At 39.0% G+C, this 72089-nt stretch overlaps 2 protein-coding genes across 3 annotated transcripts; one reads left to right on the top strand and one right to left on the bottom strand.

Annotated features, from left to right (window-relative positions):
• Nucleotides 1–6515: 6515 nt before the first annotated feature.
• On the top strand, nucleotides 6516–11699 carry LOC138396040 (mamu class II histocompatibility antigen, DR alpha chain). 2 transcript variants are annotated; one of them, XM_069489177.1, is made up of 5 exons: nucleotides 6516–6661; nucleotides 8803–9048; nucleotides 9891–10172; nucleotides 10454–10619; nucleotides 11294–11699. In XM_069489177.1, exons 1-4 carry the CDS (start codon nucleotides 6580–6582, stop codon nucleotides 10606–10608), a joined length of 765 nt encoding a protein of 254 aa, XP_069345278.1. In that variant the 5' UTR covers nucleotides 6516–6579; the 3' UTR covers nucleotides 10609–10619; nucleotides 11294–11699. The 2 variants fall into 2 exon arrangements, with proteins under 2 accessions (XP_069345278.1, XP_069345279.1); XM_069489178.1 differs by having other exon boundaries at nucleotides 6528–6661; nucleotides 10454–10609; nucleotides 11294–11357.
• A 17240-nt stretch (nucleotides 11700–28939) lies between these two features.
• Nucleotides 28940–39336, bottom strand: LOC138395130 (HLA class II histocompatibility antigen, DR beta 3 chain-like). Its single transcript, XM_069487630.1, has 6 exons — nucleotides 39197–39336; nucleotides 32511–32780; nucleotides 30777–31061; nucleotides 29994–30104; nucleotides 29571–29594; nucleotides 28940–29269 (listed from the first exon to the last, which is right to left on the bottom strand). Exons 1-6 carry the CDS (start codon nucleotides 39294–39296, stop codon nucleotides 29256–29258), a joined length of 804 nt encoding a protein of 267 aa, XP_069343731.1. The 5' UTR covers nucleotides 39297–39336; the 3' UTR covers nucleotides 28940–29255.
• Nucleotides 39337–72089: the final 32753 nt, after the last annotated feature.

Genomic DNA, 72089 nt, shown 5'->3' on the forward strand with positions numbered 1-72089 from the left:
TCAAAAGCATTTAGGAAGAATTGAGCATTACTGACCACAAGAGGGAAGCCTAGTCCCACTTATAAGTTAGAAAATCAGGGGAGAGATGTTTCCTGAGAATCCTTGAAATAGTCACCTACCAACATAGTCTACAAGAAGCAACTGCCATCCCCACTCACGGCTGTTTGTGGTTGGAGTGGTTTTAGTGTTTTGAGCGGACGAGTTTTTAGATTCCACATATTGCTGGCTACAGAGTTAGAGACTTGATTTAGAATTCCCCAGTTCCCACTCTCTAAGTGAGACCTTGACCAAAAGAATAGACTTCTTTAAAACCTAGGTTTCTCAGGATAAAATGGAAATACAATTGTTATCTAGACAATATAACGGTATGGTTTAGTATATTAGTTGTAGTAGTATTTTTAATTGGTGAGGGAGAAAATGTGTCCCAAAAAGAATTTCAGTGAAGGCAATGACAACCCTCTAGCATATTTCTCAGCTTTCTTTCCAACTTTTTAAAAGTTTCTGAGTTCAAAACTAACCCCAGAAACCTAAAATAGGTTATTCCCTATCATAACACCCGGTTTTTAAAAAAACATTTTGCAGTATTGGTCACGTCTCACTTACAGATGCTTCTTGACTTATGATTGGGTTATGTCCTGATAAACTCACCATAAGTCAAAAATATAAGCTGAAAATGCATTTAATATCCAGCAAACCCATTGTAAAGTTGAACCATCATTAAGTTGGGGACTATCCTAAGTTGTGAAATGGTTTATTGTTTAGATGCTATTAATCCACTCATGTTTACCCCACTACATTGTAATGACTTAACACATTTCCCTCGGACACTCTGTGCCTGACCCGTGCTGTGCCCAATGCAAACAAGAGCCACTTTCTCCACATGAATATTTTTTGTGAAAATTTCCTTCATTTTTTCAAGACATTCAGCCTAAAAATCTTAAGTACTTACGTACTTCTTTACCATTTTCTACCACCTTTCTCGTCCCAATCCAATTAGCCAGGAGGCTCTAGCGATTGGTTCTTCAACATTTCTTGCCTCCTTCCTGACTTCTCTGCAATCAGTGTTTTGCGAGTCTAGGACCCGGCTCCTTTGTTATGATTGCTCCCCAAATACATTAGATAGAACATCTTCAAGGTTTTCCTTTCTGACCCTCAGTTACACCTTTTAGAAAAGGATATGAGTAGAAAAGGGCTGCTACACAGACATTCTTACAGTCTCCAGAAATGAGCGGAGATCATGCGTAATGAACAAACATTTCCAAATAATGCTGCATATGCCCAGAGAAAAGGTGGCAGAAATGCCTATTGTCTGATGGCACTATTGTCTGGACACGGTCAGTTCCAGACTGGAACTCCAGTCTCTGAATTCCCTCCTGAGTAAAAGGAAAGGTCCTTCTAGAAATCGTGTTATTTTCCCCTGAAAGAATAATCTTCAATTCTACCCAGTTGTGCCTTTTATGTGGCACATGCCCAAGAGTAGATGTCTCTTACTGCCTTAGAAGGACACTGGCACTGTCAAGCCGAGCGACTGGACAGAGCACAGCACTGACTGATGCCTCACATGTCAATTGTACTCGTGGGAAAAAAGCAGGATACTTAGAAGAGGTTGAAAGAAACTCAGATTTATTCCTTAACAGAGAGATCCCTGTGTAATGCTTAATCTGACATAAACTGTGTTATAAGCCTACTCTTCCCTATAATCCGGTTAAGAAAATTGGACCAAGAAAGACAACTCACATTGCTAGTTCTATGTCTGTTTCCTAAGCTGTGTTATGATTATGCCTACATGACAAGTGACTGACAATGACTGTAATTTATACTTGTTCATATAATGTTTGTGATTTTTTTTAAAAAAAGGTCTTTCCTCAATTTCAACAAAGAGGCCGTTAACACATATCTATGGACTTGTAGGACTGTTCTCACTGCTTTTGCAGAACTCACAGATGAAATAACAGAAAAAACAAGTTTCTACTATTCTCTCTTCACTGAGCAAAGGGTGGTCAGAGAGCATATAGGACGGAAAGGATTTGTGAGATCCTGGAAAAAATCTGCTCTTCACTGTGAATTTTATCTTCTACCCCAAATTATATGGGAAAGGGATGAACTTACTTGCCTGGAATTTACTGAAACTGTTTTCTAGGGGAACCAAAGTCTCTTCTATCTGACATGAAGCTGAGTGGTTGAAGACCACAGAATGGGCTCCTGGTCCCACCAGAAGCCTAGAGGGTAGGTTAGGTGCCGCAGCTGGTGGGGGGCCTGGAAGGGGTGACTGCAGGGGGAATGGTCTGCACCCCCAGAGTTTGTGGGCATCAACTGTTTTCTGCACACCAGACATGGGCCATGAAGGAATCTGAAGAGCCTACAAAAGCATGTACGAGAGAAATGTGTCCCTGTGAGCATCATCCACGCCCAGAGAACACAAACATTTCACTTCAGGTAACACATATTTGGCCTTTTACTCTTTCTTCCTCTCTCTGAACCCACCCCAGATAGGCCATAGCCTCAAAGCTCCAACTAGAATGCAAAAAGGAAGGAAAACCAAAGTTAAAATTTGCTGCACAAATTCCCAGCAGGGGATAGAAAAAGATTCATCTGAAATCGAATTGGGATGTTCAAATATTACGTAGTACCAAATAATCTAATTGCCGAATTAAGACATGTTTGTGCAATGTAATGGAATTATAGCATGACATGTTAATTAAAATTGACCAAATACAACAGCAGAAGGATAGAATCTCCAGTGAGAATCCCTAAAGGGGTGATATTTCAGTGTGAATTTCAAGTGAATTTCAGTGTGATTAGAAATTTTGCTTAGTGCTTGTCCAATCTATTATAGGAGTTACACTTGTCTGCTTCAGATGTTCTCAAAAACCAATTAAAAATAGTACCTTAAATATACAATATGATCAAATAGTATTTAAAGAATTAATGAGTATATTAAAATTATATAAATTAGATTGATTCAAAATAGAGACTTTTCCAGCTGTCCTTCCCCAACACACACACACACACACACACACACACACACGGGTGTATGCACACAAACACATCTGAATTCCATAAAATCATTCAGGCCTTGATGAGGTTCCACACTTTAGACCTCATGCAACAGAGCATAATATTTAAAGTTGCAGTTTCTGGACTGTCCTACATGGCTGGTTGAGTAAAATCATTCCCTATTCCTGGCTAAAGGAGGATGCACAGGTGAGGGCGTGCGCTTTTCCAGGAGATGAAAAGAATTTTGCATTAGAATGTGCTACATCCTGATTATCTGTGCCAGCTTTGGAATGGCCAAGCAGATAGACAACAAGTTGCCGGAGTGTCCGAGGAGCAGGAGGTGCTGAGTGAGTGAATCAAGCCGTTGATCGGCCTGGGGTGGGCAGCTATTGGAGACAACCACCCTTAGGCTTCTTTGGTGACTTTTCAGACTAATCTTTTCCTTCACCATCTCTCAATTATAAGGTTCATTTTGTGCCGTTTAGAACAGACAAGAAAATTTTTAAAAATTGGGGATTATAAAACAATCTGACTGTAGGTTCTCAAATTATAGCAATGGAACCTGCAGTTTGCTGGTGGGGAAAATATTCTGGGATGTGGATTCAAGGTTTCCAAACAAAGACTACCCAAGAAAGAGGGCAGGTTTACACCCCTGGATTCTGTATAAAGAGAACTCTGGTCTCCAAAGCATCAGATGTCAGGTGGAGGTGAAGACAAAACGAATCAAACTCTCAAGGTGTCATCCTCCTGGCTAACCCCTGGAGCTCTTTGGTCACAGAGGACATGCTAGGAAGGCCCATTTACCCACCGCCCTAGCACCTTTGTTGATATCAACAGTTCACAGTTTTTATTCTGGCAGAGATTTATTTCAGCAAACTAGCTTCTGCCACCTCTCGGGATGTGGAGAAGTAACACAAACAAGAAAAGTTTTTTGTGCCTAGATCCATATCCCCTCAGCACCTCCAGGAGGGAGTCCTCAGTAGGAGAAAACGCCACGAAGACCCTGAGTGCAAGAGGAAAAGGGAAAGGGAAAGGGAGTTTTAAAAAAAGGACTGGTGGTTCTTGGAACACAACCACACAAACAAATGAAGTATTCAGGTCTCGCACTTGTTCTGGGCCCAGTGTGAAAGCTCTCTCAATTCTAAGCCTTAACCTATTACTCCGAAAGAATGTGTCCTCCGGTTTTAGGCTCGGCTCTGTGGGGAGAACTGGAGTGAGCTGTGGTGGAGAGAAACATTTGCATATACATATATAAACACACACACAAATACACAGGCACACACATATACACATATATATTTGCATTTAGTAATTTTTATAAAATTCTCTTGTACTTCTATAGTTCTGTCTGTATCTTAGAGAATAGAAGGAAGAATATTACATCTCCCAGGCTCTCCTTGTCCAGGTTTCTGAATGTGGCATGCATTTTTCCAGTGAAACTTGATATTATGAGACTTGGGAGATGGAAATTAGGCTGAAGCCATCTCATACAGTGAACACAACATTTCACAGACGTGAGTTTTGGCAGCAGCCTTGTGTTCCCAAGACACGCCGCTCCCTGAGGGCTCTAGAAGAGCTGTGATGTCAGCAGAGCTTCCTGCGGGTCCCTGCCCTTGTGAAGTTAGGGATCTGCACTGACTCGTGCTCCTCCAGGCTTCCTAACGGTTTTAAGGGATGATTCCCTGTAATAGGTTCAATCCTGTCTACAGGGATTTCTGTTTCCTGTCTGAACTCCGACTGGTACCGTGGCTCCTCTCCATTTAATATCACCATGAAGACCTCATTCAGGCGCCTTCAGAAATTCCCTTAAACACACAGGAAGTTAGAGTGTGGGAGAGAACAGGGAACCATGAGTCGTGTCCAAATAGAAACTTCTCTCCAGTTACAGAGAAAGGGAACTGAAAGTCTTTTCTAAAGTCTTCCAAATTGAGTAATCTCACCAGGAGAACCAATCAGTGCTTTAGGACTTAACAATATCATAAGTTACTGAGCAACATCTTGGGTTGAAGGTGCTATTATGACATGTAAAATGTCTTTGAGTTTCCCATTCATTTATTAAGCATTTTTTAAGAACAAGGCATTATGGTAGCTAGCAAAGAACAGACACAGAAAAGTTACACATGATTTTGCCTCTGAAACAGATGACAAGCGTAAATCACAGGATCAGACTCTCGGCAGAGACTGATACTGTAGAACTCTCATCTGGCCCATTCTCCGGCGTCCAGAAAATGTATTCCTGAAGAATTTTAAGACAGAGTTGTGCTGTGGGTCTCCTCTTAGTGATCTAGGAGTTATTGTCAAAGGATGTTCAGAGCCCTTAAATGTGATCAGATAATCAATAACGTGTAGGGCGTGTGGCGTCATTACTCGTGAGGACGGCTGCACTGAAGGATAAGACCTCAGCACAACAGTGTGGCAGATCCACCCTCAGTAGACGTGTTACGACTGATACTGAACGATGGACTCACCATCTGATGTGCTACCTCACTGCCAAGCCACTCTTCATTGGAAGTATTGGATTCCAGTCCTTTCTATGTGTGGTTTAACTTTTTCCTCTCTATTGCACTGTATTTTCAGAAACATGAGAGTCAGAGTCTCTTAACTTTCTGTATTCTCTATGGTGAACATCAAAATACATTCTTTGGATCAGAACTTTAGTAATCATATAACAAGAGAAAAATTTCCTAATCCTGTGACATGAGGGAAGGAATAGGAAAGCCCTCCTGTGGATTATTTTCCTTAGTGTTCCTGCTAAAACAAGCTCTGCCCAATTACTCTGCCACACTCATTGACCCTGGTCTTCAAATGAGGAGTCAACTCCAATCTCTGGTCATATTTAAGATGGTAGGGATTAGGAGAATGTACCCCCTGTACAGCCCACTGTTTCCACTAACCACTACCTGTGTTGCAAGGTAAAGCTTTGCATCCTTCTCCAACTTTGGGAGTATGAAACTCAGCGCCTCCTCCCATCTTCTCTAAGTACAGCACAATGCCAGTGATCCCAAGCTGCTGGGCTGAGTTGGTCACCTTGGGGTCTAGGACCCTGGAGAAGCATGAAGCGATAAGGAGCTTCTTCCCCGTGGGGCCTGAGAGTCTACTTTCTGTTTAGATGATTTCTTGTCCCTTTGACAAACTCTCCAGCCGTCACAGCACAGAGGCATGAGCAGTATTTAGCTCTCACTGTAGGATGTTTCCTCTGATTCTATACTCACCAATGTACTTCAGGCATATCCCATTCTAGAACCTGGATTGGAATGGAAGAGTTTGTGAGTGATTGATCAGCATTCTCAAAAGCTTAATTTTTTTTTTTGTTGTTGTTGTTCTATTTGTTTCATTAAGAACTTTACTTTTTAATCTAATGAACTGAGGGAGTATCTCCTCTCCTGGATAGTTTAGAAGAGCCCTGCCTCTAGCAACACATGTGTCATCTCAAAAGATTTTTCTGATTGGCTGAAGCTTGACTGATTTGAATTTTAATCATGTCAGACTCTATCGCACCCCACATTCTCTTTCCTTTTATTCTTATTTGTTCTGCCTCACTCCTGAGCTCTACTCACCCCCATCAAAGCACCCAAGAAGAAAATGGCCATAAGTGGAGTCCCTGTGCTAGGATTTCTCATCATGGCTGCCCTGATGAGCCCTCAGGAATCCTGGGCTATCAAAGGTAGGTGCTGGGAGAATCCAAATGGGGGATGATAGACTACCAAGCTTTTGAGAAATGAACTGAAAACATTTGCAAGACAACCTTTGGAGTGAAAGAAAAGTGCGACAGGCTTATGTGTGTCTAAGTTTGAAAGTATAATAAATTGTAGTTTGGAGGAATTCTTCCCTCACTGCAAACTGAAGCAAGTCAAATTTATTTTGGAGAAGCAAAACTGAGCTATAAATTGATTATTGCCACTGAGTCGCTATTAAATATAAGCCAAACTTGGGGGCATTATTTTCGGACAGGTGTTAACAACTTACATCTCTGGGCTTTAATTTTTCTTTCTGGAAAATTAGTAAAATTAAAAATTAAAAACCTCACATAATTTTGTTAGAATTAAATGAAAAACACATGTGAAGTTCTTAGCACTGTTCTTCGCTAAATAGATAGTACAGTTGTTATTTTTTGGCGTGTAAATCCTGACAGCATACTTTGAGCACAGACACTGTATTGAAGATGATTAGAAAGAAAAGTCACCAAAGAGCAGCAATTGACTGAGGGAGGTGGGAGTGCAGGCATACTGATTCGAGTCGCATTTAATTTACTGTCTCCTGGGACAGTGCTAGTCACCCCTCCACCCCTACCCCTCACCCCAGTGCTACAATAGATCTTACATGGCCTTTGCTCACTGTTACTTAGTAATATTTTCAAGAGAGTAGAAAAATGAATAAGGAACTAAGGAGCCTGATATTATTCTCTGCCATCCCCAGAGGAAACATCTGTGCTGTTGTAAAGAGGTATTGTGAAAAAGTATTCTTCACCCAGAGTGACCCCCACAGAGGGTGTCTGTCAGGTAGACCTGAAATAAGCAATATAATAACCCAGCTCCCAGACCCACAGTGGCAATTATAGGTGTCTACTGCCCAGAAAGAGCCATATATGGGGATGTTCACCTGGAAAGATAGAGGTTCTTCCTCTATTTGGAAAGGGATAGCTAGAATGTGTGTGTGTGTGTGTGTGTGTGTGTGTGCGCGCGCGCGCATAGATTCAAATGCTAAATGAATCTCTAGGTTTATCAATACATGGTCAAACATTAAGATCTTTCACCTTGTCTTTGAAGACTAAGCAGGGAAACAATCTCTCTTCTCATCTCCACACACCACGGAGGCAGCACACTCTCCAACTCCCCAACTGTAGCTTTTCTCGTTCAAGTTGATTATTCCCTTGGTGTTGGTTATTCTCAGTATCAACCACAATAGAATATGTTCCATGATAGCAGTCTCAATTTAAGGAGCATTAAGATAAAAGGTCAAGTTGCCACGGTCAATCCAAACATGATTCTCCTCACAGAAGTATCCACAATGTGGATTTGGATCCAGGGAAGTAGTTACTCTACAATACTGCAAGGTCTCAGTCTTAATTTCCTGGGTACCTCAGGCCCCAGGAAATTCAAAAATTCACATTTTCTATGGATTTGTTCCTTAAATACAAAGCAGTTTCTGACCCTAAACTGTGAACACTGCTTGTTATAGGCTTGTTGATATACTCAGAAATTACTTACCTTATCTCATTGAATCTTAAAAACAAACCCATGACAGAATATGACAGACTCAAAACCACAACAGAACTATGTAACAAGAAAACTACACATAAGTAGGCAGAATGATCTGCTCAAGATGACTAGGTAACTAACCGAATAAGAATTTAAGGTTTTATTTGATTCCAGAGTTCAAATCCCAACCTTTCAAACAGTGTTTCTTTCTTCTTAGAGTACAATGTTCTGAGATGCTCTGGAACTCTGGCCTGAGTGTGTTTAATGCCTGGGTAAAGAGAGTGAGAGAACATTTCTCTTTTAGGGGCTGAAACTGGATTTCTAAAGAGAAAATCATTTCCCAGCTAGTAACATGGAGCCAAACAACAGCTTCACAAGACTGGATTTTTGGCCCTCGTCTCCTTTCAGTCTACCTTCTCTAACACAGCCCCCACTGCTCCCCCACCCCCAGCACGACGCCCCCCACCCAGACCTCGTCTTTCACTCATCCCTACTCTCGATCACCCCCCATTCCACTGGGCCTGCTCTCTCTCCACCAGCTCCTGTCTACTGTACGTGGGCTCTCCTCCATCTCCCCCTCCTGACTGCCCCTTTCCTGCCTTTTCAGAGGAACATGTGATCATCCAGGCCGAGTTCTATCTGGCCCCTGACCAATCAGGCGAGTTCATGTTTGACTTTGATGGCGATGAGATTTTCCATGTGGACTTGGACAAGAAGGAGACAGTTTGGCGGCTTGAAGAATTTGGACGATTTGCCAGCTTTGAAGCTCAGGGTGCACTGGCCAATATAGCTGTGGACAAAGCCAACCTGGACATCATGACAAAGCGTTCTAACAGCACCCCAAACACCAATGGTAGCTCTCTCTCTGCTGCTCTCCTGGGAGTGGGTATCCATGGCTTTCAAATAGATGCTTAAGCTCTTTGTGTCATATTATTGTGACTGACTTTTCCTCCCAGGGGCTTAATCTTGCCATAAACAAACCCAAAACTTTCATGCCACAGGCCCAAGAACTTTATGGGTTTATTCCTTTCTTTTTTTTTTTTTCTTTTCTTTTCTTTCTTTTCTTTTTTTTGAGACAGAGTCTCACTCTGTTGCCCGGCCTAGAGTGAGTGCCGTGGCATCAGCCTAGTTCACAGCAACCTCAAACTCCTGGGCTCAAGCGATCCTCCTGCCTCAGCCTCCAGAGTAGCTGGGACTACAGGCATGCGCCACCATGCCTGGCTAATTTTTTTCTATATATTTTAGTTATTCAGCTAATTTATTTCTATTTTTAGTAGAGACGAGGTCTCGCTCTTGCTCAGGCTGGTCTTGAACTCCTGAGCTCAAATGATCCATCTGCCTGGGCCTCCCAGAGTGCTAGGATTACAGGCGTGAGCCACTGTGCCTGGCCTGTTACTTTCTTGATGTGCTCAAATCTTGTCTCTGTCACCCATGGTCACACACAGGGCATTTCTCTGAGTCCTGCTGGGGGAGCCAGGAGTGAGGTCTTTGGATATCTTATCCCTCAATACTGGCTCCAGTTCACGGCAGAGGGTGTCAGAGATAGGTCTCTGAGAATGTGGCACAGACTTTTCAGGGCACAATTTCAACTGTTTTTTGGCATTAGAGTCTTAAATAGGTTTGTACACAATTCAGTGTGGGAGGGAGAGGCGCAAGCCTGAGCGGTGAGGACTAATTTCTGTCGTGTGTCCCCAGTGCCTCCAGAGGTGACTGTGCTCACAAACACCCCTGTGGAACTGGGAGAGCCCAACGTCCTCATCTGTTTCATTGACAAGTTCTCCCCACCGGTGGTCAAGGTCACGTGGCTTCAAAATGGAAAACCTGTCACCACAGGAGTGTCAGAGACAGTCTTCCTGCCCAGGGAAGACCACCTTTTCCGCAAGTTCCACTATCTGCCCTTCCTGCCCTCAACTGAGGACTTCTATGACTGTAAAGTGGAGCACTTGGGCTTGGATGAGCCTCTTCTCAAGCACTGGGGTATGGACCATCCTTCAATCTACTCTATTTTAAGGTTTCCTCCTGTGATGCTTGTATCGGGACCTCTGGAACCCAGAGTGCCCTGTTTCGTAACATCTGCGACAACTCATATGCCTGCCTTCCCCCATCACTCCACTTCCTCCCCTTTTTAATCTGCAATTCCTTCAATGCATCACTCTGTCTTCCTCTTATTTAATCCATTAATAGTCTCTTGAATAAGGACCCCACATTTGGCTCCCTACCTCATTCATTACCATGTACTCTGTCTTATTTTTCCTCAGAGTTTGATGCGCCAACTCCCCTCCCAGAGACTACAGAGAATGTGGTGTGTGCCCTGGGCCTGGTTGTGGGCCTGGTGGGCATCATCGCTGGCACCATCTTCATCATCAAGGGCGTGCGCAAAGGCAATGCCACAGAACGCCGGGGCCCTCTGTGAGGCACGTGGAGGTGGGTTAGGTGTGGTCAGAGGAAGACATATGTGGAGGTGTCTGAGGGAGGAAAACAGAGTGGGTGGAGAAAAGGATGGAAGGCCATGTGATGCCTTTAAGAGAAAGGGTAGGGACAGATGAGGCTCTTAACTTCTCTTTGTTAGAACCAAGCAGACAATGGCATCATCTGGCATCCCAAAGCTTCAGTCTCTCAGCCCTTTCCATAGCTGTGCACCTAGACCACACCTTCAGTCTTGAAAATCATTTCCAGTACCTAAGACCATTGTTTCACATTAGAATACTGAGTCTGGTGATCCAGGAAAATAAGGCTTGGGCACTTTCTGGCTTGTATTTCCTGAGGCAGGCCATCAGTTCAGAAGCATTTCCAGAGCCTGGCTCCTTTGGGGTTAGGGTAGATTCACTGCATGAAATGGAAATCTCTTAGAGGCCAATGCTTGGTTTTGCTCCTCCAGTCTGAAAAGCGCTATCGGAAGCTCTAAGAAAAGGTGAAGCGTGGTTGCTTATTCATGTTCACTTGGAGAGTAGGGCATACGTTTCATGTTGGAAAGTTCAGATGAATATTAAAAACTTTTCCAAAGTCAAAGGAGTAAGAGAGAAGAGAAAGTAATTTGAAGGAAAGAGCTCAAAATATTCATCTTAAACTCTTTAGTAACTATGTGTGTCCTGTTACAGGTGGTGGCCTTTCTCAGAGAGAAGATCACTGAAGAAATTTCTGCTTTAATAGCTGACAGTCAAAGCTGGCAATACTCCAATCGTTGACCTCAGTGAAAACAGCCATGTTCAGCATTTTCCAGGCCTTTAGCCACCCCGGAGTGTGACGCCTTCCCTGATCCCTCCATACTCCACACCCAGTTGGCTTCTCTGTCTGTCGCCCTTTCTTGTGTCTGTTTTCCCTCTATTTCCCATCGTTTTATTATCACCATGCAATGCCTCTGGAATAAACCCCATAGATTCTTTCTCTGCTATGGAATGTTCTTAATATTCCATGAGGGCATCTCCTATGTACTTTTTGCTTCAGGTTTCTTCAAACTGTGATTTTTCTGAATACAATAAACTATTTTTAAGGATCTTAGATGGATTATTTTGTTGTTTGAGCCAGTTCTTTGTGGGGGGAGGAAGGGGCTGGGGAATATATGTGATCCTTCCATCCTGAAATGTCTGAATATTGACTGTATCCTATAAGCTCTAGAATTAATTAGAAATGTCCAAGGTCAGTAGGGCTTGGGAGCAACTGCAGGCACCCCTGTTGCTGTGGTCTAGTCCTCATCAGGAAAACCCTAAAGCAGTTCATTTTGTTGGGAGATCCCTACTGAGCAATGGGTCCAGAATATGGTTTTGGTTCTTGAGCCTGCAAGTCAATGACATATCTGTGTCTTCAGTAGAATCTCAAACCCCAGGTTTTGGCCTCTGAGAATGCATGAGACAGATGGAGGGGAGCAGGTGGGTGTAGAGTGGGGAGCAGAACAAGAAGAGCTTCCACATACATTACAGGATTTGCATATCAACATCACCCATTCCAGACTCAGTGAGGAGTGAGACTGGACACTGAAGGTTGGCATTACCCATTCTAAAAGACGTGGTCTCAGATGCCTGTTTCATTCCCAGGAGAAAAGTCTGACTCATTCTTGGAACCATCTTCTTACCATCTTATATTAGGAGATGTGTTTTTGAGTGGAAAAAGTGAGTAAGTGGAGAGGCAGGCATTAAAATGAGAGAAAAATATGCAAAACAGTGAGCTATTGCTCATTTGTAAGACTATTTCTAAAATGGTTACCAGAACCTACCACAAATCATAAATATTAATTATTCATGACAGTGCAGTAGACACTGTGAATAAGTGCTGTTGAAATAAGTTAAACTTGGGTTTCATCCTGGCTCTATCATAGACTAGCTATATATTCATTGGTGTCTTACTTAATTTGGCCTCAGGTTCCTCATGAAAATACTGATATTAATTTTTACAACATTGAGTTATTATCAGAGTTAAAGGAAAAATGTAAGCAAAGTAATTAGGTACTATGCTTAGTGATAATAAAATATTGCAAAAATTATACATTCCATTGTTTTCCTCAAAATTTCTACAGCCTGGTGATAAAAATCTAAGAGAAGCAAAACAAAACAAACACAAACCAAGGCAACGTGATGTTATAAGACTTACTAATAAATAACAAGATTATCTACCTATGCTTTAGAGCTGTGGTCCCCGACCCACGGGCCGCAGACTGGTATCTGTCCATGGCCTGTTAGAAACCTGGCTATGGACAGGAGGTGAGTGGTGGTGGAGCAAGAGAAGTTTCATCTGTATTTACAGCCACTCCCCATCAGTCCCATCACCACCTGAGCTCCGCCTCCTTTCCCATTCTCCCCTCCCCCACCCACCATCCATGGAAAAATTGTCTTCCATGAAACTAGTCCCTGGTGCCAAAATGTTTAGGGATCCCTGGTTTAGAGAATCAAAGCAGAATCTTGAGAATATTGAATGTAGAATAGACACCAGTGGTTTTTTTAGATGTCTACAATTTTTATTATAAAGTAAACAATAGAGAATACATTAAAACTCAGAGAAGTATGGAATAAAAAAAGCAAAAGGTAAACCTATATTCTTCCATATAAGAAAACCACTTTTTAAATAGATTAATTTTCCAGAGCAGTTTTAAGTTTACAGAAAAATTGCAGAGAAATTGCAGGGTTTCCATATACCTCCTTCCCTAAAACCACCCACCACCCAGTCTCTCCTGTTATTAACATCCTGCATTAGTATGGTACACTTGCCACAACTGATAACCAATACTGATATTATTATTATTAATATTAACTAAAGTCCATAGTTACATTAGGGTTCCCTCTGTATTGTACAGTTCTATGTGTTCCAGCAAATATTTAATACATAACGTCAGATATCCACCATTACACTAAAATACTTTTGCTGACCTAAAAATGCCCCATGCTCCACTTATTCCTCCTTCCCTCTTCCCCCAAAGCCCTGGAAACCACTGATCTACTTACTGTCTCTGTAGTTTCCCTTTTCCAGAATGTCATATAATTGTAATCATATAGTATACAGCTTTTTCGGAATGGCTTCTTTCACTTAGCAATATGCATTTAGGTTTCCTCCATGTCTTTTCATGGCTTGATAGCTTATTTATCCTTAATGTCGAGTAATACTCCATTCTATGGATGCACCACAGTTTGTTTATCCACTTCTCTACTAAAGGATATCTTGGTTGCTTCCAATTTTTGGCAATTGTGAATAAAGCTGCTATCAACATTCATGTGCAGGTTTTTGTGTGGACATAAGTTTTCTACTCATTTGGCTAAATACTTAGGAGTGCAATTGCTGGATCATCTGGTAAGAGTATGTTTAGCTTTGTAAGAAACTGTCAGAATATCTTCCAAAGTGGCAGTACCATTTTGCATTCCCACCAGCAATGAATGGGAGTCCCTGTTGTTCTACATCCTTACCAGCATTTGGTGTGTGAGAGTTTTAGATTCAGCCAGAAAGCCACTTTTTAGAAACTTTTTACTTTGAAATAATTATAGATTCACAGGAAATTTGTAAAGACAGTACGGAGAGATTCTGCATGCTCCTTTACCCAGTTTCTTCAATGTTTATATCTTAGGTGACTATAGCACAATATCAAAATCAGGAAACTGATACTGGTACAATGTGTGTGTGCAGTTCTGTGCCTGCATTTTATCACATTTGTAGATTTGTGTAACCACCACTGCAATCAAGTGCAAAGCTATTCCATTGCCACAGAGATCCCCTGTGCTACCTTTTATAGTCACGACCTCCTCTCCCCACACCGTCACCCTAACATCTGACAACCACTAACCTCTTCTCCATCTCTGTAACAGCGTCACTTTGAAAATGTTAGATAAATGGAGTCATACAGTATGTGACTTTTTGAGACTGGCATTGTCACTCAGCATAATACCCTTAAGATCCATCCAAGCTGTTGCATGTATCAACAATTTGCTCTTTTTTATTGCTGAGTAGTATTCCATGGTGTGGATGTACGACCATTTGTTTAACTATTTGCCTATTGAAGGACTTTTGACTGTTTCTGATTTGAGGCTACTACAAACAAAGCTGTTATGAACATTTGTATAAGGTTTCTGTGTGAACATGAGTTTTCATTTCTCTGATAGAAATGTCCTGGAATATAATTGCTGGGTCATGTGTCAAATAAATATTTAGTCTTTCAAGAAACTGCTGAACTATTTTCTGGAGGGACCATACCATTTTACATTCCCACCACGAATGTATGAGAAATCCAATTTTTCTGCATTCTCACCAGCATTTACCAATGTCAGTGTTTTTTATTTTAGCTGCTTTAATAGGTGTGTGGTGATATTTCATCGTCTTCTTAATATGCGTTTCCCTAATGGAGAGTGATTGCACATCCTTCTGTGGGCTTATTTGCCATCTGTCTATGTACTCTTTAAGAAAATGTCTCTTCATGTCTTTTGCCCATTTTGTAATTAGATTTTTTTTTACTGTGGAGTTTTGATAGTTCTTTATATGTTCTACAATATAATGTGCTCTTTGTGATATGTGTGGTTCATAAACATTTTCTCACTGTCTATAGCTTATCTTTTCATTTCTTAACGTGATACTTTATAAAAGTCTCTAATTTGATAAAGCCCAATTTACTTTTTTTTTTTTTTTTTTTTTAATTTTATTTATTTTATTTTTTTTTTGAGACAGAGTCTCACTCTGTTGCCCAGGCTGGAGTGAGTGCCGTGGCGTCAGTCTAGCTCACAGCAACCTCAAACTCCTGGGCTTAAGCGATCCTACTGCCTCAGCCTCCCGAGTAGCTGGGACTACAGGCATGCGCCACCATGCCCGGCTAATTTTTTGTATATATATATTTTAGTTGTCCATATAATTTCTTTCTATTTTTAGTAGAGACGGGGTCTCACTCTTGCTCAGGCTGGTCTCGAACTCCTGACCTCGAGCGATCCACCCGCCTCGGCCTCCCAGAGTGCTAGGATTACAGGCGTGAGCCACCGCGCCCGGCCCCAAGCCCAATTTATTGATGTTCTTCTTTTTTAGATATTACTTTTGGTGTCATGTCTAAGAATTTTTCACTAAGCCCTAGCTCCTGAAGATTTTTCTCATATGTTTTCTTTGAAAAGTTTCACATTTAAACTTATGATTTATCTGGGGCAAATTTTTGTATGAGGTGTGAGAATTTGTTAAGTTTCTTTCTTCTTTTTCCTTTTTTTGTTTGTTTTGCTTTTGGTTTTGCTTATGGATAGACTTGCTCCGGCACCATTGTTTGAACAGACTATACTTCCTCCACTGAATTTCTTTGCACCTTTGTCAAAAATGAGCTAGTGTAGGTCTATTTCTGGACTCTTTATACTGCTCTATGAATCTGTGTGTGTCTATCTCTGCACAAATGTCAATCAGTCTTGATTGCTATAGCAGTATAGTTTTGTTTTATCTATTAGAGTTCCCTTGCTTTTCCATATAAATTTTAGAATAACTTTGTTTACAACTATTAAAAATTTTGCTGGGCTCTTGATAGAAATTGCATTAAACCTGGATTTCAATTTGGGGAGAATTGACATCTTTACTGTGTTCACTTTTCTGTAATAGTTGATGAACACAGTAAGTCTCTCCATTTGTGTAGATCTTCAGTTTCTTTTATTGGTATACAAATCCTGTACATGTTCTGTTAGAGTTATATTTGTTATCTTATTTTGAATGATTATAATTCATGTTGCATTTTAATTTTTGTTTTTATTTCTTCATTGCTATATATAGAAATAAAATTAATTTTTTGGTTGATCTTTAATCCGGTGACCTTTGTGAACTCCCGTATTAGTTGGAGCAGAAGAGGAAAAGCATTCAGTCTTTCGCCATTAAGTATGATTTAGCTGTAAGATTCTTACAGAAGTTATTTCTCAGGTTGAGGAAATTCTCCTCTATTCCTACTATTTTGAGGGTTTTTATCACGAATGTGTGTTGAATTTTGTCAAATGTTTTTTCTGCATTAGTTAATATAATTATGTGATGTTTCTTATTTAGCTTGTTAATATGACAGATTACATTCATTTAAATATTAAACAAGGCTGGCATTCCTAAAATAAACCCCACTTAGCATAGTTTATAGTTTTTAATTTTTCATTGAAACCTTGATATCATACTAAATATATATATTTTTTCTTTATTTGGCTGATATTTTATTTGCTAATATTTTGTTAAGGAGTTTTGCATCTATAGTCATGAAGGTATATTGCTTTTATTTTCTTTGGTTGTACTATCTTTGTCTGTTTTTGATATCAGAAAATGCTGGCCTCATAAAATAAGTTGAGATGTGTTCCCTCCTTTTCTATTTTCTGGAAGAAATTTTGTAGACTTGTGTTAATTCTACTTAAAATGTTTGGTAGATTTCCCCAGTGAAACCATCTGGGCCTGGAATTTCTCCTTCATCAGCCTTTCAATCATAAACTCAATGCCTTTAATAGTCAATGGAGCTATTCGACTTACCTATTTCATATTGAGTTGTTTGTGACCGTTTGTGCTTTTCAAGGAATTTGTCCATATCATCTAAGCTGTTGTTTATAATATTCCCTTAGTGTACTATTGATATTAATATTTAAAGGTATATTTCATTCCCATTTTTGGTAATTTGTGTCTTCTCTCTTTTTTTGATCAGACTTTCTAGATATTTGTCAATTCTATTAATCTTTTCAAAGAACAAGCTTTCTCTTTCATTGATTTTCTCTATTATTTTTCAATTTTCAATTCCATTAATTTCTACTCTTATATTTATCATTTCCTTCCTTTTGCTTGCTTTCAGTTATTTTGCTCTTCTTTTTCTAGATTCTTTTTCTAGATTCCTAGATGTGGGAACTTAGATTATTGATTTGTGATCTTTTCTCTTTTTCAATGAATACATTTAGTACTATAAATATTTTTTTTTGGCACCTCTTTAGCCATGTCCCACAAATATTGATATGTTGATCTTTCATTTTCATTTAGTTCAATATATTTTTTATTTCCCTTAAGAAATCTTTTTTTTTTTTTTTGGCCCATGGATTACTTAGAAGTATGTTATTTCATTTCCAAGTGTTTGGAGCTGTAGTGATTATCTTTATGTTATTGATTTATAGTTCAATTCTATTGTGTCCACAGAACACAGTAGGTCTGATTTCAATTCTTTAGCATTTGTTGAGGTTATGGCCCAGGATATAATCTGTCTTAGTGAATGTCCCACGGGCACTTGAAAAGAATGCTGTTGTTTGGTGGGGTGGTCTATAAGTGTCAGATCCTGATGGTTGATGGTATTGTTGAGTTTTATATTCTTGCTGAATTTCTGTCTAGTTGTTTCATTAATAATTGAGAGAGGTGCTAAAGTCTCCAAGTATAACTGTGAATTTGTCTATTTCTCCTTTCAGTTCTATCAGTTTGCTTTACTTATTTGCAACCCAGTTCTTTGGTACATACGCATTTAAGATTGCTATATTTTCTCTGTGGATTAACACTTTAATCATTATGTAATGTTTCTCTTTGTCTCTCATAGTATTTTTAAAAATTTATTTCAGTAGATTTAGGGAGGACAAGTGGTTTTTTGTTACCTGGATGAATTGTATAGTGGCAAAGTCCGAGTTTTTAGTGTATTCGTTATCATGGAATACCTATCACAATATTTTTTGCCCTGAAGTTTACTTTATCTGACATTATTATAGCCATTCATGCCTTCTTTGGTAAATGATTGCATCCTTTCTTTTCCATTCTTCTACTTCAACTTTCCACTATTGTTCTATTTAAAGTGAGCCTATAGATAGCATATAGATGATTCATGTTTTTGCCACTCAGACATTTGTTTCTTTTTTTTTTTTGAAGATAGTTCCAATTCTTTTATTTAAAAATCAGCGTATGTAAAGAACTCTTACAATTCAGTAAATATAAAAAGTAAAAATAACAATAATATGTGCAGAAAATTTTAATTGTTTAACTGAAGAAGATAGGACAAAAATAAAACATAACAAAGTTCATTCAAAGGAGAAAAAATTATAACAATAAGAATATAATAAAAATCAGTTACAATAGACAGGATTAATAAAGTTGTTTCTTTGAAAAAGCATTTAAATAGAAAAAGCTCTGGCAAGACTGGTTGAGAAAGAAAAAAGATAGTACCAATAAGCACTATTTGGAATCTTATTAAAAGTGGGAAAACTACAGATGTAGTAGACATAAATAAACTAAGAAAAATCTTATGAACAACTGTATGCTAATACATTTGGAAACAAATACAAAGTAAACCATTGTCTAGATAAATTATCAAAAGTATCTTTTAACGGCAGCATTATATTTAAAGACCCATGAGCTATAAAGAGACCGTACTTCTTGATTGACACCTGTTTTCCCAGCATAATTAATTACTGTGCCTTCTTTCACTCTCAATTGCCCAATTTGGGCAATAATTTATATGTGCCTAGAAATAAGGGACTATCGGGGATTTAGTGGGGGTTCATGTTGAAGCAGGTCCCAATTATTATTCCTATAATAGGCCACTGCCCACAATTATAATTAAGTTGGATGTGATTAGATACACACTGGGAAAAAATTAGAGTATGTTTCTGTCTTGGCACACTTCTAAGCATCACTTGGTTTCCTACCCATGAGGGGCTTCGGTCCTCAATCATTCTTGCCAATTCTCTAAAGCTACTTTGCCCATACAACTTTATCAGCTTATAGAAAACTCAGGCTGACCAGATAAGCTTTGTTCCAGCAACTGAATATTTCTAGTAGAAACTCACCCTACCCCATACGTCCCTATCCTTAAAGCTAGTTTTAACCACTTGCTTCCTTACAGTTATGGTAGAACTGAATGAATATGACACATTTGCCACTGTAACAAGAAATTTTAAAACATTCAGTTTTCCTATGATCACATCAGTATTTATGCTATTTTCACATTTTGTAATGTTTTAATTTTGCAACTGCATTTAATTATAACCTTTTTGTAAGGGTAGGTTTGAATATGCCATGATAACAAATAGTACCCCAAATAGCAGCTTTTGAACAAAGGTTCATTTCTTTTCCATACTATTTTTTTTCTTTTCTTTTTTTTTTAATTTCAGGTCATTATAGGGGTACAAAAGTTCAGGTTATATATATTGCCCATGCCCCCCCATCCCCCCTAGTCTGAGCTTCAAGCGTGTCCATTCCCTAGACAGTGCACATCGCACTCATCATGTAGTAAAGTCTCAGGATACAAAATCAATACACACAAATCAGAGGCATTCATATATGCCATTAACAGTCAAACGGAGAACCAAATTAAGGACTCAATACCCTTCAAAATAGCAACAAAGAAAATAAAATACCTAGGAATATATTTAACTAAGGAGGTAAAGGACCTCTATAGGGAGAACTATGAAACACTGAAGAAGGAAATTGCAGAGCATGTAAATAGCTGGAAAACCATACCATACTCATGGATCGGTAGAATCAACATTGTTAAAATGTCTACACTGCCCAAAGTTATCTACAGATTCAATGCAATCCCTATTAAATTACCAACATCATTTTTCACAGATATAGAAAAAATAATTTTACGCTTTGTATGGAGCCAGAGAAGACCCCGTTTAGCAAAAGCAATTTTAAGCAACAAAAACCAAATGGGAGGTATTAATTTGCCAGACTTCAAACTATACTACAAGGCTGTGATTATAAAAACTGCTTGGTATTGGCACAAGTTCAGGGACACAGACCAGTGGAACAGAGCAGACATTTGTTTCTTAATTGATGTTTTTAGATAATTTTCATGTAATGCAATTATTAGTATGTTAAGGCTTGTGTCTGCCATATTGCATTTTGTTTTCTGTTTGTTCCTTCTGGTTTTTCTTCTCTATTTTCTTTTCCTATTTTTCTATGGGTTACTTAAACACTTTTTAGAATTCCATCTTCTTATCTATCATGTTTTTGAGTGTATCTCATACAGTTTTTGTGATTTATCTAAGTATTACTTATCATAATAAATATTATGAACGACTTTACAAAAATAAATTTGTATGTAATGGATAAATTACTCAAAATGTACAATATACTAAGCTGACAAATAACATAAAATATGAAGAGTTCCACCTCTAACAGAGAAAGTAAAAATATTCTGTAAAACTTTCCCACAACAAAACCTCAGATTCATCTCACTTCAATAATTATTTTAAAATATTTAAAGTAGAAACAACACTAATTTATGCAAACTTCAAAATATATAAATAAATAAAAAGAACACTTGCAAACACTTTTTATGAGACTAGCATAATCTTTACTTCAAAACCTGACAAGAACTCTACAACAAAAAGAAACTTATAGACTGATCACTCTTATGAACATAGATGCCAAATTCTTAAGAAAATATTAGCTAATTGAATTCAGTGATGTATAAAAAAGATACTACATCATGATTAAGTGGAATTTATTCCAGGAACACAAAGTTATTTAAACATGAGAATGAATTAATGCAATTCACTGAGTTAACCGAAGGAAGAGAAAAGGCATACAACCACCTTGATAGAATCATAAAATATCATTTGACAGAATTCAGCATCTAGCCTTAATTTTTACAAAATAATATTGGCAAACTTGTATTAAAAAGGAATTTCCTCAGTCTGAGAAAGGATAGCTACCCTGTTGCACATCAGTCTCAGTGGTGAAATGTTTAAAACTCTCTCCTTGATATTTGGAGTACTAAAGGAGTTAGGCAATGAAAATGGTGAGGAAAAATAAATAAAAGTTATAATGATTGCAAAGGAAGTAAAATTGTTGTTGCTTACTCTTGACATGATCGAGTACTCAGAAAATAAAAATAATAGATAAACTAATAGGTTTAATACCTAAATTTAAATGGTATTGCTAGATACAAAGTTAATATATATAAAACCAAATACATGATGCTCTACTAGAAACAAATAGAAAACAAATTCAAGAAAATGATACAGTTAGCAGTAGTATCCCCAAATATCAAATATCTAAAAATAAAGTTAACAAAAAAAATTAGCAAGATTTCTATACTGAAAACTATAAAACATAATTGGGAGAAATTAATGGAATTAATATAAATGGAGAAAATGCCCAATTTAGGGATTATAATACTAAATATATTAAAGATGTCAGTTCTCTCCAAATTAGTCTATATTCAGTAAAATACCATTGAAAATCAGGGCAAAGTTTTTTTGTTTGCTTGCTTGTTTTGTTTTGTTTCTTCTGTTTTCTTTTGGTGGAATGGGGGAATAATCAAGCTGAATTTAAAATTCACATGTAAATGCTAAGGTCTTAGGTTAGCCAAGGAAATTTTTGAAAAATAAGAACAAAACTGGAAGAAATTCAGTTCAAGATAACATGATGTACTACACAGTTATATTAGTTAGCATAGTGTAGTGTCAAGTGTAGACAAAGTGGACAACAGAACAGAATATAAATTCTAGAAACAGACCTCTCCCAAATACAATGCTCTAGTCTATGGTAGCATTGCAGAGTAACAGGGGAAAGACAGTCTTTTCAATAAATGCTGCTATGTTGTTTGACTATCCATGAGAAAATTTACCATGACACCTACTCAAATCATCAATAAAAATGGATTGAAATTGTTTAGAATTTAACACTGAAGCAAACTGGGGCTTTTAATTGCCTTTGAGGGATGGTTTGAGAAAGATGATTTCTTTATCAGATATAGATTATTTTTTCAGTTTTCAAAATGTACGTGTAGGGCAGATTAAAGAAGAGTGCAAATTATTTCCACTCACCTCATGGAAAAGTAGATGCTATTCCCTATCCCCTTGAATTTGGGCTGGCTCTATACTCATTTTGACAGATAGAATGTGCTAGAAATGATGTCTCACAAATTCTGAGCCTAAGTCTAAGGAAGTCTTGCAGCTTTTACCTTCCTCTCTTGGGACCCCCCGAGTTCTTCAGGTAAAACATCTACTCTCATTGCTGACAGGACCACCTAGGTCATGTTAGAGACACGGAACCAAAGCAGAAAGAGTGTCCCTGTGACCTGGGTGAGCCTTCAGAAGACCCGAGCCCCAGGTACCATCTGACTGCAACCACGTGAAAGACCTTCAGTGAGACCCATCCAGCTGAACTCAGTCAACTCCCAGAACTTTGAGAAATCATTACGTAGCTGAAATTTTAAGCCACTAAGTTTTGAGATGATTTATTACACAAAAGTAGTTAATGAAAATTGTGTTTTTCAAAGACTTTCATCTAAGATGTGAAATCTAATGGTACAAAATTCTTTATAACATCCTCTTAGTATCTTTCTAATGTCCACAGATCTGTAGGAATGTTATCTTTTTCATTCCAGATGTTGACAGTTCATAATTTGGATTTTTTCCTTCCCTCCCCCTGCCCCTTTTTAGTCTTTCAGGTGATTTATGAAAGAAAAAAGGAAAGAAAAAGAAAAAGAAAACTTTGGATTCTGTTTATTTTCTTTATTATATATCTATCTTCAATTTTATTATTTTCCTCTCATTTTATTTGTTCCTTTCTTCTATTTTTTGAGCTAAATGTGCATTTCTTTTCCTAGATTCTTCAATTAAAAGTTTAAATCTCTGATTTTTATATATTTCTCCTTTTATAATATAAACATTTAAATCTATAAATTTCCTTCTAAGGACTGCCTTGGTTTAATATCAAAAATTTGGAAAATCCATTTTATTATTTATTTAAATTATTTGCTAATTTCTCTCCTGGTTTGTTGTTTGGAAAATCATAGATTATTTAGAAGTGTATTGCTTCACTCCCCCAAAATTGGTGATTTTCTCAATCTTATTGATTTGTAATTTGACAAGACTGTGATCAATATGTATGTATGATTTTAATCTTGTGAAAGTTATTGAGACTAGTTTAACGGCCATAGTATATGCTCTATTTCATGTATATTCTTTGTGCAGTTTAAAGAAACAGATATTCTGTAGTTATTGGATGTCAATATATATGTCAATTATAAATGCCAATTAGGTCAAGATGAATGAAAGTATTGTTTGTGACTTGATTTCCTTGTTGATCTTTGTTTGCAAAACCTATAGAGATGTTTTTCTGCCCTCTGCCTACCTACCAAGATCCCACACCACCACCATGAACTCAGCAAAAGTTCTGGAAGGAGAATCAGCTGTCAGGGAAAATTAGAAACACATTCTATTGGGGACTTCTATAGATTTCAATCCATCACGCAAGTCCACAGGGCTATTTAAAACTTTGCTGGTTCTCCTTACCCCATCACAGTCTCCCTTTCTGTGCTAGGCCCAATCTTCCACCATGTTGAGATTCAGCAGATGACCCAAGAGATAAGAGTGTCCCTGCTCACCTAAGCAGAATTTGTCCATCTCTGGAATTTGGGATTTGTAGACTTCTTTGTATCTCTGCCTCTTTGAAGTCTTTAAAAATAAAATTCTTTTCTATTTTTTCCATTTAGTTTAGTTCATACTTTTTTGTTTTTGTAGTGACAGCAATGGTTCTTGTAACTTTCTACATATTAACTGGCATTGTGATTTATAATTTTTTTCCAGTCCATATTTCATTCATTTAAAGCACTATATATTATTCCTTTGTATTACTATACCACAATTTACCTTTCCTCTGTCTAAAAATTCAGAATATTTATTTTCTCTTCTATTATAGTTTTTATACATCGTCTTGGACATATATGTGAGAATGTGTCTACAGTATAAGCACCTAGAATGTAAGTACTGGATTATTCAAACTACCCAGGAGGTATAGCAATATATGCCCATATTGCCATGCACAATGATCAAATGTCATCTTGCAGTGTTACCACTTCACATATTTTATAGTTTTCTGATGTACAGATTTTTATAATCAAGACAAGTTTATCAGTTTTTCTTTTAGAATTTGGAAATGTTTTCATTATTCCAAACTCTGATGCAACAAACAGTAAATTTTATGTCTCCTTGATCACATGAAGGATTGTTTCTTTAAGATAGATGTCTAGAAGTGGATTTTTGTTGTCATCAAGCATGTAACATGCTTTTTTTTTAATGTTAATACATGTATCAAACCACCATCCATTCACAATCTTTTTAAATTTAATTTCATTTTTTGTTACGTCTTTTTTTTAGTTTCAAAATATTACAGGGGTACAAATGTTTTTGGTTACATTGATCACTTTTGTTATGCTTGAGTCAGGGTTATAAGTGTGCCCATCACCCAGATACAATGAACACATTGTACCCGTTAGGTGGGTGGTTGCCCATCCTCTTCTCCCCCCTTTCCCCTGCTTGATTTCCACTGAGTTTTACTTCCCTCTGTGCACACATGTGTTAGTTCTAATTTAATAATGAGTACATGCAGTGTTTGTTTTTTCATCCTTTAGACACTTCATTTAAGATAATGGTCTCCAGTCCCATCCAAATTTTTTCAAAAGGCCTTAATTCATCCTTCCTCGTGGCTGAGTGGTATTCCATAGTATACATATACCACATTTTGTTAATCCACTCATGAATTGATGGGCACTTGGGTTCATTCCACATCTTTGCAACTGTGAATTGTCCTGTAGTAAACATTCGAGTGCAGGTGTCTTTTTCATAAAATGACTTTTTTCTTTTGGGTAAATACCCAGTAGTAGGATTGCTGAATCAAATGGTAGGTCTAGTTTTAATTCTTTGAGGACTCTCCATACTGTTTTCCATAGAGGTTGTGATAATTTGCAATCTTAATAACAGTATATGAGAGAATCTATTCCCATAGAATCTTCTAAATCCTTGATTTAAAAACAATGACATTTCCTGATTTGGGGGGAGAAATAGTTCATCACATTGCTATTGAATTTGCATTTTTCTGATTATCAGTGAGTTTGAGCAAACATTTCATATTTATTGATTATTGGGATATTTTCTTCTGTAAATAGTCTGTATCATTTGCCCAATTTTCTGTTGGGTTTTTTAAAATTTATTAATTGATTTTTGGACACTTTTACATAATAAGAAAGTTTTGTATGTTCCAAAGTTTTCTTGGGCTTCACAAATTTCTTTTAATTTTGTTATTTTCTCCATGCAAAGAAATTTATAATTCTATTCAATTTTTTTCTCTGTGTCTTCTGGATTTTATGTCTTGCTTAGAAAATCTTAGTTTTTTTTTAGGAATTATTTTATTAGGTTTATTAAGGCATAATTTACATATCACAAAATTCACTCATTGTGTAAAATTCAATGATTTTAGCAAATTAACATATTTGTGCAACTACCACCACAATACAGTTTTAAAACATTTCTATCACCTCCAGAATTGCTCTATTTACAGTTAGTTAATTCCTGCCCTTATCCCAAGCCCTAGACACCCACTGATCTTCTGTCTATGTGTATAAATTTACCTTTTATAGACATTTCAGATAAATGAAATCATATGACATATAATCTTTTGTGTCTGGTTTCTTTCACTTAGGGTAACATTTTTGAAGTTTACCAGTTTTATAGCATTTATCATCATTTTGTCCCTTTTCTTCTCTTTTATTATTTGTATAAATTTATGGGGTACAAGTATATTTTTGTTACATACATAGATTGCATATAGTGGTGAAGTCAGGGCTTTTAGAGTATCCATAATCCAAATAATGTGCATTGCACCTTTTTTTTTTTTTTTCTGAGATAGAGTCTCACTCTGTCACCCAGGCTAGAGTGCTGTGGCGTCAGCCTAGCTCACAGCAACCTCAAACTCCTGGGCTCAAGCGATTCTCCTGCCGGCTAATTTTTTTCTATGTTTTTAGTTGTCCAGCTAATTTCTTTCTATTTTTTAGTAGAGATGGAGTCTCGCTCTTGTTTAAGCTGGTCTTGAACTCCTGACCTCAAGTAATCCTCCTGCCTTGGCCTCCCAGAGTGGTAGGATTACAGGCGTGAGCCACTGCGCCTGGCCCACTGTACTTTTTAAGTAATCTTTCATCATCCCAGAGTACAAGGGATGAGCCTTGCCCTGGGAAAACCACCTTCATGATCATGGCATCTCCCCTGCCAGGTAAGTATACTTTTGTTTCTTCTTACTGGTGAATAGTATTACATTGTATGGACATAGCACATTTGTTTATCCATTTACTAATGGAGGGATGTTTGGATTGTTTCCAGTTTGGGGCTATGTGGCTAATGCTGCTCTGTCCATTTGTACACGTATCTTTGTGACAATGTTTCCACTTCTTTTTGGTAGATTCCAAGGAGTGAAATTGCTGGATCACATGACAAATGTATATTACACTTTTTAAGAAATTGCCTAAGTATTGTCCAAAGTACTTTTAACATTATACACTCCCACCAGCAAGGCTTAGAAAAATCTATTTATCTTCTAACATAATTATGATGATGATAGTAACAAAAATAATAACACTTGTTTTATTAATTTTATACTTTCTTTCTATGTTTCAATTTTATTCATCAGGGATCCATTTTGTAAAAGCCCTGGAAAATATATTTTCGTCATAAAACTACATAACCGCATACTGTATTAAATCCTAAAAACAAGCATTTTTCTGATTTTTTTATCGTAATTTGGTTAATGGCTGTCATTTAATATTCAATATGCTTTTTTTTTTTTTTTTTTTGAGACAGGGTCTCACTCTGCTGCCAGGACTAGAGTGCCGTAGTGTCAGCCTAGCTCACAGCAACCTCAAACTCCTGGGCTCAAGCGATCCTCCTGTCTCAGCCGCCCGAGTAGCTGGGACTACAGGCATGTGCCACCATGCCTGGCTAATATTTTCTATATATTTTTAGTTGTCCAGCTAATTTATTTCTATTTTTAGTAGAGACGGGGGTCTCGCTCTTGCTCAGGCTGGTCTCGAACTCCTGACCTCGAGCGATCCTCCCGCCTTGGCCTCCAAGAGTGCTAGGATTACAGGCGTGAGCCACCGCGCCCGGTCTCAATATGCTTTTTAAGAAAGACTCAAAACCTTGAATTGAGGATGCCTATCAAGAATCCATAGGCCTTCATGAGGAAAATAACTAAAATACTAACAATCAAATAGTACCAGAAATTATCGTTTCCCTACCCTAAAGTCATTCTCTCCTACCCCAACTGACATTTTTCTTTTGAAAAAGATATGCTTTTGCCCCTTGTCTTCCCATGTGCGTCAGGCCCACTCCACAAAGCTTGGATCATGGTTTGTCTGAGCCCACACTGTGATCCCATGGTCTGTCCAATGTGTGAGGAAGTGGGTCTAATGGGAACAATCTGGGAAAAGCTTAGTTGCTCTTTTTAAAAGCACACAGGAAGAAACAGTTTCCTTTTCTTGCCTTTGGAAGATGTGAGAATATGAAACCTATTTCTCCAGGTGTCCTTCCACTACCTCAGGAAAGCTGACCTGCTGTGTACTAGAGAGATGAGCTATCAAGTTCCAGGATCGTGGTGATGCCCCTGGCCTGCTGACTTGAGCTCTACCTGCTGTGTGAAATAATGAGTGAAGAAAAACAAAGCCAGATAGACTGGCTTTCCTGCTACTCGCCGCAGAAGGCATCTTCATTGAGATAGTCATTCCATACGTTTTAATTCTGCCTTGTAATTTCACACCATGGGTCTCATGTAAAATGAGAAAAATCATTTCTTCATCTCAGGGAAAAAGCAAGAGTATAGTCACAACCCTGGGATCAAACAGAACAGACATGACTATCAGCTTATTCAATTCCTATAGGATAACGTGCTTTGCACATATAATACATAATTAAAAATAAAGTATACACAAAATGAACCTTTAATTTGATTGAAAATAAGATAATAGTTGTCTCTGACAGTGCAAAAATTGTGTTCAATAATTATTAATGTGAAATAAACTTCTGAATTGGTTACCTGCTTTTCAGATTTGACTTAAATTTGAAACTGACTTTTCAGATGGAACAAAGTAGCAGGACCCTTCATCTTCGTAATCAGCTTCCTTGTCTTGCTCTGAAATCTATCCAACTGCTTTACAATAGTATATTATTGAGGTCTACAGAATTTAGAACTATATACTCATACTTTCTAGCTTGCTTCTCAGCATATACTGTTGTCAAGTTTGTTTCAATTGTTTTAGTCTGTTTCCAGTTTTTATGTATTGCCTTTGTAAACTTTTGACTTAAATTTTTAAATTTTTTTATAATTGATAAAAATTATACAGTATATTTATGGTGTACATCACGATGTTTGGATGTATGTCTACACTGTGGAATGGCTGAATCAAACTCTTTAACATATGCGTGACCTCACAAACTTATCATGTGTAAATGAAAACCACTATTGTATTGGGATGTGATCTTCTCTTTCTCTTTTCTATTTCTTGTCCTTGAAGCTGTATGAAGCACATGATTTTTCACTCCATGTTTATGTGAGAAAAATTTAATAAAGGAATTCAGCACAAGGTGAGTTCAGAGGCACAGGAGGCAGTAAGGGTTGGGTACAAAGGGGACTAGGAAAGAATGGACCTAGGTGCTGAGTCAACACTGGGACATACAGGCCAAGGGCAAGGGCTGAGGAAGCCATCAGGGAGGACATTTTCTGCAGGGTCAGTGAACCAGGAGCGAACAAGGTCCTGAGAAGGCACTCTCTCTCTCTGTGTAGGAATAAGCCAAGCAGGAAATCTCTTCATGCTGCGAAGCTGGGACAGAAGTTTCTTCCTTGAGTGTCAACATCTTCACCTCAGCTCAGGAGTCCTGCAGAAAACAGAGAAGAGTGTTGTTTTCAGACTTAACTCTATCCACAGCTCTTCTCCCCTCTTTCAGGGCCCCACGTGAGAGGACTGCAGGAAGAAGAAAAAATATCACGTCTTCCTGAGCCAGTGCTACTGCAGAGCACAGGCTTTTACTACTCGGAGAGAAGACGCTTTACTGGAAATGCCTGATCAGAAATTTGGATCCCAACTGTTTCCCATTACTTCTGTCTTGTGTCTTGCCACCTTTGCCATTGTTCTAGAGAAACTGGATCTGTCTCTCAAAGACGATGAAAAGGCATTACCTGTTGGCTGAAGTCCAGTGTGTCCTGGGAAAGAGGGAAAATATATACTTAAAAGATGTGAAATCAAATCTGTCCCCAAATACAATGTCCCCAGGCCCAGATCTCCCACATGAGATTTCTCTGACACCTCGACCCACACCAGAAGGGGCAGAGAGCGAGCAGAAACTGAGAGCATGTGACCCAGGCAGCTCTGTCACACAAATCCAGTGGAATTTCAGTAGCCTTATGCGGGCCATAAGCCCTTACGCTTTGACATAGTAACCAGGGATTGTTGATTTGGGGATTTCCGGGAAATTTGAGGTCAACTGGGGAAAGAAGGCTTTACACAGGGCCACGGACACACGGAGAACTAGCCTCAGCACAGCCATGTTTCCTCCTCCAGGAAAGCATATGGAGAGACTCAGTCACCAGCAGGTTCCTTACCTTTCTGATTCCTGAAGTAGACGAACAGCCCGACCCCAAGGAAGAGCAGACCCAGAACAAAGCCCCCGACTCCACTCAGCATCTTGCTCTGTGCAGATTCAGACTGTGCTCCTGAGAGAAGAAGCCAGGTTTAGTGATTTTTATCCCAATCCAACTTCTCTAATTGACACCCTGTGATTCAGAGCTTTGACAATGGGGGAAGAAGTTTGCCTTGGAAGCACCAAATTAATTGGCCATTTCTGGAAGAGGTTTTAAAATCACACTTAGGAGCTACAAGGTCCAGGCATTGAACCCACTCATTACTGCCCTGACATACAGCAGGACTTGAACATCTGACAAACAAAAAGCCTGGAAGTCAGTGAGGTTAAGTAGCTTGTCTAGAGTGACAGAGCTAATAAAAGGCAGAGATGAGATTGGAGCCCCCTCCCATGAGGAAGGCCCCTACATCGCTTCTCTTCTCAGATCTCAACGTACAACTCAGAGCAACAGCAATGGGGACCCCAGTGGCAGGGCCTGGAGCCCAGGGCCAAAGGGGTGATCATGACCTTTGACATCATGAAAGCTTCAAAACAGGGACAGCCTCTTTTCTGCCTGATTGCCTCCCCAGGGGGTATAAGTGTTTCTAGAAACTACCACAGGGCTACCCCAGTAACCTGTGCTGAAGGAGAGGAAAACATGGAGCAAATGAAAATATGATGTGGGAGAGGAGAAACCAGACCCTCAGGGATAAGAAAAGTCCCCTTCTTGGTGGGTGAGAAATGTATGAGGTTAGAGGCTGCTCACTCCATTCCACTGTGAGAGGGCTCATGCGGCTTGGGTGCTCCACTTGGCAGGTGTAAACCTCTCCACTCTGAGGAACTATTTCAAGCATCACCAGGGTCTGGAAGGTCCAGTCTCCATTCTGGATCAGGCCTGTGGAGGAGACCACCGCAGCCTCCTCTTCCCGGCCATTCCGGAGCCACTTGACTTCAATGTTGCCGGGATAGAAATCATTCACAGAGCAGACCAGGAGGTTGTGGTGCTGCAGGGGCTGAGTCTTTGCAGGATACACGGTCACCTTAGGCTCAACTAGGAGGAAAAAGACAGAGGGAACAAGTGAGGAAGACAGAGTAAGTCTCCTGGTTGGCTGTCCTGCCTCCCTCCAAATCCAGGCTCCGTCTCAGGCAAGCCTCCACTCCAGCAAAGCCAGCCATACAGCCAACAGTGTAGGGTCATGAGTATTGAATTTAATCCTTGCAGCAGGGACCTATTAGATTTGAGAGATGTTGAGGAAAATTGTGTTTGTTTTTTTTTCATAGCTTGAAACTGCTATTTATCATGGAGTTGAAGTGTTTGAAAATCTTTGCAAAGCATATATTGTATTCATTAACAGTGTGATTTCTGGAGCCAGGCTGCCTGGTTTGGATCCAGGCTCCTATTGGTTGACACTGGGGGAGTTTTTCAATTGCTCTGTGCCTCATCTTTCTCATCTATAATGGAAGATAATAATACTAGTTTATCTCATGGGATTATGTGAGGATTAATGTACCTAAAATACATGAAACTATGACTACACGTAGCCTTCAATTTCTGTTAGCTACTTATCCTTGTTTACCCTGAGAGAAAAGTACGATTCAAAGCTGTATGGATAGATTGGGGGACAGAGCAGGGTGCCTGGGGGTACAGAGTATGAAGCTTTAGGAATGCTACCTCCAGGCGCTCACACCTTAGACCACCACAGAAACGGCTCTGCCATGGGAAGGAAGAACAGAAAGAAGTTTCTCTAACTCTATGAGTTGAGTCTCTAGAAAAGCATGAGTCCTGAAGGAGAGAGAAAGGAGGAAGGAAAGTCATTCATTTTAAAAAGTTCTTATATTTACAATGAGCTGATCAATCTGTCTCCATTGCAAAACAAGCATAATTATTATTAGAGCTATCATTTTCAAGTCTAGATTAATACATACCTACTTAAATACTGTTAGCATTGTTATAAAAATAGTAACACTATGTTAACAAATTGTAATTAAAAAAGCTAGTTTCACAATCATTTTCACTACATAAAAATATATACAGTGAGGAAAAAGATTGCAAAAAATGTAGACCTGAAAGAAGCCTCAGAAAGGTCGGAAGTGCCTCAGAGGTCTCCTCACTTCCCCTAAACTCACTCTAATACTTTCTCTGAATGAAATGCTTAGGCAAACACACACTACACTCATTTCAGAGGTGTCAGGATCACGAAGGGCGTGCGCCGGGGACCGTCGGTGACTAGACCAGCCTCCTCACACTGCCCCAAACCGCAACCACAGGCACCGCGCGTCCCTTGCCCGCATCTCTGAGGGCCCGCGGCAGTCAAGGTCCCCTCCGCCCGGCGCCCCGCACCGCCGCCGCCTCCCTGCCATCGCCTCCGCCACGGCGGCCACCGAGGACAGCCGACCCCTCCCGCGACGGTCACGCACCGTCCCCGGCAACACTCTCACCGGCGCCTCGTAACTTCCACTGGCTCACAGTCCTCGTGTTTCTCTCTCCCAGCCCGCTCACCTCGCCGCTGCACGGTGAAGCTCTCGCCGACCCCGTAGTTGTGTCTGCAGTACGTGTCCACCGCGGCCCGCTTCCGCTCCAGGCGGTCCTTCAGGCTGTTGAAGTTCTCGGCGCTCCGCCGGCCCAGCTCCGTCACCGCCCGGTACTCCCCCACGTCGCTGTCGAAGCGCACGTACTCCTCCCGGTTGTAGAAGTATCTCTCCAGGAACCGCACCCGCTCCGTCCCGTTGTAGAAATGACACTCAGACTTAGCCTGCTCCAGGAAACGTGCTGTGGGGACGCGAAGGATCCGGTCACGCGCGGCCTCCCGGCAGACACCGACGGCGACGCCCACGGTCCGGGGCGCCCTGGGCGGGGCGCGGGGACAGGCGTGGCGCCCCCCTCCCCCACACAGCGCAGCCCCCGCGGGCTCCTCTCCCCGCTGCCTGGACCGAGGGCGGCCGCGGGCCGGGAACCCTCCGAGCCGAGCCGCTGGGGACCCGCGAGCCTTTGCCGCAAACCGCCGCCTCGCGCGGCCTCCCCGCACCCGCTCCTACCGGCCCCTGAACTCCACCCACCGCGTTCGTCCCTAAATGCCGCCTTCCGCCGCCGGGATCCAAACTGGGGAGCGCGACCCTCCCTCCGCTGGAGGAGCTTTTAAAGTGCAGTGAAGGTGACGCACACAGAACGCACAGGGGACTGAGACATGCAGAAAGAGAAGTGCGGCCTTCTCTAACAGGATAGTAGGATGATCTGAGGGTTCGATTTGTTCCAGGTGGGAACCCGAAAAGTATGTCTAGGACAGAATGTGGTTAATGCAAAACTCAGGCTTGTAAAGCAATAGCCGCAGGAGTCTGGGGAGTCCCGGACTTTGTAGATCTGACCGAGGGCTGCAGCCGGCATTCCTCCCCCTCCCTCCCTGACAGAGACCAAGGCTGTCCCTCCCTAGCTCTCCTGATAAGGACGACGCCACAGCAGAAGGATGGATGTGACAGGGACAAAAGGGTTGTAGGAGTTGGTTGGTTGAAGAAGAATTTACTACAAACAGCTGTTTTGCCGTCCTCTGCCATACGCGAACTGCAGCAGGAAGCAGTTCTTCACCTGCCAGTGTGGCCCAGAAACAAAGAACTGAACAGGGCAGGTGGGAGGGGGTCGGCTATCCCCGTCTATAAAAACCCTCACTTAACCCCCTTCTGTGCTGACTGACTCTCTTTTCGGACTCAGCCCACCCGCACCCGGGTGAATAAACCGGCAGTGTTGCTCCCACACAGCCTGTGTGTGAAATCTGTCCTTTGGGTCATTCACCCTGTCACTGAGTTACATTAGGGAGCCAGCGAAGGGCTCTCTGAAAAGTGCAGTTAAGATGTGACGTGAGAGGTTAAGCTGGTGTGGGCAGGGGACAGAGTGGAGCATGTGTGTCTATGCCTGGACGAGAAGGGGGGCACATTTCAGGTAAAGGTAAAACCACACCCAAAAGCTTGAAAGAATGGATAAACTTCTGCAAGAAACCAGAAGGAAGTTCACTGAAGCACAGAGTGAGGGGAGGGAAGGTGTAAGATTAGGCTGGAGAAATCCCAGAAAGTCAGGCACTTAAAAGCCTTGTGTGTGGTGTTAGGATTTTGGATTATACTAAATGCAATGGGAAACTACCAAAGAAGTTTAAGGAGATTATAACTATGATCACAATATAGGTCCACAAATCCTTTTTTTGCCTTTTAAATCCAGAAAGCCCAGAAATGCAGTTGTTTTTTAATCTGGTGCCAAAATTCATTTGGCAAATCTGATCTGAAGAGTTAAGGGGTCCAAGGTGTTTCAGAGTCTTATTGGTGACATGTACCCCTGCAGTTTGAATATATATAAACATACGTGTGTAAATATGCACATATATACTGTGGGGGGAGGAGGCAGGGAGGGAGGGAAGATGAACTATTCCTGGGTGAGAACCACTGGTGTAAACCATCTGAAAAATCTGTGGTGAAAAAGCCACTATTCATCATAGAGTAGCTGAGAACTACATTAAAAAATCAACCAACATTATATCTGTTGAAAATCTTTGTCCTACATACATGTTTAGGAATCCAGTCCCAGGGCAGAGATATTTTTCTAGCAAAGTAAATTTATTCAGAACCAAAGTGTATTGATTTCTTTGCTTTGCCCATCAGACACCAAGTCATATAATTTATCTTTCACATCATCTTCCATCTTAGTTTCTCTGCCACTGGCCCACTGCTTATCTACAGTGATAAACTACAGCCGCAGCCATTTAATTCCTGTTCAATGCCCCAACTAATTCATTTTCTAACTTTCAGACTCTTATTCCCAACAATACAAGTGGGCATCAAATTAACAGCGCTGGCCAGATGGAGACCTCTTATTTCTGTAGTCAAGTCCCCTCAGAAGGGGAGAGACTAAGAAGATGACATTCTCATATAAACTTCAAAGCCTCCTTTTGCCTTGTAAGAGGAGTGCACTCTGGATCAGACAAGGTCTATCTTATTATTCACAAATTCTCTAAGTACCTTCTTCACAGATGAGAAAGTTAAAAAATAAAAATGTGTGAAGTTACTGTCACTGTAGCTTACATGGCTAGCACTGTAGTCCATGCTTATGTGCCCAACTTAGAGTTGCCAGATTTAGCAAATAAAAAGTACAGGATGCTCATAAATTTAGATTTCAAATAAATTGTTGTTGTTTATCCAGATTTCACTGGGCATCTTGTATTTTACTTGACAATCCTTGCCCAACTTGCTAATAAGACCTCAGAAAAAGAAGGGATTTAATAATACCTTGTGTTCTTCAACACATACCCATGATAGCCAGCACATAGTGTGAACCTATATGGAACTTTCAAATACAAAATGAGTTTCTCTTGTATATTGGAACGAGCAGCCCTTGCGTCTTTCCCCCATCCTGAGACACACCTTGGCACACATGAACATCAGAAATTCTATCAGTAATTCAGAGCCAATCTAGTCATTATTCACTAATGGTGGTTGGAATCTCAGGCTCTAGAATCAGAAAATATGAATTTAAACATGACCTATTCTATTTGGGTTAATTTTTAACAAGCATGAGACTTTTTTCTTCATCTATAAAGTGGTTTTAATAATAGCATATTTGTCACAAGATTACTGTTAAGTGTAAAATTAAGTAGTGACTCTTCTTAGTGCTGATCACATAATGAACACTCAAATATATTTGCATGTTAATTTGTATAACCCCTGTAAATGCAAGCTTGTATTATCTTTCTATCCCTTAACTCCTAAAACAAATAATATCTTCATCATGATTTGGGAATTGTCTTTTCTTAATTTTATCAGTAATTAAAATTTTGAACACACAAGTACCAAAACACTGGTTTATGTATAATAATGCAATATACCTAAACCTAACACAAAAAGAATATGCTGACATAGAAAAGAGGAACTTTCTATACACTCAGATTTATACTGCAATCTCGTTTCTAGCACTAATGTGACACTGGATAAGTTAATTGTATCCTTTGAATTTTAGATTCCATAAGAAGTATATGTTTTAAATGCTGCAGATATGAAAGGCTAGTTATTAGCATTGCATACTGAAATGTATAGGCCTGGTACATACTCACTACAGAATGTTACAATGCTCCATGCTGCTAGAGACCAACTTTGTTCACTCCCTTCTCATCACCTAGTGTAATATTTGATATATTCTTTTTTAAAAGGCATTTCCAAATATTCTGTAAATATCTCATATATTCTAAGTCACTAATAAATATTGGCAGTATGAGTTAATGACCTTTTGCATAACTAGTCACCAGTGTATACAAGGACCCCCTAGTGCGTCCTTGCTAATGCCTGAACATCTCTCTCAAGTCCTGTTGCTTCTCTTCAGCCTGTTTACTCTTTTCCTTAGGTCCAGCTGGCTCCCTGACCCCAGAGCACAGTCCTTCCCTGAGGCCCACTACTCAAAAGAGCCAACCATAATCCAGCCCTCACTTCTGCTTGCTCTTCGAATGGTCCAATCCAGTTTCCAGCCTGGGTACTGCACTGACTCAGATGTCAAGTCCACCAACGCCAGTGCTCACTTCTGTCTCACGTTCTCACTTCACCTGCCTCTTAGTGGCCACCCCCTCCAACCTTGAAAAAAGTCTATTTTCCTTGACTTTCATGAGTCATGTTTTCTTGGTTTTTCTGCAACATCACCGGGGCTCCTTCTCAGTCCCCTTTGCTGGCCCTCGGCCCTCTTCTCTTTTTCTACACACGGTCTATCTCCCTATGTAACCTCTTCTACTTCCCTGGAATTTAACACAGTACATGTGTCGGCGATGCCAACATAAATACCTCCAGCCCTGGCCTCACCTTGAACTCCAATGTCTTATATTCAACTGACTTCCTGATGGCTTCATATAAATAACAAAAAATCACCTCAAACTTACCTTAAACAAACCTTTATTTCTAACCACCCACTTCAAATTGTTTCCTCCCACATTCTTCCCTATCTCCATAAACAGCACCACTATCCACCTGTTTATCAAGACAAAATTCTAAGGAATAAGCTTGATTTCCTACTCCCCTTAGATTTAACCCATTAACAGGTTATGCAAGAACATATTTCAAATATGTTCACTTCACCTTTATCACTGCTGCACTAAATGAAGCCACAAGCCTGTCTTCCCTGGACAATATTGCTGCGCTCCTAAATGGTCTCCCTGACTCTACTCATGAACCCCAACTATCCAATCTCCACATAGTAGCTAGAATTATTTTTTAATTGAATGTAAATTGACACTCCTTGTAACATTCCAGTAGCTTCCCATATCTATTTAAATAAAATTCAGATTTCTTACCTGGGCCATCAGGGCCCAATTTGATGAGTCTCCTGGCTTCCTGTCCACCTTGCCTCATCTCATGCCACTGCACCCCTTTGCTCACTACACGTCAGCCACTCTAGCTTTCTTTCTCTCCCTTAGACACAGCACATGTCTTCCTACACCTTGACCTTTCCCCTGTTCCATCCCCCTGGAACACTTGTCGCTTAGATCTTCCCATAGCTGTCTGTCATTATTCTTGTCTCAGCTAAACGTCACTTTCTCAGGGAGAACTCACTAACCATGTGAACTGAAGTTGGATAAATCCCATTCTCTCTGTCCCATCACCTCACTGTTTATCATATCATTTTCTGTCTTCTCTGATATTAGGTATGTTACATGAGAGCAAGGACCTTTTCTATCTGATTCAAATAGAATTCTCTGAGCCTAGAACAGAGCCTAGTACATAATAGTTGCTCACAAAAATATTTGTGATCTAAATGAATAAACTAGGGTTCTGGGAATTGATCACTGAGGGGATCTTGGAAAGCAAGAAGGGGCTCAAGCTCCAACACTCTTTTATTCTGATGACACACTATAGCCCTTCCACTCCCTGTGAGTAATGCAGGCAAACTTCCTCTTTCTCCTCCTTCTAGTGGAAGAAAGAGTCACAGGAAAGCAAATGGTGATTTTAGGAAACGGAAATTTTCATCAAGTTTCATCTCTTTTGATGGATCTCATTGTGCTGAGGGTTTGTGCAAGCTTCAGGGCTTTTCAGTAATGATGATGACATAGCTGGGGAAAAATACAGAGGAACTGGAGGTAGAGGTACCCAGACATGGCTAATTAAGGAAAACAAGGCATGATGAATGAAACTGAATTTATGAGATTTAGAACAAGACCCCACTAGAACAATGAGCTTGCTTAACTTGCTTACTGGCTTTCGGCCCTATCGGATGATAACAACCTTCACATTTTCTCTGTAATCCCACTCAAGGTATATGGTTTGAACCACATGAAATTGCTCATATTTGGCTATTTTTGACTTACCAACATAGAATTTTATATAATTTATTTTACACTAGTTGAATCCCTTTTTGTGAGCTTAGACAGGAGAATATGGTATGTAGAGGAGAAACTAATATAGAAAGGTTCAAAGTAGGTTCATGATGAACACTAACCTGTCCAGGTTTTCAGAGGATGCCCTAAGTCCTTTAAGGAACCAAAGAACACAGCACAGATGCTCCTTGTCTAAAGTGTCATTCCAAGTACGAAGGATCTCTGCCTCAGCTCCAGGCTGCTTTCCCCAGGAGAAAGAGAGAGAACTAACCCCAACTCCTGTCAGAGAACCTCTAGTATGGGGATACGGGCTTTATGAACATTGGCATTTAGGGGGAAAAGAAAGAAGACGATGAGAGAGGCCTTTTGATACATCCTCACACATTAGGGAGAGACACTGACACCACAGATCCTGTTGAGGACATAACACAGGATCCTCTAGAAGAGACCCTTTGAATTCCTTTTGACTCCCCATAAAATTTTCAGAGAAACCTTCCTTTTTCTGGCATAACTCAACATAGCAAAGGGAAGTGCTGTAAGGGGAATTTATTTTAACATCATTATTTCTAAATCCTCTCAAGACCCTGAGGAAATGTGACACAAATCTGGAGAGGTTTTACTGAAGGAGATGTGAGAAGAAACATTCTATACGGAGGGCTGATACACAGGGCTCATAGAGAGGGCAAGTAGCCAGGCTTCTTTTATTGCAGAAATAATTTGGGATCCATATAATAAAGATAGGTGATCCCTGAAGAAAATGTCACAATTTTTTAAGGGACGTAACCTGGACATAGAGAGAAAGTTAACTCTCTTTCTCCCCCCGCCCCCCAATAACCCAGCATCCAAACTGTGCACTTACGTCGGGTGTCCCTACCCAAGGCCAGGGGAGGGCTCAGCATCATCAGTATCACTGTCAGAGCTGCCGTCCAGGAGCCTCCAGGGAACCACAGGCACACCATGCTGGAGAACAGGAAAGGACAGGCGCTAGAGGAGCAGGCACGTCTCACTCAATAAGAACTATGTCCCTCCTCCACCCACATCTCAAATAATAGGAACCAAGGTATTCATAGCTTTGCTCCTTGATTGGGTAATCTTAGCGTAGGAGAACCAATCGGTATCAGAGGTGAACCGCATCATTAGTTGCTGGTCAGAGATTCCCTATGAAGGTCCTCTTCTGAAACTTCGATTTTCCCTCATTAAAGGATTGTTTTAATTTGGTACTTTAAAGGTTTAATCCAGTTGCACCTGAAACACTTTAATTGGGCCCCTATTGTGAGCCAGCTCTGTGGCTGGTCAGTGATGTGTTCACAGGTTTGAGCCTTGTGGAAACATTCATCTCCCACTTTAAGATGAGCTGATCAGACAAGTGTGTGTGAGAGCTTGTCTAGGAGAAAGGGGACGGAGGGGACATGACTGCAAGTCAGGAGACCTTTAATCTGGTCCTTCTTGCACCATAATTTAGTGTCGTAGACTTGGGAAAATGACTTAACCTCTCACAGTTGAAATGGAGGCACTGTGGTCTTTCAGATATTTCAATACTGGAAAATGCTGTGATTCTGCAGACACCTCAAGAAACAGCATCCCCTGGTAACTGATGACATGACAGAATTATGGCTGTTAATTGGAGAGTATAATCAGTACCTCTTTACAGGTAGGGAAATCTCTGGTAAACTAAAGGAAAGTGAAAGTTAGTTAATAATTTAATCTGAGTAAAAGTTTTTCAAGTCTGTCTCCTGAGGCTGTCACCAAGTTTAGTGGCACCTCCAGAACACACACAGGCAAGGGTCTTAGAGGAGCCCATCTATGTGGAATGGAGGGTCTCGAAGGTGCCTTTGAACCTAACAATAGAAATAGTATCTCACTTACTTTGGAAAAATGTATTTCTATTAATGCAGAAAGTTCAAAAATTTCTTGAAGAGATTGGGTAAGAGTCACTATTGCTCCCAGATTTGAGAATAAACTATGTCCCTACATCCCAGTGACAATTCAGACTATTGGCAGCTGTGCAACTGCAACCAGGAGAAGATCACATTTAATTTGACAAACATAAAATAAATTTACTCAGAAACTAACTAATTGTGATAATCTAGGAAAGCCAAGCTAAGGTTCTCCTTAGTACCATAGGATAAAAGAGTGGCAAAGATAAGTAATTCTATATCAAGAGCATACTGAAATAATAAAGAAAATACTTTCAATACTTATACATATAAATTTGACATATAATTTATAAATCATACAAATTAATTTTTATAAAGAATGTTCAAACGCTATCGACTAAATTCTGTATGTTGTAACATTTATGGTAAGAAAGATGTCTTAGTGTGTTTGTGCTGCTATAACAAAATATCATAGACTGGGTAATTTATAAAGAACAGAAATTTATTTCTCACAGTTCTGGAGGCTGGAAAGTCCAAGATCAAGGTGCTGGAAGGTTCAATGTCTGGTGAGTGGACATTATCTGCTTCTAAGATGGCACCTTTCTGCTGTATCCTCTTGAAGGGAGGAATGCTGTGTCCTCCTCACATGGCAGCAGGCAGAAGGGCAAGAGACTAAAGGCTGTGTGAAGGCTTTATTATAAGGGCCTTGATTCCATTCATGAGGGAGGAGTCCTCATGACCTAATCACCTCTTAAAGTCCTCTCCTCTTTATACTACCACTTGAACTTTGGAGGGGACACATTCAAAGCATATGCTTCTTTGCAAAGAAGATGTGTGATTCTTTAAATATTATATATCTCACAATTTTCTTCAATATTAATTCAATATAAAGATAGCTCAGGTAAAACAATGTAGCAACCATCACCAAATCATCAATCCCATAGGTCAGGTAATCTCTAGGCTGAACTTCTTCACTGAAAGAAGAGAACAATCCTCTCCATCTTTGCCATGTGTGAGAAAGATCAAATAAAAGCTTATTTCCTCAGGAAAGTCGGTCCTGAAGGCAATTGGTTCTACCACCTAGAAAAAGTACCTAGCAGTTGGCTTACTTTCCCTCCAGTTAAAATTCTTTTAACTGTCAAAAAAAAAAAAAAAATTCTTTTAACTGTCAACATTTCCTTCGATGCTATTGCTGATGTTAATTGCAATATCATTAATCTGGACTATGGTTTTTTTCACCTATGGTTTTATAGCCACTTAACTTCAGATGGTCAGAAACAAACTTGCTGGGCTCCCATATGGACAATTTGCTGGAGTGTTTACCTAGATAGCCTTCTAAGGGTACCTCTAGTTGTTCTGTCAGTTAGTTAAAGACAGAGTCACTGCCATGATAAGGATTTAAACTGTCAAGAGAGTTGAAAAATTCTAGATGGATTCAAGGATGTTCAAGTGGGTCATGAAATGTTGGGAGAAATTTGTGGCATGCAGGAATCTTTGGAACACCTCTGACAGATCACTGTTACAGTATCACCTATGAATTCTGAATATAAAACTTCTCGTGAACTTCTTATAAAGTGAAGAAATAAACTCTACACGTTTCCTTATACCATGGCACTATCTACGTCAGTTGATGGGGGGAGGGGCTTCTTCAACTTCTGAATGTCATTCTTTGATTCAGCTTATCTATGTTATCTCATATTTTCACAGTAGCAGATGTGGCAAATATGAAAAAAAAAAAAACAGCCATTAAATTCAAAGGTAATTTTGTTACCAGTAACCATTAAAGCACCATCCCCAAACAGGAGCCATGAGCCATCCCAGTGGCATGAAAAGCCTGCTATATAGATATTCTACAGCCACATACAACCACCATCCCATAGAAGGTACAGAATTCCACCATGGTAACCATCTGCTAGTAACAGGTCAATTGTCCTTCTAGCAAAAATTGAACCTGTACCTCAGCCAGCCAGCCAGATGGTACCGCAAGGTACCGAAGAGGATGAGGAATGCTTCATGAGCACTGATATTGCTCTTCTGAAAATAGCTTCCAGAACTGATGAAACACCAATTCTTATATTTAAGAAGCTCAAAATATCCCAAGCAGTATAAATAAAAAGGAAAACACGCTGGAAATACCATGGTAAAACTATGAAATACCTAACTAAGACAAAGAGAATATCTTAAAAGCAATCAGAGGGAGAGAAATGCAGATTATTTTTAAAGAATGAAACTTAAACTGATGACTTTTCAGCAGCAATAATAGAAGCCAGAAATAGTGCAGTGAGAATTTCAATATGGTCAATGAAAATAGCTGCCCACTTGGAATTTTGTGCCCAGTGATTATATCTTTCAAGAATGGGGAAAACATTTTAAGATGAACAAAAATCAAGATTATTTGCCACCAAGAGATTTTAATGAAGAAAATTCTAAAGGATGTACTTTAGTCGGAACAAGAGTGACCTCAGATGGAAATTCTAGGATGAAATGAGAAATGAAGAACAAACAAAGTGGTCAATATGTGGGTCATTCTAAAATGTATCAACTTATAAATACGTTGACTTATAAAATAGTACTAAGATTATTCCATGGAGTTTTAAAAATAATATGTAATTAGTATAATGATATAGCAATTATACTATTATATAATTAAATATTGTTAATATATTATTAAACAATAATATGTAAATTGATGGTAGATATAAGGTATTAAAGCATTCTAAGATTCTATGCTATGCAAGAGTTGGGTAAAGATATTGATTCAATTTGGACTTAAGTATATATGTTGTCATTTCTAGAGTGACCACCAAAAACAGAAACAGTATAGAACTCCTGAAATTGAAAAAGAAAATAAGGAAGTTATTAACATTTACCTCACTCAACTATAGTTATCCCTGTCTGCATTGTACATCTCTGTGGCTCACTCCCTTAATGATAAATACTGCCACCAACAAAAAAAAAAAATCAAATAACTTGAACCAATCTAAATACCAATTGTAAGACAGAAGCTTACAAACATAACACATCTCTTATTGTTTCATTCTTTTACTTTTGCCGAAGGGTCTCTACACTCAAAAAAAATGAATACATATGCATACTATAAGTTTTATGCCCTATTAGAATTTATGATTTGCTCTTTGGAGAATAAAATGGTAGAATGTTAAGTTAGAAAAATATAAAAGATTACCAAAATTTTTGTAATTGTGACTGACTACCTCAATACCAAAAAACAAAATTAAATTAGGAGAAGGGGTGGAGCAAAATGGCTGAATAGAAAACTCCAGAGATTGATCTCCACACAAACACCAAATTCAACAACTATCCATGCAAGCAAGCATCTTCAGAAGAACCCAAAATCAGATGAGCAATCATACCACCTGCTTTTAACATTACAGCAAGAAAAGAGGCACAGAAGAGGGCAGAAAAGACAGTTTTGCTTTGCCCACACCACCCCGCCCCCATCCCCAGGCAGTGCCCCACCAGCACACCAAGTGGAGAGAGAACCGGTGTGCTGGGGGGAGGGAGGCGTGAAGTGATTGTGGGGCTTAGCACTGAAACTCAGGGCCACCCTGGCCCAGGAGGACACAGCACAGGGCAGAATTCTGCTGGTAGCCATGATGTAGAAAGCATTTAGACCAGCCCAGCCAGAGGAAAATCTCCTTCTTGAAACCTGAGTTCTGACTAGCCAGCCCCACCACCAGCTGACACAGAGCAGCCTGTGAAACCATTTTTATAAATCAGAAAAAAGGGATGTAAGGCAAAAATTGTGGTAAGGGTCTAGCTAAAAATAAGGCACAAGCCTAATTAAAATAATGATAATAATTAGTCACTGTCCTCCTGTTTACTTCTCTATAATTGCCACTCTGGAGCCACACAGCTGGTGGTCATAGAGATTCTTCGCTGACTCCATAGATGATATCACCTTTGAAAACTAGGGGTAGGTTATGAGATATCTTCCAGATCCTGAATTCCAGTGGAATGGCTGACCCACCCAGACCAGCAGCCCATACCAAGGAACTGACTCAACTGGCCTTGTAACCCCCACCCAAGAACCTGGTCAGCAAAGAAGACAATTTCTACAACCCTATGGTTCCACCCTGAACCCAGCCAATTAGCAGACTCAATTGCCTATGCCAAACTGTCTTTAAAAGCCCTATCTCCCAGATTCTCGGGGAGGCAGATTTGAGAAATTTCTCCCATCTCCCTGCTTAGTGCCATGTGGAATAAACTCTTTCTCTGCCTTAAATCCTGCTGACTCAGCATATTGGCTTCCTCTTGGCAGCGGACAAATGAACCTCGTTGGGCAGCAACACCTGGAGCCTGGACTAAATTTGTAAAGCAGTCAGGCAACAAGTCAGGCAGTACTTCAGCAATGCCTGTGACAGTGTTGGCTCAGAGCCAGTGGACCTGGGGTGCACATGACCCACCAAGACACCAGCAGTGGCATCCAAGATAGTGCATGTATTAACCCTACCCCAACTACAGGTGGAACAGCTCAGGGAGAGTCTTTTTTCCACCTAGAGAAAAGAAAAGGATAAGTTGAGAGGACTTTGTTTTGCAACTTGGGTGCCAGCTCTTCCACAGTAAAATAAAGTACCAAGAAGACTCCTGAAGACCCAGAGTCCAGGCCTTAGTTCCTGGATGGCATTTCTGGAGTCACCCTGGGCCAGAAGGAAACATGCTGCTTCAAAGGGAAGGGTCCAATCCTGGCAGGATCCACCACCTTCTGACTAAAGACCCCCTTGGCCTTTAAATAAATGTCAGAGGTGGCCAGAAAACTATCACCACAGGCTTTGGGAGAGACTGGGCTGGCTTCAGGTGTGATCTAGCACTGATGGTCACAAGGGAATGCCCATGTCACTCCTCCCCAACTCCAGCATTCCAGTACAGAGCATGAGGGAAGAGAGTGAGAGACTTTGCCTGGTAATCCAGGAAATTCTCCCGTATCTTACCCAAGTCCACCAAGGCAATATCACCAGGAGTCTGCAAGAGTCACAACACAGCATTCCTGGGCTTAGGGCAACCTCAGTGCCAATATGGCTGCAATGACCAAAGACTTAGATCACAACACTCAATTCCCTTTGAACATCTGGAAAGCCTTCTCTAGAAAGATGGGTTCAAAGAAACCCAGACTGTGAAGATTAAAACAAATACCTAAGTTGTCAATGCACAGACATCAATGAACATCTGCAAACATCAAGAGCATCCAGGAAAACATGACCTCACCAAACAAACTAAGGTACCAGTGAACAAACCTGGAGTGATGAAAATATATGACCTTTCAGACAAACAACTTAAAATAGCTCTCCTGAATAGCTCAGTGAACTTCAAGACAACACAGAGAAGGTATTCACAAGCCTATCAGAGAAATTTAAGAAAGTGATTGAAATAATAGAAAGAAATCAAGCAGAAATTCTGGAGCTGAAGAATTCAGTTGACAAACTAAGAAACGCATCAGAGTCCTTCAACAGTAGAATTGACCAAGCAGAAGAAAGAAGTAGTGAGCTTGAAGACAGGATTTTTGAAAATACAATCAGAAGAGAAAAAACAAAAAAGAATAAAAGAGAATGAAACATGTCTACAAGATCTATAAAATAGCCTCAAGAGGGCAAATCTAAGAGTTACTGGCCTTAAAGAGGAGGGAGAGAGAGAGAGACATAGATAGATAGATATTGGGGTAGAAAGTTTATTCAAAGAAGTAATAACAGAAAACTTTCTAAACCTAGAGAAAGATATCAAGGTACGAGAAGTCATAGAACACTAAGCAGATTTAACCCGAACAAGACTATCTCAAGCCATTTAGTAATCAAACTCCCAAAGGTCATAGATAAAGAAAAGCTCCTCAGGGAAGCAAAAAAATAAAAGAAAAAAATAACATATAACAGAGCTCCAATATGTCTGACAGCAAACTTCTCAGTGAAACCTTACATGCCAGGCATGACATATTCAAAGTGCTAAAGGAAAAAACTTTAACCTTGAATATTATATCCTGCAAAAATATCTTTTAATCATGAAGGAGAAATACTTTCTGAGACAAACAAAAGCTGAAGGATTTCATCAACACTAGACTTGTCCTACAAGAAATGTTAATAGGAGTTCTTTACTCTGAAAGAAAAATATGTGAATGAATAATGAAAAATCATCTGAAGGTATACAACCCACTGGTAACAGTAAGTACACAAATACAGAATACTCTATTGCTGTAATTATGGGGTATAAACCACTTACATCTTGAGTAGGAAGACTAAAAGACAAACCTATCAAAAATAATTACAACACCTTTTTGAGAGATAGGACAAGATGATATGGAAACAATGAAAAGTTAAAACCCAGAGGGGCGATGGAGTTAAAGGGTAGAATTTCTGTTAGATTTTTCCTTGTGTGTTTGTAAGCAGAATTGTAAAATGTTTAAAACGATTGGTTTTAAAGTGTTGTATTGCAAGCCTCCTAACCGCAAATCAAAAAGCCTACAAGAGGCCGGGCGCGGTGGCTCACGCCTGTAATCCTAGCACTCTGGGAGGCCGAGGCGGGTGGATCGCTCGAGGTCAGGAGTTCGAGACCAGCCTGAGCAAGAGCAAGACCCCGTCTCTACTAAAAATAGAAAGAAATTATCTGGCCAACTAAAATATCCAACTAAAATATATATATAGAAAAAATTAGCCGGGCATGGTGGCACATGCCTGTAGTCCCAGCTACTCGGGAGGCTGAGGCAGTAGGATCGTTTAAGGAGTTTGGGGTTGCTGTGAGCTAGGCAGATGCCATGGCGCTCACTCTAGCCCGGGCAACAAAGCGAGACTCTGTCAAAAAAAAAAAAAAAAAAAAGCCTACAAGAGATACACGAAAATAAAAAGCAAGAAATTAAAACACACTACCAGAGAAAATCACTTTAAACAAAGAAGACAGGAGGGAAGGAAGGAAGGAAGGAGGGAGGGAAGGAGGGAAGGAAGGAAGAAAAAAAAAGAAAAGAAGGAAGGAAGGGAGGACCACCAAACACCAGAAATCAAATAACAACATTGCAGTAGTAAGTCCTTACCTATCAATACTATATAATAACATCGAATGTAAACTCTCAAATCAAAAGACATAGAGTGGCAAAATGGATTTTAAAAAAAGAGCCAACTATTTGGTGTCTACAAGAAATCCACTTCACCTATAAAGACACACATAAATCAAAAATAAAGAGATCAAAAAAGATATTCCATGCAAATGGAAACCAAAAAAAGAGGAGAATTAGCTATACTTCTATCAGATAAAATAGATTTGAAGACAAAAACTGTAAAAAGAAACAAAGAAGGTCAGTATATAATGATAAAGGGGTCAATTCAGCAAGAGGATATAACAATTCCAAATATATATGTGCCCAACACTGGAGCACCCAGATACATAAAACAAATATTCTCATAGCTAAAGAAACAGATAGAGCCGATACAATAATCAATGGAGACCTCAACTCTCCACTTTCAGCTTTGGACACATCATCCAGACAGAAAACTAACAAAGAAACATTGGCTTCATCTGCACAATAGGCTAAATGGACCTAATACACAGTTACAGAACATGTCATCCAGCAGCTGTAGGATACATGTTCTTCTCCTCAGCTCACAGATCATTCTCAAGGACAGACCATATGTTAGACCACAAAACAAATCTTAAAAAATTCAAAAATTGAAATCATACCAAGTATTTTCTCTGACCACAATAGAGTAAAACTAGAAATCAATAACAAGGGGAACATTCAAAACTCTACAAACACATGGAAATTAAACAATATGCTCCTGAATGACCAGTGGGTCAATAAAGAGATTAAGAAGGAAATTAGAAATTTTCTCAAAAACTAATAAAAATGAAAATAACACATATCAAAACCTATGGGATACACAAAAAGCAGTACTAAGAGAAAAATTTATATCAATAAGTTCCTACATCAAAAAAGTAGAAAAGCTTCAAATAAACAGTCTAATGATTCATCTCAAAGAACTAGAAAAATAAGAGCAAACCAAACCCCAAATTAGTAGAAGAAAATAAATAACAAAGATCAGAGGAGAAATAAATGACATTGAAACAAACAAAAATATACAAAAGATCAATGAAATAAAAAGTTGATTTTTTGAAAAGATAAACAAAATCAACACACTTTTAGCCAGACTAAGAAAAAAAGAGAGAGAAGATCCAAATATATAAAATCAGAGATGAAAAAGGGGACATCACAACTGATACTGCAGAAATTCAAAGGATCATTAGAGACTACTATGGACAACTACATGCCAAACATGGAAAACCTAGAAGAAATGGATAAATTCCTAGACACATACAACCTACCAAGATTGAACCAGGAAGAAATCCATAACCTGAAAAAACCAATAACAAGTAATAAGATAGAAACAGTAATGAAAGAAAAGTTTGTATAGTACCACAAAAGACCCTAAATAGCCAAAGCCATTCTGAGTAAAAAGAACAAAACTGGAGGAATCACATTGCCTCATTTCAAATTATATCAGAGAGCTATGGTAGCCAAGAAAGCATGGAACTGGCATGGCAACAGACACATAGACCGATGAAAGAGAGTAGAGAACCCAGAAATAAATCTGCACATCTATAGTGAATTTATCTTCAACAAAGATGCCAAGAATATACAATAGGGAAAGGACAGTGTTTTCAATAAATGGTGGTGGGAAACTGAATATCCATATGCAGAAGAATGAAACTAGACCCTTATCTCTCATCGAACACAAAAATGAAGTAAAAATGGATTAAGGACTTATATCTAAGACCTGAAACTATGAAATTACTAAAAGAAAACATTGGGGAAACACTTCAGGACATTGGTCTTAGCAAGGACTTCTTGAGTAATACCCCCAAAGAACAGGTGACCAAAGCAAAATTGGACAAATGGGATCACATCAAGCCAGAAAGCTTCTGCACAGCAAAGGAAACAACACAGTGAAGAGACAGCCCACAGAATGGGAGAAAATATTTGCACACTACCCCTCCAACAAGGGATTAATAACTAGAATGTAAAAGTAGCTCCAAAAACTCGACATGGAAAAAAATCAAATAATCCAATTAAGAAATGGGCAAAGGCTCTGAGTAGACATTTCTCAAAAGAAGACATACAAATGGGCAACTGGCAAATGTTCAACACCATTAGCCATCAGAGAAATGCAAATCAAAACTATAATGAGATATCATCTCACCCCAGTTAAAATGGCTTTTATCAAAATGATAGGCAACAAAAAATGCTAGCAAGGATGTGGAGAAAGGGGAACCCTAGTGCACTGTTAGTGGGAATGTAAATTCATGTAACTGCTATGGAGAAGAGAATAGGGGTTTCTCAAAAATCTAGAAACAGAACTACCATATCGCCCAGCAATCCCACTGCTGGGATTCAGTATATCAAAAAGATATCTGCACTCTCATGTTTATTACAGCAGTAGCCAAGATTTGTAATCAACCTAAGTGTCCATCAGTGGATGAATGGATAAAGAAATTGTGGTACATATACACAATGGAGTATCATTAAGCCTCCAAAGGAACAAAATCCTGCCATTTGCAAACACATGGATGGAACTGGAGAACATTGTATCAAGTGAAATAAGGTAACCACAGAAAGACAAATCTCTTATGTTCTCACTCATACATGGGAGCTAAATATTAAAAACAATTGATCTAATGGGGACAGAGAGTAGAATGATGATTATGAGAGTCTGGAAAGGGTGGTTGGGAGGGGAGGATACAGTGAGGTTGGTTAATGGATTCAAAAATACAGTTGGATAGTTAGATAGAATGAACAATATTTGATAGCACAATTGGGTGACTATAATCAACAATAAATTAGGGTATATTTTAAAATAACTAGAAGAGTGGAATTGGAATGTTCCTACAATAAAGAAATGATAAATGTCTGAGATGATGGATACCTCAATTACCCTGATTTGATTAACTCACATTGTATACATGTATCAAAACATCACATGTACCCTATAAAGATATACAACTATTATGTACTCATAATAATTAAAAATGAAAAAATGAAAAAAATGAAGTTAAAAACTCATTACTCTTTTTAAACTCTTTAGAGAAATCAAGTAATCTTCCTTTCATGGTTCAATCTACTTCCTCAAATAATCTGATTTGTCAAACTGTTTGGAAGTCAGCTCACAAATAGAATTTTTTCTCTTGGTTTGCAAATGATACTTTAAGAGTTTTAGCTAACAAACAACTTGGTCAGATTAATTTTTTTCTTTTTCTTTTTTATTTCAGCATATTACGGGGGTACAAATGTTTAGGTTACATATATTGCCCTTGCCTCACCCCAGTCAGAGCTTCAAGCGTGTCTATACCCCAGACGCTGTGCACCACACCCATTAGGTATGTATATACCCATCCCCTCTGCCTCCCACATCTGCCTGACACCCGATGAATGTTATTACTATATGTGCACTTAAGTGTTGATCAGTTAATACCAATTTGATGGTGAGTACGTGTGCTGTTTGTTTTTCCATTCTTGGGATACTTCACTTAGTAGAATGGGTTCCAGCTCTATCCAGGATAATATAAGAGGTGCTAGATCACCATTGTCTTTTGTGGTTGAATAGAACTCCATGGTATACATACACTACATTTGATTAATCCACTCATGTATTGATGGGCACGTGGGTTGTTTCCACATCTTTGCAATTTTGAATTGTGCTGCTATAAACATTCGAGTGCAAATATGTTTTATATAGAATGTCTTTTGTTCTTTTGGGTAGATGCTCAATAATGGGATTGCTGGATGAAATGGTAGTTCTACTTGTATCTTTTTGAGGTATCTCCATATTGCTTTCCATAGAGGTTGTACTAGTTTGCAGTCCCACCAGCAGTGTTCCTATCTCTCAGCATCCACGACAACATTTATTGTTTGGGGACTTTTTGATAAAGGCCATTCTCTCTGGGGATAAGTGATATCTCACCGTGGTTTTGATTTGCATTTCCCCCATTAGTCTATCTTCTTTTAAAAAGTTTCTGTTCATGACCTTTGTCCACTTTTTGATAGGGCTGTTTGATTTTTTCTTGCTGATTTTCCTGAGTTCTATATAGATTCTAGTTATCAGCCTTTTATCAGATGTGTAACATGTTAATATTTTCTCCCATTCTGTAGATTGTCTGTTTGCTCTCATGATAGTTTCCTTGGCTGTGCAAAAGGTATTTAATTTGATCAGGTCTCATTTATTTATTTTTGTTGTTGCTGTGATTGCCTTTCGGGTCTTCTTCATAAATTCTTTGCCTAGGCCAATGCCTATCTATAAGAGTGTTTCCAATTTTTCTTCTAGAATTCTTATAGTTTCATGCCTTAGAATTCTCATAGTTTCTTCTAGAAATCTTATAGTTTCAAGTCTGTTACCCACTGTGATTTGATTTTTGTGAGAGGTGAAAGATGCAGATCCTGTTTCAGTCTTCTACATGTGGCTATCCAGTTTTCCCAGCACCATTTATTGAATAAGAATTCTTTCCCCCAGTGTATGCTTTTGTCTGCTTTGTCAAAGATTAGTTGGCTATATGAGGATGGTTTTCTGTCTGGGTTCTCAGTTCTGTTCCATTGGTCTATGTCTCCATTCTTGTGCCATTACCATACTGTTTGGGTTACTATAGCCTTGTAGTATAGCTTGAAGTCTGGTAAATTGATGCCTCCCAATTTGTTCTTTTTGCTTAATATTGCTTTTACTAGATGGTGTCTTCTCTGGTTCCATACAAAGCATAGAATTATTTTTTCTTGATCTGTGAAAAATGATGTTGGTATTTTAATAGGGATTGCATTGAATCTGTAGATCACTTTGGGTAGTATAGACATTTTAACAATGTTGATTCTGCCAATCCATTATATAAATAAGAAAATAGATCTGTGTTTCAGAATCCTTGAAATAATTAATGGGATTTATGGCATTGTAGAAACCTAGAGTTACTTGTCTAATTGTATGGATCTATGAATTACACAGATCAAAGGGAGGTGGCTTGATCCCTGTAACTACCTCTTCTAGTGCTAGCTGTAAAGGCTTTACTTATAGAAGAGCCTCCATGAAGCCTGAAAATTTGATAGTCTTTGCAATAGTGTGTTGTGTTTTTCTCCTTCCCCATGCATCTCCCTTTTCCCCTGGCTTCTTAGGAGCATTTTTAAATCAGTTTTCTGGATTTGGCAATAGCAAATGAGAGAAACAAGCAAAGAGACATTGAGCCCGAAACTCCAGAGGCCGCTGGAAGAATTTGTCATCAGAGGGTAAGCCTATGTAATTGATAACCAAAATGAGTAACTGAGGCAAGAATCTCAATCAGTGGAGGTATATTAAGCCAGCTTTAGGGCATGTCCAGGAAAAATGCCAGCCACAGACACATTTGTGACTGGTTTTTTCTGAAAAAGTTTTCAGGAGGTTTAGTATTTATATACTTCCTTAAAAGGAGTGAAAGCATGTAGGTAAGGAAAATGGTTACATTCTTGTGAGACTCTAGGTAGTGCCCAGGAAATCTACATTTTGCATAAGATAAGGTGAATGTTTGAAGAGAAAAAGGGAGTAATGGAAGAATCAATTATGCAGATGTCCCTGGGTAGGTGGAGAAATGATTGATCTCATCTTCTCTCTGTTCTGCACCTGGGAAGATAAGCTTGGCATCAACATTATCAGTGTGGAATCAAACAGGTTTCAGTTTTAGGAGCTAAACTTAGACTGTAGACCTAAAGCTATAATTGGCATGCCCTTGTTTATGGGAGGCCAGCAAAGAATTTACTTATGAGTAATCTGTGGGGGCCACCCTTACTGCATGCCTGAGACCTTTTACTTTTCTGTGGGATCTGGATAATGCATAATGTTAGTAACAGCTTTGCATGACTCAGACTCCAGAGCTGACCATCCCTTTTGCATAAAGAGTTGTGGGGCTGGGGATCCTGAGATTTTATGTTCCTTTACATAATGAGGAATTACACGGGTACATGGGGGACAGAGAAGGGGACACAGTTCAAAAACATCCTATAGTTGGGAAAGGATATTATGATAGAAAATGAATCTTATACATATGGTAAAATAAAAGAAAATAGGATAAAATAAGAAAGCAGTGTAAATATTGCTAGGTATCATACATTAAATATATTTTGTTTTATTTTGAGAAAAGCAAGCTAAAGACAAATTATATTTAAAGATGCTTCTGGTTGGAGGGAGGGCTGATGAGGGCATTATGTGTAATATCTGGAAGGATATTGTCTCCATCTATTAGCCATGCTCAAAACTGCAGGATGGGGCATTTGTGTTCTAAATGATACATTTCTGGCCTGCTTAAATTATTACAATGAACATGTATTAATTTTATGATTGAACCTCATAAACACAATAAAACTAAAGATCACAGAATTACTGGGTGAGCCTTACCTTTAGCTCTGACATCTGTGGGGAGCAAATAAAACAGGAAAGTATAATGGATTATGAACTTTCTCTCATCAAGGAAAGTGTAAACCAAAAATAAAATCTGAAGCCCCCCCACTGACTGAATGGACCCCCTCTTGGCCAAGGGGACTCTAGAAAAATCTTAAAACTGAGTTTCAGGCCATGATGAAAAGGGAGTTCAGACATGCCTCCTATGCCCTCTCCCTTTTGGAGTTTAGACACTACAACTGACCGGCATTAATGTTCAAACAGAGATTATGAGAATGGTAAAACAGACTCTGCAGCAATAAGGTACTAACTTACAAACAGGATCTAAGACCATGCAAGGCAAAAGTTAAGTTGTGCCTGCAGGCCATTAATTTGCTTAACAGATCAGTATATTGTGGCTTGCTCTGTGATTAACAAACTTCCTTATCTTAAAGCATTCCTTTATACTGATTCCAGGCCTTTAGACAAAGTTTTATTTCTTTAACCAATTACAAATCAAAGAATCTCTGAATCCACCTATAACCTGTAAGCTCCCTGCTTCAAGATGGCTCCACCTTTTCAGGCCAGACCAATGTATAACTTCCATGTATTGATTTACGATTTTGCCTTGCAATTCCTGTCTCCCCAAATTGTGTAGAATCAAACTGTAACCTGACCACCTTGGGCATATTTTTTCATATTCTCTCCTGAGACTGTGTTCTCCAGGCTGCGGTCACTCATGTGGGCTTAGAATAAACCTCTTTATATTATTTTACATAGTTTGAGTATTTACAGAAGCATATTAATTCCTCAAGAAGTACTTTTTATGCTTCCAATTTAAAATGCCATGGGTATATACTATAGTTTCAATGAATAACTTACAAATGTTGAAGAATGACACAACTATTTTCTAGAAATAATAGAAACATTTAAAATAGCCATATCCTTTACCAATTCTTGATGAAAGATTAGCATGCAAAATGAAAATGTAATTCAGAGACTACATTTCACCAGGTGATCTATTTATTCAACCCTGAAGTAATGTGATAATTTTCTTCCATAATGAAATTTATCAAATTTATTAAATTAATTTAGGCAATATATTGCATGTATATTGTTAAAAAACTATAATGTGATATAAAACAAAGCCATTCAACAAAATATGTAATTTTAAAATATAATTATTATTAGGTTCTATATGTCTGAGACTATTAGCAGGTGAACTAAATTCCTAAATGATATAGTACATGAACCTTAATTAACATTTTTAAATATTGACAAGTGGGGGAGAAAGAGGAAAACAAAAGCAACATCCTTCTTCTAATCTATTTTTCTACATGGGAGAATGTTTTTCCTTCAATCAAATAACTTGAGTTTAGTGTTATAATTTATACTTTTAAAAACAAAAAGTCACAGAATTAAATACAGTAAACTGTATAGTCTTTTACTGTAGTAGGTAAAATCAATTAAATCTTATTCTAGGTAAAGAAGAGAGAAATTCAATAGAAAAAAAGCCCCCCAAAATGAACATAGTAAAAAAGATATGAGATATTGTGTGTGACAAACAATATGTATGGCTCATTTCACTTAGCATAATGTCCCCCAGGTTCATCGGTTGTCACGATTAACAGGATTCTCTTTTGTAAGACTGTATAGTATTCCATTGTATGTATGTACCACATTTTCTTTATCCACTCATCTGTTAATGGACACTTGGATTGTCTCCATACCTTGCCTACTGTGAATAGGGCTGCAGTGAACATGGGAGTGCAGATATGTCTTTGAGATCCTGCTTTCAATTCTTTTGGACATATACCCAGAAGTGGGATTGCTGGCTCATAGGGCAGTTCTATTTTTAATTTTTTGAGGAATTTCCATACTGTTTTCCATAGCTGCGGTACCATTTCACATGCCTACCAACAATGTACAAGCGTCCCAATTTCTCCACAACCACACCAACACTTGTTCTCTTTTGTTTTTTTAAATAATAACCATCCCAACAGGTGTGGAGTGATATCTCATTGTCGTTTTGATTTGCAATTCCCTGATAAGGATATTGAGCACCCTTTCATATACCTGTTGGCTATTTGTATGATTTCTGTCTTAGTCTGTTCAGTGTTCTATAACAAAATATCATAGGCTCAGTAATGTAAACAATAAACATTTACTTCTCACAGTTCTGGAGGCTGGGAAGTTCAAGATCAAGATGTTCTCAGATTTGGTTCTTGGTAAGGGTCCACTTGCTCGTTCACAGGTGACAATCTTCTTACTGTGTCCTCACATGGTAGAAGGGGCAGGGAAGCTCTCTGGGGTCTCCTTTATAACAGCACTAATCTCATGCATAAGGACTAGACTCTCATGACCTAATCATCCCCCAAGGGGCCAACCTCCTAATACCGTCATACTGGAGGTTAGGATTTAACATATGAATTTGGTTGGGGGGGAGACACAAACATTTGGTCTAAAATATCTTCTTTGGAAAAATGTCTGTTCAAGTCCTTTGGCCATTTTCTAATCAGGTTATATTTTTTTACTATTGATTTGCAGGAGTTCTTTTTGTATTTTGGAAATCAACCCGTTATCAAATATGTGGTTTGCAAATATTGTCTTCCATTCTTCAGGCTGCCTTTTCATTCTGTCTGTTGTTTTCTTTGCTTTGCAAAAGCTTTTTAGTCCTTTTCTTTTTCTTTTTTTTTTGAGACAGAGTCTCACTTTGTTGCCCAGGCTAGAGTGAGTGCCGTGGCGTCAGCCTAGCTCACAGCAACCTCAAACTCCTGAGCTCAAGGGATCCTCCTGTCTCAGCCTCCCGAGTAGTTGGGACTACAGGCATGCACCACCATGCCCGGCTAATTTTTTCTATATATATTTTTAGCTGTCCATATAATTTCTTTCTATTTTTAGTAGAGATGGGGTCTCGCTCTTGCTCAGGCTGGTCTCGAACTCCTGAGCTCAAACGATCCGCCCACCTCGGCCTCCCAGAGTGCTAGGATTACAGGCGTGAGCCACCGCGCCCGGCCGCTTTTTAGTCTTATATATGCTAAGTGAAATAAGCCAGTTACAAAAGGACAAATATTGCATGATTCTACTCATATGAGGTATGTAAAATAGTCAAACTCGTAGAATCAGAAAATACAGTAGTGGTTATGAGGGACTGTGGTCTGGAGGAAATGGGGAGTTTTCATTCAAAAGGTATAGAGTTTCAGTTATGCTAGATGAATAAATTCTAGAGATCTGCTGTACAACATAGTGCCTATAGTCAACAGAATGAATAGTATTGTGCACTTCAAAGTTTGTTCAGTATTGTTTGTTTTGTAACCTAACATATGATCTATCCTGGAGAAAGTTCAATGTGTGCTTGTGAAGAATGCATATCATATATAGAAAATCTTAAAGAATCCACCAAAAAAAAACCAAAACTGTTCAAACTAATAAATGAATATAGTAAAGTTGCAGGATACAAAACTCACACACAAAAATCGGTAGTGTTTCTATACACTAACAATGAACTATATGAAAAACAAATAAAGAAAACAATCCTATTTACAATAGCTACAAGCAAAATTAAATGCTTAGGAATAAGTTTAATCAAGGAGGTGAAAAATAACAGATTTTTTTCAGTTGTTTTCACACTGAAAACTACAAAACTTTGTTGAGAGAAATTGAAGAAGACAGAAATAAATGAAAAGATATTCCATGTTAATGGATTAGAAGAATTAATATTGTTGTAAGGTCCATACTACCCAAAGCAAACTACAGACTCATTTATATCCCTATCAAAATGCCAATAAAAGTCATCATAGTAATAGAAAAAAACAATCCTAAAACTCATATGGAACCACAGAAAAGCCCAAAATAGACAAGACAATCTTGAGCAAAAAGAAGAAAGCTGGAAGCATCACACTACCTGACTTCAAACTACATTACAAAGCTATAGTAATTAAAACAGCATGGTACTGACATAAAAATAGACACATCAACCAATTAAACAGAATAAAGAGTCCAGAAATGAACTCACACTTTTACAGTCAATTGGTTTTCAACAAAGATTCCAAGAACACACAGTGGGAGAAGGAGAGTGTCTTCAATTAAGGATGTTGGGAAAACTGGAAATCCACATGTAGAAGAATGAAATAGGGCCCTTATCTCATAATATATACAAAAATCAATTCAAAATGGATTAAAGAGTTACATGTAAGACCTGAAACTGTAACGATACGGGGGAAAACAGAGAGAGAAACTACACAGCATTGGTCTAGGCAATGATTTTTTGGGATTGGCCCCAAAAGCTCAGGCAACAAAATAAAAAATAGACAAATGGGATTACATCAAACTAAAAACTTCTGCACAACACAGGAAACAATTAACAGAATGAAGAGACAAGCTACAGATTGGGAGAAAATATTTGCAAATATACATCTAATAAAGGATTAATTTTCAAAATATATAAAGAACCCAAAAAACTCAATAGCAAAAAAATAAATAAATAAATAAATAACCTGATGAAAAATGGGCAAAGGACCTGAATAGACATTTCTCTAAAGAAGACATACAAATGGCCAATAGGTATATGAAAAAGTGCTCAATATCACTAATGATTAGGAAAATGAAAATTAAAGCCACTTGAGATATTACCTCATACCTGTTAGAGTGGCTGCCATCAAAAAGGTGAAAGGTAAGTGTTGGTGAAGATGTGGAGAAAAGAGAACCCTTACACACTGTTGGTGGAAATGTAGATTGATGCAATCATTATGGAAAACTGTATGGAGGTTTCTCAAAAAGTTAAAAGTAGAACTACCAGCATATGGTCTCGGGATCCCATTTCTGGGTATACATGAATGAACTTGGAGGACATTATGCTAAGTGAAATAAGCCCATCATTTCTAAGTGAAATAAGACAAATTTGCACGTTCTCACTTATATGAGGAATATGAAACAATTGAACTCATAAAAGCAGAGAGTAGAATGGTAGTTACCAGAGGCTGGGGTGTGGGGAGTATGAAGAGATGTTGGTCAAAGGGTACAAAGTTGCAGATAGACAAGAGGAATAAATGATAAGTAAGGTGATAGGTATGTTAATTAATTTGATTCAATCATTCTGCACTACATACATGTATCACAACATCACTTTGTACCCCATAATTATATACGATTATATTTTGTCAAAAAAATTAAATTAATTTTTAAAAGTCATAGGACAGAAGGAGGTTCTCAGATTTATGAGAAGATCGGGATAAACCTTCAAATAATTCTAGAGATATAGTTGAGATGAGACCTGTACCAAAGGCAGAAATGGAGGCTGGGACTAAAAACTGGGTGTTCCCTGTGCATGTTTGTGGACCAATCCACACTCCCCTCCCTGCCTCTGCCTCCCACCTAAACACAGAGGGTGCATCTATGTTGTTACCAGAGAAGTGACATGAAGGAGTAGTGCTATCCTGATATTTATCCCCAAGTATGCATAAGGAAATAAATACATGTAAATTCATATATATAAACCCACAATTCCATAAATAATTTTAAAATTGTATTTGTTTTAAATGAAAGAGCTCAAGAGAGCTAGGGATATTTTTGTGGATATTAAGGCAGATAAAAGAAGGTAGGCATAGAAAAGAAAAATGGGAAGGAAACAATTCTGCAAGTGAAAATGTTGAGGAGAAGGAGGGGGACCAGAGGGGACAGCCAAGCATTACGTCTGTGACAAAGAGCATGGTTCATGAGACGTAGCACATGTGAGTCTCAGAAGGACAGTAGTACACAGGGAATGAACCGAGATGGCGCTTCCGGCCAGGGTTGTCTATGAGAGAACAAAGTAATATCTCAGCCACAGCATTGAATAGAGAATAATGTGAGAATCATAAGAAAATATTGGGGCAAGGTTACTGATCCCCACAGAATATTCTAGGAAAGTTCTTGCGTAGGGCCTCAGAATAAGCACAGGGCTGACGCCGGCCTCTTCCCACTAGCTGGACTCCAGCATTTGGAGTAGGGGGGTGAGCAGACAGGATATGGTTCTCAAGAGGGTCTGAAGCAGATAATTCTATGAAATACCAGGATGCAGTTTTGATGAAACTGTGTTGTGATGAGGCACAGTAATCAGTATAGCTCTGTGAGCCACAGTGAGGCCATCTTGTATGCAGGCTAGTGCAGCCATCTTGTGTACGGACTCACTGTTGTGTAAAGTTAAAAAAATTTATACAGTGATTAATTTGTAAGTGATTGTTTAAAATCATTAGGTGTATAGTTACATTGTACTACACTTGGCAGTTCCTTGGGAAAATGTTCCTTGGATGTTCCATAAGGAAATGTTCCTTGATTTAATGGATGCTATCTGCTTCTGTAAGTTTGCTTGCTTATGAATTATTGTAATCAACATGTTTTTTTTAGCCATATGTGTATTGTTAGTATTGTTAGTGGTGAAGGTATATAACCCCTGCTCACTTTAAGCTCGGGGCCATTCTCTGTCTCTGGACTTTCTCAGAACAGGGGGTGGTCGCTGGCCAGCTAATAAAGACTCCTAATTTGGCTCAATTCGGTCTTTAGGTGGTCATTTCTCGCATCTTAGGCTATAACATGTATATGGATACACGATAAGGAGGGAGATAGAAGTAAAGGAGTTCCAAAAGACCCAAACGGCCAGCATCCTGACCTTCTGTGACTGATAATTGAATTCTGAAATGAGAACTGTTTGGTATTCCTTGGAACATGATTTGAGGCTAGTCAACCTCTTGATCACTAGTTAGTTCATCCTCCCATTTTCTAGGAAAAAATAGGGATCTGTTTCTACATAGGAGAAGTTGTAGAAGCCACACAGGGTGGTAACAATGAACAGCAATTTCATTGCTGGTGAAAAGAATTCTGTGGAAGGGATTGTCCCTCTTTCACACATTTCCATATCTAAATCCTCATGGTCAGAAAAAAAATATCCTTGACAGCTAGCTCTCATATCTTTTGCTGCAATAATGTAAACCACATTTACCATTCAGTAAATTTTAACTAAGAATCTACCATATATCTACACATACACACACACACACACACACACACATATATAGGCACATACACATGCAGTCTAGTTGGGGATAATTAACTCACAAAAAGTTTATTGATCGCTTCCTATGTGCAAGGGATTCTTATAATGCTGGGGATACAAAGATACATATTAATTAGTTACTGCTTTTAAGGAAACTAGAGTCCATAGTAAAGACAGACATAGAAAATTAATATAAAATAATGTGACAAGATCTAAATAGGCACATCTATAAAAAGCAACAAAAATACAAATTGATGTCATTAATTTTCAAGACAAAACATAATGGTTAAAAATAAGTAGAAACCTATATTTACAAGGAGGAAGCACTTGTATAAATGCGAGTCCCAGAGGAAGTGAGACTCAGAACTTAGAGGAAGAGGTTCGTTAGAGACTAGCAGGGGAACGGGAACTATAATGAAAATCATGTGTGGGGTAGGGGAGGTCAGGAGATGGAGGTGGAGAGGAGTCCTGTTTGACTAGAGTGAAATTCCTCCTTAATGCTGGGACAGCAGAGTGGATGCGCAGAGCTGAACTATGCTAGAAGAGATATTGAAAATTTGGCAAAGAAGTTACATTTTTTAGAAAGACGAGGATGGCAGCAGAAAAAAATATTAGCTAGTAAAACTTTATCAATCCAAGGTTAGTTATGAGGGTTTGGACTTTGAGATTAGTGTGGTGGCAAGAGGAATACTGTGTTCCTCTTAGATTTCCAGATATACATTAGAAGCTGGTATTTGATAAATAACAGAGGAACAGGTGGTCTTTTAGAAAGAATTATTTTCTTCCCTTTTGGAAGTAGAACCCAAAGGGATCAATCCTCCTATCAGTCTGGGTGCTGGTTCTTTCCTTCTGGGTGGATATTTTGGAGAAAAAAGGAAAGAGATTTACTGGAAATCCCCATCTCTTCTCAGATAATTTTTTTTTCTATAACCAATGGGGATAAAGAGTGAGGCAGCATCACTTATCTCCAGCAGATACATCTGACCAGAAGGTCTTATGTAAAGTCTTGGAGAAAAGTCGGTGGAGAACAGTATGACTAAATTAGGTGTTCATAAGGAAGGCTGGAAACTTCCTTTTGTGGAATGAATTAGGACATAGCTAGTTAGCAAGGAAAGAATATTTGCAGACTAAAGCAAATTGTGAAGTGAGGATTAGAGGAGCTAGGCATTTAGAGGCATAGAGACATGATGCCTGGTTTTTTATGCCTATGTCTGGCTAATACTAGAAGCATAAACGAAAAGCTGTGATGCTGGTATCACCCTGCTATTCCTGTTATAGAAGAGATGGGGATTATGAGAGAGATCTATGATGCCAACTCTGGTTGCCACGGGTTTATGCACAAAGGAAGGGAAAATTAAATAAGGAATTATTACTATTTTTTGCCAGGCACTGAATTATGCACTTCCAGACACTTTATTTCATTTAATTCTCATCATAACCAACAGTGGATGTATGTATCACACAGTATTTTCAGTTAACTGCTTTGTCCCTAGCACATTGAAAAATGCCGATCACTTAGTAGTACTCAGTAAGTATTGATTACTGAGGTCTGGTCAGGAAACCAAATAATTTACATTCTTAACACTGTATGGTGAGATCGAACACACATGTAGAAAAACACATAAAGCATAAATGTACAACTTAATCAGTTATGATAATGCCAACATCCATTGGCCCGCACCCAGACCCCTACCATGCCTCTTTCTGTCCTCACTGCTCTCCCTTCTGCCATGGTAACGCACTATCAGACTTTAATATCAATCATGTCCTTGCATCTCAGTACACCTTCAAAAATCTAATAATTATCCCTAAACATGCTAATATTATATACATTGAATCATGCAGTATTTTCTCTTTTGTGATCTAATTATTTTCTCGGTTTGAAATTCTCTCGGCCAGGAAAGAATGGGCTTCTCAGTAAACGCTGCTGGATCAGTTGGATATCCTCACTGGGGAAAAATGGAATTCGATGCCTAGCTTACATCATACACAAAACTAATTTCAGTAGATTTGTGTATCTATATGTGAAAAACAATACAATAAAACTTCTAGAAGACGATATTAGAGAATATCTTCATGACCTTGAAGTAGGAAAAGATTTTAAAAATAGGGTCCAAAATTCAAAATCATAAAGAAAAAGATTCAGCCGGGCACAGTGGCTCACACGTGTAATCCTAGCATTCTGGGAGGCCAAGGCGGGAGGATCATTTGAGCTCAGGAGTTCAAGACCAGCCTGAGCAAGAGTGAGACCCCGTCTCTACTAAAAATAGAAAGAAATTATCTGGACAACTAAAAATATATATAGAAAAAATTAGCTGGGCATGGTGGTACATGCCTGTAGTCCCAGGTACCTGGGAGGCTGAGGCAGGAGGATCGCCTGAGCCCAGGAGTTTGAGGTTGCTGTGAGCTAGGCTGATGCCACGGCACTCTAGCCCAGGCAACAGAGAGAGACTCTATCTCAAAAAAAAAAAAAAAATTAATTGGCAGTCACAAATATAATATATTTAAATAGGGACAGTAAGAAATTATTGGGCACGACTAGGAGGTGCCATGGGATGTGCCAGCAAAGTGCCTGATGAGGATGTAAAATGTGCCTGTCACACTGATGCTAGGAGTCTCTCACTCCAGCGTCTGTGGTTGGGAAAAGAAGAGTAAGAATGACAGAGCAGTGCGCCCTCGGACACCTTCATCACGAAAGGGACAGGGGCAAGCAAACCTGGGAAACCGCAGCACACACATTGATAAACATTTTTGTGGTTATACCAAAGTGGAAGGAGCGGAAAGAGGGAAGCACACTCGGAGGGCTGCAGGAATATTTCTGATTGGTGATTAGATTGGGTCAGTATTTCTGATTTACGGTTCCAGTTCTTGTCAAACTTTTTGGTCACTAAACTGCTCCATTCTTTTTAAGGCAGTTTTCAGCCCCTTTTCCCACAGTAGGATAAGTTAGTAGAGGGCTTCACAAAGTGACAAACACCCATAACCTTTAAGGTGATGAACTGAAATATGCAAATGCAAAGAAGGGAGGGAGGGGGCGTGGCAGAGATCACCTCCCTGATCACCACTTCCAGTGTCAGAAAAGGAAACTGTACCTTAATGTCAATCTTAATTTCTTCTTGATGCCATATCAACTAGACAGCAAATCTTAACTGATCACCTACAAATGCCAAGCGTTGTGCTAAGTGCTGTGAGACTGTCACCAGCATGCTAAGTGTATGCGGGCTAGAGAAGCATGGGGTAGAACCGATGATATTAAAAGAGCAAATGCTGCTGAACACCTCCTATGCTCGCAAACATGTGCTAGGGGCTGAGAACCCAGGATGAAGATCTCGTGAAGATCAATATCTACCGGGAAAGAAAGAAACACACATAGAGCATAAACTCCATACTTCGGAGGCTTTATATTCTTTGTACACTAGTCTCTCCTCAGTTCCTAGAAAATGTCTGGCTCAAAATAGGTAATTGTTAATAGTTGTTGAATTAATAAACAGTATATAAGTAAAATATAACCACTTATCAATTACAATAAAAATACAAATGGGTATAATTTAAAAGTAACAAAACTTAAGAGGAGCAAAGAAAGGGTATGTTCATATACACTGGAGTATTTAGAGAAAACCTGAAAATGTAGTTCATTTGCAGAAGCGAGACTCGAAGCAGAGAAGAGGAGGATATGATTCAGAGGAACAGCAGAGGAAAGGAACAATCATGAACCACATGAGCAAGAGCAGTACTGGTGGGTCATGGAAGAGGTGGGTTAATTTAGGGAGAAGCCCGGATTGGCTGGAGTGAAAGCCCAGATTAAAGAACAATATGGGATAAGAGAAGATAGGCAGAGGGGCTCTGTTTTATGAAAGGCCTTAGAAGCTGAGCATTACTTCTTTAAGATGGGGATGAACTAAAATGTGCAAATGTAAAACAGCAAAATCACCTGTTGGTAACCCAGGAGTCAAAGAGATACAGGAAGAGCATCACAGATAGGGAGGTGACAGTGAGACTAGACGAATGGCATTACTGAGTGCCTCTTGTCCTTCCAAACTTGTCAAGTTACTACTATCAAATGGATAGGGAAAGAAAATGTGGAGCTTTTCAGAACTTTCTTCTTTCAGAGATAACATCCGAAGACTCAGTCCTTGAAACTCAGGTTGCTTCTATAAACTGGGTCCTAGGCTCTGTGCCTTAAGATGAAGCAGGTCAATTTTCTGGATAAAGACACTTTATGAAAATTCCATTACTTATCAATTTCTTTTTTATTCAACCAATGAGTGAAGTAATGTCATTTGTCTCTGGCAAATAATACTACTGTAAGTCCTAGCATTAATCTGATTTCAAAACCCTACGAGGAGGTGGAGTAGGGGCAGGTTATTAGTTATGGGGTGAGAGGAAGATCCACTACTTGGAGTCTATAGGGAGAAACAGGATATAACTGTGTGAATTGCCAAGAACTATCCCTTTTCAAACATGACCAAGCATGCTTGATGAGCACAGAATGCTAGAGTAGGATACTTGCTCCTTTTCGGGCGTAGGTGGAAAGTCCCTGTTCATGATTAAATGAAAAGGAAATTGCTGTGATGCTAGGATCTCGTCACTAGTAGAAAATTAAAATCTGTGGTGGGGAGAAGATTGAAAGGAAAAGGAGAGAGAGAGATTGATTGAGGGTCATCTCCCCACCTGCTGGTTATCAAAAGAAAGTGCAGGGACAATGGTGGAAAATGGAATCAATTGTTCTAGGCTCTGATTAGCCATTTTTCAATTATCTCATTCAATCTTTACAACAACTCTGTAAATAATATTTTATACTACTTTTTGGAAGTGATAGTAGGAATATGGAATTATATTCTGACTTCAAAAAGAGAAAAATATTCCTTTGGGGAAACATAAATTTATTAAAAGTGCATTAGTGCTACAATTGTGCAAAGCATTCTTCAAGGTATGGCATTATTAGGATAAATGGGATCTGCAAATCTTTTTGTCTAGGAGTTCAGGGCCAATATAAGCTTACTCTAACACACTGCAACAAGAGTTGCAATGCATTTGTTTATAAAATACATCAAGAGCATAAATTTGTGTGTTTTAAAATATGAGCAAGTTTGTTAAAATGTTTTATTAATATAAACTTATGATAATCTTAAAACTTAAAGACTGGAGTTCTCCATGTGTATGAGATAGTAACACTCATTAAAAGGGACAAGAGAGTATATTCCAGATTAATTAAGGGAGCAGAAGGGGCAAAGAAAAGATAAGAAAATGATACACAGGAGCAACAGAGGATGAAAGATGCAGGCAGGGAGAGGAGTCCTGTCTGAAGGGAGCGAAGAGTCAGTCTTCCTTTAGCATGGGAGAGAATGGACAGAGTGGAGCCACCAGCAAAGGCAAAGAATTCCATAGCTGCAGCCAGGCAGGAAAATCAACCATGAAATCATCTTGATAATCCCAGTGTAGCTACAAGGCTAGAAAGTGACAGTTAGAATGGAGGGTTTGGATTTCCTGAGCACCACTATTCTTGTAATTGTGCTAGGAAATATCATTTGATGAAGAGGGAAAGATGAGTCCTTTTAGAAGGAAGGCATCTTCTCTCTTTTCAGAGGCAGCACCTACAGGCTTAGCCCTCAAGCCCAGAATCTGCCTCATCAGTCTCAGTTCCTTTTTGGGAAGGCACTCCAGCTTTTGCACCAAGGCATACTAAGAAAGAAAAGCTTTCCTGGAAATCCCCATCCCTTTCTTGGCATTTTTCTCAACCAATAGGGATAGAGAGTGAGGCTGCATCACTCGTCTCCAGCAGATATGTCTGCTAAGAAGGTTTAATCCGATCCCAGGTCTTGGGGAGGTGGTGGAGAAGGGGCAGGATGATGATACATGGTGAGAGGAGTGGCTGTCAACCTAGTTTCAAGGGAAGAAATAAGATACGCCATGTGGAGAGCCAAGAAACCACATTTTGCTGTTGTGAAGTAGAGTGCAGAGTGAGGCTCTTAGTATTTAGTACTGAGGGGAGGAAAGGTTACCTGATATGTTTCATGCCTCTGTGGGAAGTCCCTGGTCAATTTTAAAAGGGAAGGAAATGGCTGTGACGCTGGACTCTCGCAGCTCGTGATGCATGAGCACCTGTGGTGGACGAGATGGAAATTATGAAGAAGTCCATGATCCCACCTGCTGACTGTCACAGGACACTTTGAGGGAAAGTCACATCATCATGTACTGATTATTTTGCTCTAGCAAAGCAGTACTTCCAGGTGTATTATCTCAATTAATTATCACAACAGGCTTGCATTTTTGTTAACTCCTACATCTTCGGTACCTAGAGTAGGTCCTAGCACTCAATAAATATTTGTCAAATTAATTAATAAATGAGTAGGATGCTACGAATTGACAATTTTAAGAGATCACTAAGAACTAGTGATTTTAAAGAGTGATTTTAAGAGATTGTAGTGGTTTAAGAGATAATTGTTAGGATTCAAACCCAGTTCTGCCTAAATCCAAAGCCCAGGAATTAAAAATGTTATCTGAAATCAGCGGAGTATCTGAAATAAAAGTCAAGCGAAATTTCAGTCTATGAATTCCACACACCTCAATTTAATATTTCCTCTTCCAATATCCCTCCCATACAAAGCAATATTTTACTTGATCAGAGTTCTTTGGAGTTCAGTTAGTGAATATAGTTACATGGTAAAATGGAAAAAGCATTGTGTTCATGGTCATGAGGTCAGAATTCTGGCACCCAATCCACCCCTTGGTCCAGTCATTTACTCTTTCGAGTAATTTCTATTTCTTCATCACTAAAATTAAGGGGTTGAATTACATAACCTTCTATGTTAATACTTAGCTCATTCCTACACCATGATAAATATTAATAATCATTTAATTTTTTATTCCACTATCATTGGTCATTTCAGTAACTGAAAATACTTTGACTCTTAAAAAATGTGACGGTTGAGACACCAACACCCCACACAGTCAATAATCTGCATATAACTTTTGACTCCCTCAAAACGTAACTACTTATAGCCTACTGTTGACCAGAAGCTTCACTGATAACATAAAGTCAATTAACACACATTTGTATGTTATATATACTCCATTCTTCTAATAAATTAAGCTACAGAAAAGAAAATGTTAATAGAAAAATAATGAAGAAAATAAAATACATTTACAGTACTGAATTGTGTTTATCAATACCATAAGTTTACATTGTCTGTTTCCAAGATGCATCATCTGTCTAAAATGGTGAGCAACTGCAGCTGCAGATTTCTGTCTACATATCAAGCAATTCAACTTCTTCTTGCAATGTCATAACTTCGCTTCTTGGGAGCACTTCCAGCATCACTAGTGGGACTTCCTATGGGTCCCATGGTGCTATTCAAGGTTTATAGTATTGTGCTAAACACAATAAAAACACACAAGAACCACAAGAAATCACTTTTTACTGCAACACGCAATTTATGATGATTTAACGTCACATGGCATTTAAGCGGATATTTGCAACACTTGAGCTCACGGCAATAGCAACAAAAGGGGACTACGAAATTATTACTAGTACAGTATTAGTATAATTATTTTATACAATTATGATTTTAATACTGTATCTTTACATTTTTTTACATCTCTCTCCACTGTGAATGGCCTCATGTGTAGTCTGTAAGTGTTTGTATTCATAAGTTTTGATAAATTTTAACTTTTTATAATATATCTGTATATATGTTATGGTAGCAAATGATAAAAATAGACTAATATCTACATATGTTTTATGCATTCATGACACACCTTTTAAATTTTTTTCAAAATTTTTAGACTATGTGGTTCATCTGTGAGTTTTTCAAATTGTCATGTATCTCAAAAAAATTTTCCAATATATTTATTGAAAAATATCTGCGTATAAGTGGGCCCATCCAGGAGTTAGCCAGTACACTAATAGTACCCTTTGTCACTTAACATAGAATTGTGGAACCGGATCTTAATTCTTTGGCTGAAAAGTACAAATGTTACAAATTAGACAAGAAAGAGTGTAGTTTAGTTTTCATCACAATGTACCCACTAGCTTTCCAGTCCACTCCCTGATTGACTAACCATGTATGTAGAATTATTTGTCACCGCCTTGGTAACTCCATGTAAATACTTCACCGAAAGCTTGGCATGGGTGCTTGTGCTTCTAATGCAGACGGACAAGTTCCTAATATTCCAGGCTTGCCAGCTTCTAAGTAAGGGTGAAAAAGTGGAAATCCTCGTCTTATATATGAGCAAGGAGTTGGAAAATTGGGTCATATCTCATGCAGGCAGGAATATCCCTAAGTAGGATTTATTGAAGGTTCCTATAGATCTCCCTAGAATATAGAAATGCCTGTCAAGGGAAGAGAGAAATAATCAAGTGATCTTTCATCTTTATCATTGAAAAAAAATATCAGTAGTCACGTAAAAGAAAGAGCTCTCTGTTATGACTTAAGTCTTGGCCTAGAATGAAACCTGCAATTGGTCAATACCTTCTTGCATGATTTATCACGTACAGCAGAGTATTTTGGCCACAACACTGTCTCCTGTTGTCAGTACCCAGCTATCTTGTAGTGAGGCTACTGGTTGCTGGAGGAGTTTCAGGACTTGTAAAATACAAGTCCAGAAAAAGTACAGTGAGTCACGTTCTTTTTTGTCTAAAAAAAATAAAAATTAACACTGTACTTTTCTTATTATATTAGTAATACCTGCTCAATGAAGAAAGATTGGAAGTCTACAAAATTAATAGAGATACATTAATCTGTCATTGTTTCATTGTGAGATGATCACTGTAGCCATTTTAATATATATTTCTGCATTTTTTCCAAAACATATATATCTCTGTTTTTTTATAAAAGTGAATTTATAATTTAGGATTTTTAAAAATCTTACATAGGTTGCTTAACATTATATTTTAAATAATCCGCCATATCTTTATTGTACTTTTATAAATATTCACTTTAAAGACTAAATAATTTTACATGAAAGCATGTGCCTTGATTTTGTCTGACATAATTTATTGCTATAATGAGGACTCTTTTTTACTAATTAAGCTTGTTATTTGCACAACTGTAGATCCACATGCATTCATAACAAGTAACACAGAGAGATCCATGTACCCTTTACCCAGTTTCCCCAAACAATGACATCTTTAAAACCTATAGTGTGATACCACGACTAGGATGCTAATGTGGATACTGTAAAGATATAGAACGTAACCATAACTACAAGGATCCCTCAAGTTGTCCTTTTATAGCCACACCTACTTCCCTCCTGCTCCCCACACCTACTTCCCTCCTGCTCCCCACACCTACTCCTACCTTTGCCTTAACCGCTGGCAACCACTAACCTATCCCCCATTTCTATAATTGTTTTTATTTCAAGAATGTTATAAAAGGAAGGTGACTCTGGCATGACAACATGAGGAGCTCCACTGACTCACTCTCCAGTGAAACTGATAAAAAAAAAAAAAGAAAAGCCCCTGAAAGTGTCCTAAGGGCAAATAGCAGTGAGGAAACATCTATTCAAGAAAATCTATGAAAATTGGTAAGAAAGGCAAGAGTCTGTGGTATTTGAATCAAGACCGTGCTCTCCCTCCTCCATGCCAGCTCAGCAAGGCAGAGACTCCACTTCAGACTGCTGCAGCCCGGAGCACAAGGCTCCCTCGGCCCAACGCTCCACACCAGAGGGCTTTATTCTTAGGAGGAACAGGACTTCAGAGTTTCTCATCCCGCCCCCAGCTACCTGTTGCTGTGGCTAAGTGCCAGCTAGTGCAGTGGAGAAGTGGGAGCTCCCTTCTTCTGCCCAACCCCCACCTGTGGAATGGAGGAACTGCCTGGGTGTGGCAGACTAAGAATACCAGCACCCAAAACCCCTTACCTGGCTCTTGAGGTAAAGGCTCCAGTCCAAGGGAGGCAAGCCAAGAGCATGGCAGACTGCTGGCCACCCTCTCCATGAGTGCTCAGCTCCTAGAGTTGAGGTGTCACTCAGAGAGAAACTTGTCATTGTGTCTATGCCCAGATCTAGAGCCCTGACTCAGAGACTTTGCCTGGGGGAAAATGCAGGCCATAAAACAGAGTGTACATCCTAATACATTCCCAAAGGCAGTGACTTCATTGGCAACAGAGCATGGAGAAGTTTAAACCTAATGGCCCTCTCAAGAACAGTAGAGGTCACGGTGAAAGGCACTTGGGAGGAGATTTGTGCATGTAATGAAGATACAACCTAGACCGCAGCCTGGTTAGTTTGCAGGTGAGAACCAGAGAATAAGATAGGTGGGAAGACCCCTCCTGTAGTCAGAACAAATATCAAACACTGACCTCAGAAACTATTTCATAGGAGTCATAATTTTTTGGATTAGTTTGTTGGGGAATTTTGCCCCCAGAGCATTGTTGAAAACAGTGGCAACTAATGGAGTTTAACAGCTGGATATGGTGAGGAAAAGAGTGGAAGAGAGTCCCACCAGTACACTGTCATTCCAGGATAACACTGGGAATGCCCAAAGCTGGGCCGCCTTGAGGCAACATCAAAAGTTAACACTATAGGGTGTAGAGAGGATGACAGACTTTACTAAAATAATCATTATATAAACAAGTAAATAGCAAAAACAAGCACCATGGTGGGGAATAGTACCCAGAGTTGCTAAAATGTAGCTCCAAAATGTCCATTTTTCAACCAAAATTATGAGCTATGCAAAGAAATAGGGAAGTATGATCAGTACACCAGAAAAAAAAGGTAACAAAACTGCCTGTGAGAACAACCAGATGTTGAATTTAATAGAAAAAATATTTCAAAGTAGCCACTATAAATATGTTTAAATATAATAAATATGTGTAAATATGTTCAGGGTTCTCCAGAGAAACAGAACCAATAAGATGTATATGGGGATTTACTCACTCAATTATGGAGGCCAAGAAGTTCTACAATATGCTGTCTACAAGCTGAAGACCCAGAAATTACAGGTGGTGTAATTCAGTATGAGTCAGAAGGCTCGAGCACCAAGGGAGCCAATGGCATAACTCCCAGTCTGAGCCCAAAGGCCTAAGAAACCAGGGCGTGGGGAAAGGGAGAACCAGGAGCTCCGGTGTCCAAGGGTGGGAGAAGATGAATGTCCCAGCTCAAAGACAGAGTGAATTCACCCTTCCTCCACCTTTTTGTTCTATTGGGCTCCTTGAGGGAGCAGATGATGTCTACCCACATTGGTGAGGGCAATCTTCTTTACCCAATCTACTGATTCAAATGCTAGCTAATCTCTTCTGTAAACACCCTCACAGACACACCCAGAAATAATGTTTTATCAGCTATCTGGGCATCCCTTAGACCACTCAAGTTGACATATAAAATTAATTGTCACATTCATGGCTAAAGAAGTAAAGGGAAATATGGTAGCAATGTTGCATCACAGAGAGAATATCAATAAAGAGATAAAATTTGTATGTCTTAGTCTATGTGGCTGCTATAACAAAGACCTTAGACTGGGCAGTTTATAAACAA

This window comes from Eulemur rufifrons, chromosome 15, assembly GCF_041146395.1.
Source record: "Eulemur rufifrons isolate Redbay chromosome 15, OSU_ERuf_1, whole genome shotgun sequence".
NCBI lineage: Eukaryota > Metazoa > Chordata > Mammalia > Primates > Lemuridae > Eulemur > Eulemur rufifrons.

What these genes read in the sequence shown, in the direction of transcription:
- LOC138396040 (XM_069489177.1), top strand. Translation starts at nt 6,580, where the DNA reads ATGGCCATAAGTGGAGTCCCTGTGCTAGGATTTCTCATCATGGCTGCC. An exon ending in GGAATCCTGGGCTATCAAAG is followed by an intron (nt 6,662 to 8,802) that starts GTAGGTGCTGGG and finishes CTGCCTTTTCAG; the next exon opens with AGGAACATGTGATCATCCAG. An exon ending in GCCTCTTCTCAAGCACTGGG is followed by an intron (nt 10,173 to 10,453) that starts GTATGGACCATC and finishes ATTTTTCCTCAG; the next exon opens with AGTTTGATGCGCCAACTCCC.
- LOC138395130 (XM_069487630.1), bottom strand. Translation starts at nt 39,296, where the DNA reads ATGGTGTGCCTGTGGTTCCCTGGAGGCTCCTGGACGGCAGCTCTGACA. An exon ending in CTTGGGTAGGGACACCCGAC is followed by an intron (nt 32,781 to 39,196) that starts GTAAGTGCACAG and finishes GCGTCCCCACAG; the next exon opens with CACGTTTCCTGGAGCAGGCT. An exon ending in CTTCACCGTGCAGCGGCGAG is followed by an intron (nt 31,062 to 32,510) that starts GTGAGCGGGCTG and finishes TTTTCCTCCTAG; the next exon opens with TTGAGCCTAAGGTGACCGTG.